Source organism: Heloderma suspectum, chromosome 2 (assembly GCF_057233095.1).
Source record: "Heloderma suspectum isolate Gila_16-S chromosome 2, 16-S_ref, whole genome shotgun sequence".
NCBI lineage: Eukaryota > Metazoa > Chordata > Lepidosauria > Squamata > Helodermatidae > Heloderma > Heloderma suspectum.
The window spans coordinates 402,350,688-402,420,935 of NC_139459.1; the positions used below are offsets into that span (position 1 = coordinate 402,350,688).

Sequence of the window (70,248 nt, forward strand, 5' to 3'; positions counted from 1 at the left end):
CTCTGTAAACCACCCCGAGAGCTTTGGCTGTGGGGCGGAATACAAATGAAAATAATAATAATAATAATAATAATAATAATAATAATAATAATAATAATAATATTGCCTTCTTGGAGTGAAAGTTGCGGACATCTAGACATCATGTGCCACCTAGATAGCATAGTAGATAGTGCCTGGGTTGTAGCTGTGCTCTATGCTGGTACCAACGATGTGGGGAAATGTAGTCATGATGTCCTGGAAGTCAAATTTAGGTTGCTAGGTAGGAGGCTGGAATCCAGGACCCCCAAAGTGGCTTTCTCGGAAATGCTAGCTGTTCCACGCACAGGGCCAGCTAGACAGGTGAAGCTGAGGAGTCTCAAAGCGAGGATGAGATGGTGGTGCAGGATGGAGGGGTTCAGATCTGTTAGGTGCTGGGGAACGTTTTGGGACAAGCTGGGCTTGTAGAAGAGGGACAGACTCCATTTGAACCACAATAGAACCAGACATCTGGTGCTGAACATAAAAAGTGTGGTAGAGTAGCTCTTCAACTGAACCCTGGGGGAAAGCCAATAGGAACTGGGAAGCATCTGGCTTGGTTTAGATCATCTCAAAGGGATGAAGATGAACATGTTTTTCATTGACCAAATGTAGAACAGGAGGAAATAAGCCATGAGTATGTGGTGCAACATGATAGCCAATCAAAGAGACCTAAGTGCCACAGCAGAAGATGCACACACCAGACACATCCGGGGAGAGACACCATGCATAGGTGTTTCTATGCAAATGCCAGAAGCCTCCGAGCCAAAAGGGGAGAGCTGCAGTGCTCGGTTTTAAAGGAGAACCTGGATATAGTGGGCATTACGGAAACCTGGTGGAACAGAGAGAACCAGTGGCATGCAGTCATCTCTGGATGTAAACTCCACAGGAAGCAGAGGGAAGGGTGCGGTGGGGTGTGTGTTGCCCTGTATGTCAAAGAGGGCATAGTATCGCACAGACTAGGAAACCTGAAAGGGATCCACGTGGGGATGTCAGAGAATTTTGCCACGAATCTCGGGGAGGCCGAATGCCAGCGTATTCGGCCCCCTGAACTCGGTGGCGAAACGGTCTGCCACCCCCCTCCCCCTCCCCGGGATGGGACTTACCTTGGGCGAATCTCCCTGGCGGAGGCTCCAGCAGCGGTTCGGCGGCAGCGGCTGCGGAGGCCGGTCTTCCGACCGGCTGCCACCGCCACCATTTCCAAGTTTTAAAAAAAGAAGTGATAGGCTACATAAAGATTTACGTAGCTTATCACGGCTAGATTTTTAAAAAATACCGTGATAGGTTACGTAAACATTTATGTAGGGGCTACGTAAACATTTATGCCCACGGCTGCCGCCATTTGCAGACCCGGCTGGCAGGATTCGCGGTGGGAGGGATGCTTCCCCCTTGGCCAGAATTTTGGGGGGAGAGATGGAGCGCCTCCCCCCCACCGCGAATCAAATTTCGTAAAAGGTAAGTGACTTTTGTACATCCCTAGATACACGGAAGTACTGTGGGGGATAATACTGGACATCAAAACTATTTTAGTGCTAGGAATGAGCTGTTCTCCCCCACACCAGAATGCTCAGGGTGATCTTCAGATGGAAAACTGAATCAGGGAGGCCTCCAAAAGAGGAAGTGTTGTTCAAATGGGTGACTTCAATTCCCCCCACATTGCCTGGATAAATGCATGTTCCAGTCAGGACAAAGAGGTAGTTTTCCCAATGCCCTAAATGACTGTGCCCTGGAACAGCTGGTCATGGAACTAGGGATGTCAGAGAATTCTGCCACAGATCTCGGTGAGGCCGAATGCCAGTGCATTTGGCCCCCCGAACTCTGTGGCAGAACAGCCTGCCACCCCCCCCTGCGGATCCCTCCTGGGATGAGACTTACCTGGGGTGGATGTTCCAGACGGCGGCGGCTCCAGCGGCAGCGGTGGCGGTGGCGGTGGTGGCGGGTGGTCTCCCAACCGGCTTCCACCGCTGCCGCCATTTGCAGTCTGTGTCCCCCCCCCCTTTGTGATAGGCTAAGTAAAGACTTATGTAGCCTGTCACATCTGGGTTAAAAAAAAGCAAAACGCATATGCAAATGGAGGTGGCTATGGCTGCCGCCATTTGTGTTCCTTATTTTTGGCCGTCTTAGTCTACGTAAATATTTACGTAGACTAAGACGGTGAAAATAAGGGCGAATGCAAATAGCGTAGTGGACAGTACCAGCCAGGATTCTGGGGGGAAGGACGTAGCCCCTCCCCCCCCAGAGGAACCCGGTGGAGCCAGGTAAGTGGGGTTTCATACACCCCTTCATGGAACCAACCAGGGGGGAGGCGACCCTGCATTGATGGTCCCAGGGCAGAGTCCGAAGGCACATGAAGCAGCCACTTTGCTGAAGGTGCTGAAGAGGTCAGTGTTCAGAGGGGAGACTACCTGGGAACCACATATAATCAGCTTGACTTCCATGATGGGAGAAAGGTGGGATATAAATGTATGAATGTTTTAAGTCTTTTCACCTGCTGTTTTATTCTTTTATCGTGTTGTACACTGCTTCGAAATCTTCTGATGTGGAGCGGTATATAAATATTGTAAACAAACAAACAAACAATTAATAAATATGAAGACGTTTAATCCTAAATTGTGTCTCCCAGAACCTAGCAGGAGCTGTAAATGTTGTCAAACCAGCTGGAAATAGTGATCACAGTGCTATCAGATTTTAGATTTTAGATTTTCAGTGGAAAATTGCCCAGGACATCTAACACAGTCACATTTGACTTCAAAAGAGGAAACTTTTCTAAACTGAGGGAAATGAGAAAAAGGAAGTTGAAAGGGGAGGACTGAGAGGAGTAACTTCTTCTTGCTCCATCAAACTATCTTGCTTCCCGAACTTGAACGGGTGTTGCTGGGAATCCCCAGATCAATAGAGACTATAATGGCTTTAAGGAGAGACCCCACGCAGTGATAGCTTTACATATTTTACCAAGTGTTTTGGGCTTCAAGGATTTGGGACAAGCTGGGTATGGCTATCAATGGCTACTAGACCTGATGGCTGTATGCTACCTCCAGTGCCAGAGGCAGTGAGTCCGTGTACAACCGTTGCAGGGGAACATGGGCGGGAGGGTGCTGGTGCACTCCTGTCCTCCTTGTGGCTTTCCCATGGGCAGCTGGTTGGCCATGATGTGAATAGGATGCTGGACTAGATGGACCCTTGCTCTGATCCAAGAACCGGTGTCTCTGGGAATCCCCAGATCTATTGAGAAAACGGCTTTAAGGAGAGACCCCACTCAGTGATAGGTTTACAGATCTTTACCCAGAGTCTTGGGTTTCAAAAATTAATGTATGGGTGGTGGTCCCTGAAACCTCTCTCAGGCCAGATAACACAAAAATGGTACCAAAGAATGATTATATTGCTATATATTGCTCAAACAGTGTAAGAGAATGACAAGCTTTCTTTATGATAAGGCAGATCACAACAATCCCTAAATACATGCAATTTATAATCACTAAAAGTATACTGAAATTGTAGCAAGCATATTGTTAACACCATAAAACATAGGTTCCTCTCAGTCTAACATTCCATATTGAAGTATCGTATTTGGAAGGCATGATGGGTGAAGCCAGCCTAAACACATATGGTGGGCTTCCCGTTCTCCCAGCATCTCTCTCCCCAAAGTATCAAAACTTGGCTTTCATAAGCCCTATGAAGTCGATGACTTCATCCTTAGTTTCAGACCTGGTCTTACCATGATTTCCCATGTCCCCAATGTAGCCAGGCCTGCCATTGATACCAGTAACACCAAGATGAAGGAATCCCTCCTAAGCTAAGCAGCGTGCTGCTTCCAATATTTGACCAACCCCCTCGTGAAAGCCTTCCTTCATTTCCAAGAATACATTCCATTGCTCACAGTTACATCACAACACAAACATGGAACTAGTTCCATCTACAAAATACAATAAATTCTTATCAATCCCACACACTACAATGCGTATTCTGCTACAAGACAAGAGGGTTAAATCCCTTCAAAATGCTCGGAGGTTTCTCAAAACCATAATACGACAAGCTCAGCTAGAATGAATACCAAACCTTAAGAAAGGGAGCACCAAGTCCAAGAGGTCATTGCCATGGTTAACAAGCAGTGTCAAGGAAGCGATTAGAGAAAAGAGAGCTTCCTTCCGAAAATGGAGGTCATGCCCAAATGAGGAAAAGAAAAGGAAGCACAAATTTGCACAAAGAAGATACAAGCAGATGATAAGAGATGCAAAGAAAGCATTTTTGCGGAGCACATTGCTAACAACATCAAGGCCAACAACAGAGAATTCTTTAAGTGTATCAGAAGCAGGAAACCAGGTAGGGAGGCAGTTGGACCATTGCATGACAATGGATTTAAAGGAGTACTAAGGGAGGATGAGGAGATTGCAGAGAAGCTGAATGAATTCTTTTCATCTGCCTTCACTGCAGAAGGTATTGGACAGCTACCTGTGCCTGAACTGATGTTTTCAGGAAAGGGGTCTGAGGAACTGAGGCAAATATTGGTGATAAGGTGATAGGATGCAAGCTAGTGGTGACTGACCAAGGAAGAGAACTTGGGGTTGTGGTGGACAGCTTATGAACCCAGTGTGTGGCTACTGTGAAAAAGACAAACTCCACGTTCGCCATAATTAGGAAAGGAGTTGAGAATAAAACTGCCAATATCAGACTGCCCTTATAGAAATCTATGGTGTGTTGTTGTTGTTGTTCAGTCGTTCAGTCGTGTCTGACTCTTCGTGACCCCATGGACCATAGCACTCCAGGCCTTCCTGTCCTGCGCTCTCTCCCGGAGCGTGCTCAAGTTCATATTCATTGCATCCGTGATGCTATCTAGCCATCTCATCCTCTGCCGTCCCCTTCTCCTTTTGCCTTCAGTCTTTCCCAGCATCAGGGTCTTTTCCAGGGAGTTTTCTCTTCGCATTAGGTGGCCAAAATATTACTGTATACAGTTCTGGTCACCACACCTGAAAACAGATACTGTAAAGCTGGAAAAAGTGCAGAAAGGGGCAACTAACGTGATCAAGGGGCTGAAGCATATCCCCTATGAGAGAAGTTTACAGCAGTTGTGACTGTTGAGCTTGGATGAAAGCAAGGTAAGGGGAAGACATGATAGAGATGTACAGAATAATGCATGGTGTGGAGAATGTGGATGAGGAGACATTTTTCTCCTTCTCTCAAAATATTAGAACCCGGTGTCATCCTATGAAGCTGATTGGTGGGAGATCTAGGATAGATACAAGCAAGGACAACAGCAACTAGAAGACCAAGACCATAACGAATTCAATGACACTGCCCCCCTTGGATCGGGGAGGTTAATTCTAGGGATGTACGAAAGGCACTTACCTTTCGGGGATTATGTTGATGGTGGGGGGGAGGTGCTCCGTTCCTCCCCCGCCCCCGGAATCCTGGCCGGCCGGCTGTGCTCCGCAGGGATTCTGCAGAGCTGCTGGCTGGCTAGCAGGGACGCAAATGGCGGCAGCCATAGCCGCCGCCGTTTGTGTCCCTGCAGTCAGCCATGATAGGCTACATAAATGTTTACGTAGCCTATCACGTCTTTTTTTTTTTTTTAACTGGAAATGGCGGTGGTGGTGGCAGCTGGTCGGAAGACTGGCCGCCGCAGCCGCCGCCTCTGCCGAACCGCCGCCGAACTGCCGCCAGAGCCGCCGCTGCCAGGAAGATCTGCCCCAGGTAAGTCTCATCCCGGGGGGGCGGGGGGCAGACTGTTCCGCCTCTGATTTTGGGGGGGATGAATGCGCTGGCATTCGGCCTCCCCAAGATCCATGGAGGAATTCTCTGACATCCCTAGTTAATTCTACTGCAGCTCTACAATTCTTAGCTTTTATCTTGTGCTTTAAGGTAGTGAAAGCACATCATATCTGCAAGGCCATTTTTATCCTTAACCTCATGTTATCCCTGTTTTTATTACCATCTCCATAGTTAGTTCAATGACTCCAAGACACTTCCTGGGCATATAATGTATCATGTGCTGTTAAAAGCTGAGGTTGTGTCACTCACAACAACCCTGGAATGTAGTCCACTGTTCTTATCTCAAACTGCACATCAAGCAAAGTCCCTCCACCACCTCTCAGAAACACAGCAGCAGAAGCATCTCACATGCAACTACAGGCAGAAGCTAAAAATCCCACATCCTCCCATTTTTATCACCGAAAAGTATTATATTTACATATTCCAATATCAATATGTAACCTGTCCTAAGGCTGGCCAGAGGACTGAAGAGTAGCCAATGCAATGGTTGTTTTTTTTTTTTTTAAGGAATCCAGGGAGAATCCAGGAAACGGCAAGCCAGTGAGCTTAAAGTGTGCTCAGGGTAGATTTCTGAAAAGTTAAAGTTTTCTTTTTCAAGCCTATCAAATGACCACCCTTGCAGGAAAAGAATCAAGGTGGCTTCTGCAAAGGTATATTTTGTTCCATTAATCTTTGAGAGGTTTAATATCTTTGTTCTTTCTTTCTTTCTTTCTTTCTTTCTTTCTTTCTTTCTTTCCTTATTGCATTTCTATATACCGCCCAACAGCGGAAGCTCTGTGGGCAGTTCACAGCCACGGGTTGCAGGGGTGAGATCATGGACTGCAAGGGCAGGCTCACGCTCAGGGCGAACTGCCAGGTTCCGCAGACCTTTGCCTCTTAAGACTCCCTGGGGGCAGAAGTCGGAGCTGCCCATCGAAGCCAATGGAGATGGAACCCAGGCTTTGGCACAGCTGTGTCTGGGCAGTGGCATGCCTTCCACCCTCCCCAAGGAAGAGGGAGCAACACAGACAGGGCCTCCTGCTCTTTCAAACTCAGGCCTTGTTTGCTGTGCAAAATACGAGTTTTCTGAGTTGGGAGCATCGAAAGTAGATCCTGACTTGGCCACTTTGGCTCCCCTGTGCTCCTGTAGTAAAAATGTAACCTAAAAGCCATTGCATGTGTCTTAAGCAGCACGTAGTATTGTGAGAGCTGCGCCTGTCTGGAATGAGTGAGCAGTAACCCTAAGATAAGGTAGCCAAGCAAACTGCTAGCAACCAATCAAAGTGACACGCTGGCTAAGGAATGCAAGCTGAGGTGATAAAACTGTAACGCGGGAGCTGCCCAGGGTCGACTCTGCTTTGAGCGTGAGCTCCTCTGTCGAACTGTTTGCAAACAATAAAATTGAGTTGGACCCAGCCTGACGTTGACTCTCCTCTTTGGGGCAAATTGGACTAGCCTCTAGGGGGCAAAACTAGCAGTTTGTGCAACAATCTTGCGAGCTCAGCAGGAGTTCCCTTGGATCACCCCAGGGTCGAATGACAAGACCGGCGAAGGTGCCTGTGGGGCACGCCGGACTGCCTTTGAGGTCTGCCATGGCACCAGAGAATGGGGGTCGGAAAACCTGGGAGGTTAAAGGTGTGGACTCCATTGATTGAGTCAACCAGGCTGAACAGGTCCGAAGGGACGGCGCCAGGGTACTGGGCGGAGTAAGTATTTGATTTCCCTTGTGTCTTTCTGTTTGACTTGCCTTTGGAGCATCTGAGGTTTGTCAGGCTCCATGTATGGTTTTTATAGTCCTTGGGGGGGGGGGAGTCTAGCTGAAGGGGACCAGGATCTAAGGCCATCACCCTATGAACAAATGCTCAGGAGAATCCCAAGGTAAAAGTAAGGGTTGGTGGTAGGGACTGTGAGGCCCTAGTGGATACTGAAGCCACATTTTCTATGATCCCTGTGAAGCCCCCCCGGCGAGAGAAAGTGGAAAGCATATAACTGTAAAAGGAATTAAAGGGAAAAAACCTAAATTGCCTATGTGTAAGCCCCTGCTCACGAAGGTTGGAAATAACATACTGGAACATGCCTTTGTAGTTTCATCTGCATGCCCGGTTTCCCTCTTGGGGCGGGACTTGTTAACAAAACTGCAAGCTAAACTTAGGGATGTACAAAAGTCACCATTTCATGGAATATTTTGTGAAGGGGGGAGGCGCTCCGTCCCTCCCCCCAGGAATCCTCGATGGCCGGCTCCGCTCCATGGGGATTCCGCAGAGCCGCCGGCCAGCTCCGCCAGCAGCCAGACATCCGGCCGCTGGCTAGCAGGGACACAAATTACAGCTAGGGATGGTGGAGAATTTCTCCCTGAAACTTCGGGGGGCCGAGTGCCAACATGTTCAGCCCCCCAAAGAAGTTTCAGGAGAAATTCTCTGCCCCCCTGCCCCCCGCACCACCCCGGGATGGGACTTACCTTTCCCAAATGTCCCTCCCGGCGGCGGGTCCCAGCGGCGGTTCGTTGGGTCTTCGTCAGGGGCGGGGGCGGCAGCCGGTCTTTCGAGGTTACTCAAAACCATAATATTATACGTAATAGCGTTGCCCTTATTTTCATCGTAGTCTACGTAAATCTTTACATAGACTACAGGGATCAAATAAGGAACGCGAATGGCGGCTCCCTATGGGGGCCGCCATTTGCATACGCGCATTTTTTTTTTTTTAAGTCACCCGTGATAGGCTACATGACGATTTACGTAGCCTATCACGGCTGACTTTGCAGATCTAGCCATGATAGGCTACGTTAATCGTCACGTAGCCTATCACGGGGGCGTTGTTTTTTTTTTAACTTCTTATTTCGTGGCCGAGCGAGGCGAGGCGCCTCCTCCCCGGCCTGAATTTCGGCTGGGCGAGGCGGGAAGCCTCCCCCCCCCGGCCTGAACTTCGGGGGGAGAGCAGCAAAGCACCTTCCCCCCACCGTGAAAAGCTGCGAGACCAGGTAAGTGGCTTTTGTGCACTCCTAATTACGGCTGCCTTTGCCGCTGCCGTTTGCGTCCCTGTATTCAGCCGTGATAGGCTACGTAAAGGCTTACATAGCCTATCACGTCTGGGTCTAAAAAAAAAAAAGGATACTCAAATGGCGGCAGCTACAGCTGCCGCCATTTGCGTTCCTTATTTTTGGCCTTCTTAGTCTAGGTAAATATTTACGTAGACTAAGACGGTGAAAATAAGGGGAAACGCAAATAGCGTAGTGGGCGCTATTTGCGTTCCCCTTTATTTTCACCGTCTTAGTCTACAGAAATATTTACGTACACTAAGACGGTGAAAATAAAGGGGAATGCAAATGGCGGCGACCATAGCCACCGCCATTTGTGTATGCGTTTTTTTTAAAACCCAGATGTGATAGGCTACGTAAGTCTTCACGTAGCCTATCACATCTATGTAAAAAAAAAAAAGACAGAAGTGACCGGAGCACGAATGGCAGCGGTGGCAGCCGGTTGGAAGACCAGCCGCCGCTGCCACCGCTGGAGCCACTGCCATCTGGAACATCCGCCCCAGGTAAGTCTCATCCCGGGGGGGATCCGCAGGGGACGGGGGGGTGGCAGGCCATTCCGCATTGGATTTCGGGGGGCCGAATGCACTGGCATTTGGCCTCACCGAGATCCGTGGAGAAATTCTCTGAAATCCCTAGCTAAAATCTTCTTCAATGATAATCAGATTGTAGTTCAGCTGCCAATAAAGCAGGGCTTTATTGATCCTTGAATGTGTGGGCAGACAGGACTTAAACACTCCCCACTCAAGTAAAAAACAACAAAAAACATTAGTTTAAGAGGCATGTTGAGCTTATGTTTAAGCAGAATAGAAATAATTTTGCTTTCTATTACGAACACCCATCAACTGTCAGAAGCTTTACTTTGTTGCCTGCCTTAATTAGAAAAACACAGGTAGCTCTATAGAAAGAGGGCGCTCTCGTTTCAAGGGTTCCTGATGAACTGAACAAAACTGAGTTCCAAAAGTTCAAATTCCAGACTTACACCCAAAAATGTGTTTTTGTTGTCAACATTCTAGTAGCTAGAACAAAGGCATCCTAGGCCTCACTTGCTGTTTAGAGAAAACCATCAATGCCACAGCGATAATAGTTGCGCCTTTAAGTGCGTAGTCCACCAACGGACCAAAGAGAGTATAAATTTGAGAAAAAGCCTTTTGAGGGGGGAATTGTAAAAAATGTGACCTAAAAGCCATTGTATGTGTCTTAAGCAGCACATAGTATTGTAAGAGCTGCGCATGTCTGGAATGAGTGAGCAGTAACCCTAAGGTAAGGTAGGTAGGCAAACTGCTAGCAAAGAAAGTGACACGCTAGCTAACTAATTACCTGGGGAGGTGGTGGGCTCTCCCACACTGGAGGCCTTCAAGACGAGGCTGGACAGCCATTTGTCAGGGATGCTCTGACATGGATTCCTGCAATGAGCAGGGGGTTGGACTCGATGGCCTTGTAGGCCCCTTCCAACCCTACTATTCTATGATTCTATGAATGCAAGCTGAGGTGATAAAACTGTAGCACGGGAGTTGCCCAGGGTCGACTCTGCTTTTGAGCGTGAGCTCCTCTGTCGAACTGTTTGCAAACATTAAAATCGAGTTGGACCCAGCCTGAAGTTGACTCTCCTCTTTGGGGCAAATTGGACTAGCCTCCAGGGGGCGAAACTAGCATTTTGTGCAACACTCCTGGGAATTCTCTGACCCCAGCCTGGGTTGTTGGAGGTTGAGGGGGGAATGGGGATCTCTTTGGCCACTGCAGTTGGGCTCTGGGACCCTCCCAAAGGCCTGTCTGTTCCCTTCTGGCTTGTTCAAACTTTTGTGTTACAGAGGTCTTTGGGGAAGAGCAGACTTCCCCAACTGCGGCCCACCAGATGACTTGGACTTCAATTCCCATCAGCCCCAGCCAACATGGCAAGTGGTCAGGGATGCTGAGAGGCTGGGGTAGGTGAGGGTCCGTAACATCTTCTGGCTGTGTTGAGCTTTGCTGTTGCTGCTTATTTTGCTTATATTGGGCAGGGTTGCTTATAATGTATATATACACACACAGAGAGAGAAAGAGTTAGAGACTAAGAGTTTTCACCTTACATGGGATGCTATGGCTTGAAAAGAGGGTTGGAAAGATTCATGCAGGAGAAGATATCAATGACTTCTAGTCATGATGGCTATTTACTAGCTCCCATTACAAAGGCAGTATGCTGGCGAACATGGGTGGGACAGGGCGATTCCATCAAGGGAACCATGGGGAAGGGGCATTGTTGTTGTTCAGTTGTTAAGTCGTGTCCGACTCTTCATGACCCCATGGACCATGGCACGCCAGGCCTTCCTGTCCTCCGCAATCTCCCGGAGTGTGCTCAAGTTCATAATCATTGCATTAGTGATGCTATCTAGCCATCTCATCCTCTGCCGTCCCCTTCTCCTTTGGCCTTCAATCTTTCCCAGCATCAGGGTCTTTTCCAGGGAGTTTTCTCTTCACATTAGATGGCCAGAATATTTGAGCTTCAGCTTCAGTATCTGTCCTTCCAATGAGCACTCAGGGTTCATTTTCTTTAGGATGGACTGATTTGACTTCCTTGCAGTCCAGGGGACTTGTAAGAGTCTTCCCCAGCACCACAGTTCAAACACATCAATTCCTCGGTGCTCAGCCTTCCTTATAGTCCAGCTCTCACAGCCATACATTACTACTAGGAAAACCATAGCTTTGATTATACAGACCTTGGTCGGCAAGGTGATGTCTCTGCTTCTTACTATGCTGTCTAGGTTTGCCATTTCTTTTAATTTCATGGCTACAGTCACCGTCTGCAGTGATCTTGGAGCCCAGAAAAATAAAATCTGTCACTGCTTCCATTTCTTCCCCTTCTATATGCCAGGACGTGATGGGGCCAGATGCCATGATCTTAGTTTTTTTAATGTTGAGTTTCAAACCAGCTTTTGCACTCTCCACTTTCACCCTCAACAAGAGGCTCTTTAGATCCTCTACGCTTTCTGCCATTAGAGTGGTATCGTCTGCATATCTGAGGTTGTTGATGTTTCTCCCGGCAATCTTAATTCCGACCTGTGATTCATCCAACCTGGTGTTTCTCATGATGTACTCTGCATATAAGTTAAATAAGCAGGGCGACAATATGCAGCCTTGTCGTACTCCTTTCCCAATTTTGAACCACTCGGTTGTTCCATGTCCGGTTCTTACTGTTGCTTCTTGACCCTCGTACAGGTTTCTCAGGAGACAGATGAGGTGGTCTGGTACTCCCATCTCTTTAAGAATTTGCCACAGTTTGTTGTGATCCACACAATCAAAGGCTTTAGCATAGTCAATGTAGCAGAAATAGATGCTTTTCTGGAATTCTTTTGCTTTCTCCATGATCCAGCGAATGTTGGCCATTTGATCTCTAGTTCCTCTGCTTCTTCGAAACCCAGCCTGTACATCCGGTAGTTCTCAGTTCGTATATTGCTGAGGCCTAGCTTGTAGGATTTTGAGCATCACCTTGCTGGCATGTGAAATGAGCGCAATTGTACAGTAGTTTGAGCACTCTTTGGGGTTGTCCTTCTTTCTTTGGAATTGGAATGTAAACTGACCTTTTCCAGTCTTGTGGCCACTGTTGAGTGTTCCAAATTTGTTGGCATATTGAGTGCAGCACTTTAACAGCATCATCTTTTAGGATTTTAAATAGCTCAGCTGGAATACTGTCATCTCCGCTAGCTTTCTTGTTAGTAATGCTTCCTAAGGCCCACTTGACTTCACTCTCGAGGATGTCCAGCTCAAGTTCAGTGACCGCACTATCATGGCTATCAGGGACATTCAGATCTTTCCTGTATAGTTCTTCTGTGTATTCTTGCCACCTCTTCTGAATCTCATCTGCTTCTTTTAGGTCCCTGCCTTCTTTGTCCTTTATCATGCCCGTCTTTGCACAAAACGTTCCCTTGAGATCTCCAATTTTCTTGAAAAGATCTCTAGTCTTTCCCATTCTGTTGTTTTCCTCTATTTCTTTGCATTGTTCATTTAAGAAGGCCTTCTTGTCTCTCCTTGCTATTCTCTGGAACTCTGCATTCAGTTGGATATATCTTCCCCTTTCTCCCTTGCTTTTTGCTTCCCTTCTTTCCTCAGCTACTTGTAAAGCCTCCTTAGACAGCCACTTTGCTTTCTTGCATTTCTTTTTCTTTGGGATGGATTGAATTGTTGCCTCCTGAACAACGTTACGGACCTCTGTCCAGAGTTCCTCAGGCACTCTGTCTACCAGATCTAATCCCTGAAATCTATTCCTCACCTTCACTGTATATTCATAAGGGATATGATTTAGGTCATAACTGAATGGTTTAGTGGTTTTCACTACGTTCTTCAATTTAAGCTGAAATTTTGTAACAAGAAGCTCATGAACTGAGCCACAGTCAGCTCCAGGTCTAGTTTTGACTGACTGTATAGAACTTCTCCATCTTTGGCTGCAAAGGACATAATCAATCTGATTTCGATATTGACCATCAGGTGATGTCCATGTGTAGAGTCGCCTCTTGTGCTGTTGGAAAAGAGTGTTTGCTATGATCAGCGTGTTCTCTTGGCAAAACTCTATTAGCCTTTGTTCTGCTTCATTTTGTACACCAAGGCCATGCTTGCCTGTTATCCTGGTGATTTCTTGACTTCCTATTTTAGCATTCCAATCCCCCATGATGAAGAGGACCACTTTTGTTGGTGTTAGTTCTAGAAGGTGTTGTAGGTCTTCAAAGAACTGATCAACCTCAGCTTCTTCGGCATCAGTGTTTGGGGCATAGACTTGAATGACTGTGATGTTGAATGGTTTGCCTTGGATTTGTACTGAGATCATTCTATCGTTTTTAAGATTGTACCCCAGTACTGCTTTTCCTACCCTTTTGTTGACTATGAGTGCTACTCCATTTCTTCTAAGGGATTCTTGCCCACAGTAGTAGATATAATGATCACCTGAATTAAATTCGCCCATGCTTGTCCATTTTAGTTCACTGATTCCCAACATGTCAATGTTCAATCTTGCCATCTCATGTTTGACCACCTCCAGCTTACCTTGTTTCATTGACCTTACATTCCAGGTTCCTAAACAAGATTGTTCTTTACACCATCGGATTTTCTTTTCTCCACCAGACACATCCACAGCTGAGTGTCCTTTCAGCTTTGGCCCAGCCGCTTCACTCTTTCTGGCGCTACTTGGAAATACCCTCTGCTCTTCCCCAGTAGTATATTGGACACCTTCTGACCTGAGGGGCTCATCTTCCAGCGTCATCTCTTTTAGCCTTGTGATATGTTTCATGGGGTTTTCTTGGCAAGAATAGTGGAGTGGGTTTCTATTTCCGTCTCCAGTGGACCACATTTTGTCAGAACTCTCCACCACGATCTGTCCATCTTGGGTGGCCCTGCAAAGCATAACTTATGGCTTCACTGATTTACGCAAGCCCCTTCGCCACAACAAGGCCGTGATCCATGAAGGGGTCACCTTAATGGGCCTCCTTTACCTCCACCTCCACCTCCTCTCTGCCTGTCCCCCCTCCCCCTTCCCCCCCTTGAGGAGTGGGGAGAGGGAAATGACAGGCGAGGGGGAAGGAGTTGTGTTTTGACAGTGTCATTACAAAAAGAACTAAGCCATGTGCTTTTGCAATTTCCATTTTTGTATCCTTGGTACCAAGGGGGACAGACCTGATGGTCATTTGCTTGAAGTGGGATGGGTTTGGAGCAGTGGAATTCAAAGTGGTGATGGTCTAAAGCTGGCAAGTTTCAGTTTCAAAAGGACTAATCATCGTCAGACTGCAATATCACCTCTGACCAGCAGAGGGGGCTGTGGTTCTAGGGGTAGGACAAAAAGGAGGATGTCACAAAATACTTCAGAAATCCAAATCCAAAGTTTGCACACACTGATAAAAATAACAGACTCCTGGCATATTTGGAAAAAATACGAATCAGATTTATTTAGGGATGTACGAAACTCATTTACCTGTTTGTGGATGTGATTTGCGGTGGGGGGTAGGCGCTCAGACCCTCCCCCTGGAATCCTCGATGGGGGGGCAATCTGGTCCTCCCCCCTGGAATCCTTCCCAGCTGGCTCCACTCCATGGCTGCTCTGCAGAGCAGCCAGCCAGGGCCATCCGCAGCTGGATTTCCGGCTGCGGACATGCTGGTGCGGACACAAATGGCGGCCGCTGTAGCAGCCACCATTTGCATCCAGCCAGGCTGCCGTGAAGGCTATGTAAGAATTTACATAGCCTATCACGGCTAACCTCCCCCCCCAAAAAAAAACCCCAGCGTTCGCAAATGGTGGCAGCTATGGAGGCCACCATTTGAGTTCCCTATTTTTCGCAGTTCTATCCTACATAAATATTTACGTCGGCTATTATGGCAAAAAAAAGGGGTCTGCAAATACCGTAATGGGCACTATTTTCATTCCTCCCCCCCCCCCCGCAGTAATAGCCTATATAAATATTTACGTAGGCTAGAACGGCAAGAAAAAAAAGGAACGCAAATAGCGCCCACTACGCTATTTGCAGATCCCTTTTTTTCACCCTAATAGTCTACATAAATATTTACGTAGACTAAAACAGCGAAAAATAGGTAACACAAATGGCGGCCGCCATAGCCGCCGCCATTTGCGTACTCTGGTTTGTTTGTTTGTTTGTTTGCTTGGCTTGCCATGATAGGGTAGGTAAATACTTATGTAGCCTATCACAGCAAAGACCAGGACGACAATGGCGGCTGCGGCAGCCAGTTGAAAGATCAGCCGCCGCCACCACCGCTGGACCCGCCACCAGAGCTGCTGCCATCCGGACCATCTGCCCCAGATAAGCCTCGTCCCAGTGGGAATCCGTGGGGGGGCGGGGGGGCAGGCCATTCCACCATGGATTTCGGGAGGCCGAATGCCAGTGCCTTCGGCCTCACTGAAATCCATGCTGGAATTCTCTGCCATCCCTAGATTTATTGTTTGTTTTCATCATGAGATGCTCTTTTGTATTCAGACCAGGCCTCAGGACGATAATGTAGCAGTTGGGGAGAAAGATGCATCCCAGCGGCCATAGAAACTTTTCTCTGGCTGGAATCTGGAGTCAGTAGGGATGTTGGAAAATTTCACCATGGATTCCAGGGAGGCTGGATGCCAGTGCTTTCGTCCCCCCGGAATCCATGGCGGAACGAAGCCACCTGCCCCACCACCCCGTGACATGGGCCCGGAACGGAGCCTACCTTTGTCAGCTGTTCTAGTGCTCCTCGAATGGCGGCCACGTCTGCAGGCGCCATTCGCCTCCTTTCAAAAGGCCATGATAGGCTATGTAAATATATACATAGCCTATTATGGTAAAAGACAGGGACACAAATCGCGGCCACTATGGCGGCTGCCATTTGCATCCCTGTGCAGCCTAGCTGCCGGATGTCTGGCTGCAGGCGCCCCCAGCTGGCTGCTTTACGCAGTCACTGTGGAGCAGAGTCGGCTGGGGAGGATTCCGGGGGAGGGACAGATTGCCCAGCGTGGAGCCAGGTAAGAGTTTCATATATCCCTAAGAGTCACAGAGAGGCGATGACCTCGTGTCACATATACTGTTCTGCTTTGAAACCCAGGCCTAGTTTCTGAGATTTATTTATTTCTTCATTTATTTATTTAATGAAATATTTTTATATCACTTTTCAGCCCTAAAAAAAGTCCAAAGGTGTTTGACAATGGTAAAACCTCAAAGCAGGTAAAAGAGAGAGCATTAAAAGCCAGAACAACACAGTTAAAGAAACAAATAGCAGTTAAAGAAACAAATAGCAGCATTAAAATGGCAAAAAGGTTTTCGCCGGTGATGGCCGAAGTTGGAATGAAGTCCTTTTTGACAGAATATAGCACAGAAAAAAGTTCAATATTGGGGTGCGTTCTAATTTATCCTGTTTTCATCATAGGGATGGCAGAGAATTCTGCCACGGACTCCAGGGGGGCCGGATTCTAAGAATCCAACTCCCCCTGAGTCCATGGTGGAATGGACCACCCCACCCCGCCACCCTGCGAAGTCCGACCTGGCCGGATCCTACCTGGCACCACTGGGTCTATCCGCGGCCAGTCCTCGCAAGTGAATGGCATCCAGCCTAGTGGAAAACATTTGCATCCCTACCCCTTTGGTGATAGGCTACATAAAGCTTTACTTAGCCTATCATGGCAAAGGAAAGGGATGCAAATGGCATCTGTTAGGTAGGATGCCATTCACGGCCAAAGACCGGACCCAGCCGGAAGTCTGGCAGCGGCTGGCCCCAGCTGGTGGATCCGCAGACTTGCTGCAGAGCGAAGGCAGTGGGGGAGGATTCCGGGGAGGGAGGACCAGATTGCCCCCCCAGACCCCAGCAGAATTCAGGTAAGGGGGTTTCATGCACCTTTATTTCATCATAAGATGCTCCTTGGTATTCAGATCTGGCCTCAGTACAATAATGTAGCACTTGGGAAGAAAGATGCAGCCCAGCAAGCCAGCACTGGAGGCCAAGATAGAGAAGACCTGCACGGCCACCATGTATTTCCCCTTGGTGCTCAGGTAGGTGGGCACAAAGGATACCCAAACGCTGCAAAAGACCATCATGCTGAAAGTGATCAGCTTGGCTTCATTGAAGGCCCCAGGCAGCCTCCTGGCAAGGAAAGCCACTGTGAAGCAGATGGCAGCCAGGAAGCCCATGTAGCCAAGGGCAGCATAGAACATGGAGACAGACCCTTCGTTGCATTGCAGGATGATCTGTCCAGGCTGCGAGTGCCTGTCAGAATCCAGGAATGGGGGAGAGATTCCCAGCCAGATGGTGCAGATGACAACTTGGACACCTGAACAGAAAAGGACAATGGAGTTGGCCAAACTCTTCCCCAGCCATCCCCTCACCCAGTTCCCTGGCTTTGTGGCCAGGAAGGCCAGCACCACAGTGATCGTTTTGGCCAACAGAGAAGACACGGCAACTGAGAAGATGATGCTGAAGGCCATTTGCCGGAGGAGGCAGGTTGCTTTCTGTGGCTGACCAATGAAGAGGAAGGAGGACAAGAAGGAAAGCAGGAGGGAGATAAGGAGAATGTAGGAGAGGTTCCGATTGTTGGCTTTGACTACCGGAGTATCAAGGTATTTTATGAAGATTGCTAACACAAAGCCTGTGATTAAGGACAAGAATAGGGCAAAGGAAGCCAGGATGATACCCAACTGTTCTTCATAGGACAGGAAGGTGATATCCTTGGGGATGCATTCATCTTGGTCCTTGTTTGGATGCTGATCATCTGAACACTTGGTGCAATGGTCTGCATCTGGAAAAACAAGAGAAACATCTCCCTTACACCCTTAGCCATCTCTGTTCTTTTACATTCCATCAAATAAATGCAGGGAATGTGGGGTGCCCGAGTGTGCTTTGCACATTTTGTGGATCATCGATATGGTATGTTGGCTGGGAATGACATGATGTCAGGGGCCTGGCCCACTCCCTGATATCATTTAGGGCACAGAGGGCAGGCTAGGAAGGCGTGCAACTAAATTGAGTCCCCCACTTCTGCTGTAACCATCATTTTGTTTTAAGAGGACAGGTGAGAGGATCCAGCAGTATTCCTGGAGATTGCCTTTTGAGTCCTCAGACGGTTGCCAAGGAGCTCCTCCTTCTGAGGGATATTCCATGACAATGGCCCACGATGACTAGGATCCTGGTGACTCCCCTGGAAGGGGACAGCCATTTGGGGAAAGAGCTTTCCTGCCTTCCCCACCCCCCTCCCACAGCTTATAAAAAGAATAGAGCAGAGTTTGATTGACACAGAGGAGGAGACACAGGGCTGGTTTGCACATCATGATAAGCCACCGTGAGACAAACAGTGCTGACAACCAACCGCAGGTAGTTGGGTCATGCGAACGGGGTCACAGGAAGCTGAACGTGGGATCTGCAAGCATTTTACAGTGCTAGATTTGGGAACAGTGGACTACAGCTCCCATCACCACATCCAGAATTGTTTAAACTGTGCCTCCAGCTGTGCTCAGCCTATGCTCAAACAGGATCATCCTGTGAAGCTGCTTGCTGGGAGAGGTAGGACCAATAAAAGGAAGGGCTCCTTCACACAATGCAGTGTTGAACAATGGAATTCACTTCCGCAAGATGTTGTGATGGCCACCAGTTTGGATGGCTTTAAAAGGGGATTGGACAAATTCCTGGAGGAAAAGGCAATCAAACATTACTAGTCCTGACAGCTATGTGCTACCTCCAGTATCAGAGGCAGTAAGCCTATGTACGCCATTGATGGGGAACATGGATGGGAGGGTGTTAGTGTATGTCCTGCTTGTGGGTTTCCCATTGATGTATTTCATGGGCCATTGTCTGAATACAGTGCAGGACCAGATGGGCCTTTGATCTGACCCAGCATGGCTCTTCTTATATTCCTAAATGCATTTGTGAACAAACTGAAATGTTACAAAATGCCACCAAGCCTCCACTGACCACCTTCCAAAGCAAAGCAAACCTTGGTAAACACTCCATCCCTGCAATTTCTGATGTCCGAATCAGCCCACCATCAGTAACCACAGATGTGGACAAAACACGCTCGAGTGGTGGGTTAGGAACAGACTTTACTGGAGATACAACAAACTGACTTCTCAAGGTAAGTTGGCTGTGGTCAGCCCCATGGTCAGCATCACTTGGAGGAGGAAGGAGGAAGAAGAAAGGAAAGTAGAGGGAGGAGACAAGGAAAAGGCAGGGCAACCTTTTAGACATCCCCTCCCACCTTATTCAGGTACATATCAACCCTTCAACTTCAGGTTAAGTGACTCATGGCCCAAGTCCCTCCAACAATTTCTCACCGCTCAGAGAAGTGGGGATTAACGTCACAATATTAACCATGGAGGATTTGCACCCAATGTCAAGGGCAGGAGACAGATTCAGGCTGGGGGTGCTGATCCTTGCCCCATCTTCTGCCTCCCCCCACCCCACTCCTCAGTCCATTCTCCCAGGTTATTTTTCATGAGTTGTTTTGTGAAATAAATTGTGGCTATTGCAATAAAGGATCCAAGTGCAGAAATGCCTTTAAGAAAAGCTTCAGTGAACATGTCTGGGTGGATCTTTACCCCCCCTTACTGGGGCTGCTTTTTCCTGTGGAGTCACACACCTTCCTGGCTGGAGATGGTCCCTTCTGCGCAGGGAGGACAGTCATAGCAGCAAACCGGCCTTCCTTCCTGAGCCACCTTGACGGATCCAGGGCGACAGCTTTCCACGCACCTGGAATGAGGCAGGGGCTATGCACAGAAACAAGGACCATGAAGGAAAATGTGTTGGGGCCAATTTAGCTACAGAAATGACAGACACAGTTCAAAGGGCCCAACAGGGACTCCAGGAGTGAACATGAAGCCCATAACTAAGCCTGAGCACACGCAGCTTCCCAGTTTCCTCTCTTGTTTCCTTTGTGTCGAATCTTAAGGGACATGTCCTCTTATGGTCCAAACAGTGCTGTATAGACTTTTGGTGCTATTCAAAAGGAGACATAAGTACCAAGTAAACTGCAGTCTGTGTTTGAAGGGCATCCTTCTGGCCACAGCTTGGAAGCAGACCTGGGAAAACTATCCCCTCTCTCTGAGATCTTGAAAAACTGCCACTACTTGGAACTTCCAGGTTCACCGGGAACCTGCTAGATTTAGCAGAGGTTAAGAGATGGTAAATAATTACCATGCAATGAAAGGAATTGTTTCCCTCACCTTGTTGAACCATTGGGGCCACACAATGGCATCCTGATCAATGGTGAACTTGAGGTCTGCTGGGGATCCCCGTCTTTCCATACTCCCAAATTTCACTTTAACCACAGACTTATTGGGGAACTTCACCCAGTTCACGATGTCAAAGGCGGCTGCCGGGTCTGCATTCTCAGCCAAATACACTCTGCCCATGGAATCATTGTAGAACTGGGGGTTTCTCAGGAATTGGTGAAGCTAGAATGGCAGAGAAAACACCAGAATGGTGAAACGAGAAACCACACTCGATTTCTTAGTTCTACTCGTTACATGCTTGAATCTTCTATGGCTCAGGAGTGGTTCCAGACCCAAGTGGATGGGGGTGTCTCTTCACATTCTCACGGGCCTCATCTCATCCCTAAATGCCCTTTCTCTGCTGAAGCAGTTTAGGGAGCTAAACCCTTCCCATGAACTATGATCGTCACCTGAGGCCCCCATCCAGGTGCCTCCTCTGAGGGAGATATGGAGGATGGCAAGAAGGCAAGGGGCCTTTTCGGTGGTGGCCCATCTGTTATGGAACAAGCCTCCCAGAAGTTTATCCAGAGCCCACAGTGTCATCCCTTTGGCTCCAGGCTAAGACTTTCCTTTACTTCCAGGCATTTGACAGCATATGATAAGAAACCAGGCGTGGGATTTCTGTTGTTGATTGTTTTTTCCATTGTTTTATGTAAAAAGTTTGTATATTATGTTTTCTATTTTATTTTAAGGTTTTAATCTTTTGTAAACCACCCAGACAGGTTTGGCCATTGGGAAGTCTAGAGATGTAATAAATAACACTAGTATAGGTGTATAACTCAGTTCAGCAATCTGGATTCGTTACCATTGGCAAAGGGAGGCCGACCTTTCTTGATGGGGCACATTCTCGGCCAGTTGAAAGGCAGCAAGTTGTCAGGTAGGTAATGAAGGCCGAGGTCCTACACACACAAACCTGGTAGTAACTTCCACTGAACTCAGGAGGACCTGGTATTGAGCAGTAGGCACACAGAAATTGACCTGCAACCATATGTTATCATATGTCTGGGAATGAATCTAAATTCCTTGTGTCAGATATCAAATTATACAACTGCATTTTAAAAAATTGTTCCAGCCAGAAAATCCTTATTGACATGCAATAAAACCAGATGCAAGATACTTTTCTGCACATTTTGGAAAAGGTAATTTTAATTCAACATAATGGGGGAATGTTCAGCTTAGCACTGTTGTAAAAGTCACCAGACAAAATAGAAATGTACGTTTCTCTCAAATGCCATCAGTCCATGAACCATTCCTTTGTATCCAGACACCATTTCAGATGGCAGCACTACATCCATGACACTCACACAGACAAAGGGAAGGAGGGAGGGGCAACAGTGGACCCAGTAGGTGTCAAACTGGCAGCCCAGTCAAGGAGGCAGGAAGGAGCAGCAGCACGGCTGACTCCAGTGGTGGAGCACGGGGAACGGGTCAGGGCAGAGACAGAGGGGCTGCGCCCATGTTGGGATTGTGGCCAGATGGGCAGAGTCCTCAGGGGCCAGTGTCACAAGGCTGGATGGGAAAAGGAATACCTGCCACGGCTGCAGCCTTTGGACATCCAGCCTGTCTCCATCTTCCACTACCATCCTCTTGGATCTGGACAAATAGGCAGCATCCAAGGCACGTGCCACACCCTGGACAGTACTGTAAATGATGTAGCTGTCGAGAGACAGGGTTCTCTCCATGACCTCTTCTGGAAGGGTCTCCAGTTTGTCATTCTCTCTGCATCTTGTCCAGCCTTTCACAGACAATGTATGCTTTGAATAGGTACAATTAAATGCTTTCTTCACAAACTGCTTGATAATAAAGCAAAACTGTGAAAAACCGTCATATTTTGACCTTTTATTTTGCTGGAGAGTGAAGGAAAATAGACCAAGGATAAGTTGGAGAGAAGGACGACTAGATGACAACTCCAAGGCGAAGTCCCACAAAGCTGTTGTGACCCAGACTTTCCCTACAATGGGTTTCATCAATATTTCAACATACCGTTGCATAACGTTTAGTCCAGTAAAGAAGTATCTTGTCTCTGCACAATAAACAAAGACATTGACTTGTCTCCAGTGGTGGAATGAAGCCTGAGGGAAGTCCACTTGGTTTGTATTCAGTCCTGAGATGCTTTGTGAGAAAGCAACACAAACACCGTTCCTGATGAGCTCGGGGGTCAAGGCCCTCATGCATCTCTCTCCGTTGTCAGTGTCTGGAGCAATGAGACCGATCAACGTCCATCTGAAATGCAGGAGCAGTTTGACAACCCCTGGGTACTGGGCTCCTTCTTTGGGGACCATCCGGTAGAAGAAAGGGAATTCAGTTTTATCACCCACAACATGGGAAACAAAAGCATAACTGACCTGGCAAAGAAGGAAGAGATGGGTGATTTGTTTTGCTTCACAACCACATTTCAATTCTTCATTGGATACTTCTGAAAGCTGGTCAGATGACACCAATTAACTGGAAATCTTTGTGCCATCTTTCATACCAGTGGAACAAATAGTCAGAATTTTATGATGAATAAAACATTCAGGCATGATGACTGAACAGTGAAAAATGAAGATGCCCGAAGCTACAGGGCATCTCCTGAGTGTCCATAGGAGAAGCAAGTCCCTACAGCTTGTCCCACTTTCCCAGCAGTTTTTAATGTGGCCAAGAACCGGAACCTGGAATAGGAACATGCTTGATTTTCAGGGATGACTGGCAGCTGCAAAGTAGTCCCCTCCCCCGCTCTTTTCTCTGGCTGCCTCCTTTTCTCAGTTAAAAGCATGAATAAGGAGCAAACCACACATGGCAGGTAACATGATGTTAATTACATGATTTTCCCTTGAATGCATGAGTTTTCTTTCACAAATCCCCTGTGTGCCCCCAATACACTTTCAGAGCCCAGGAGGGGAGGGGAGCCCTATCACTCTGCACCCCACTGTGGATCCAGTTCCCCAATTTTCATGGGTGACGGAAACTCTCATTGACATTATCTGGATAACTTTTTGATTTCTTTGGAGGGAACCCCAAGCAGAGTTAGGGTCAGCCTGTAAACAACTCCCCCCACTGCACCTGAGGGATTTTGTAGATGCCCAGCATGGTTGAAATCTGGATGGAGATGTCCGAGTCAGAACCTTCCAGAACAGCCAATGGGTGATGCCTTCTTCCACAGCTGTAGTTGGGAACATTTCCCTGCCCAGGAGACAGCAGGTCTAGCAGGGCATCCGAAGTCATTCTTGCATCGAAATAGTTGTCATGGATGTCGTAGCCCAAGGAGACATTGAGTAAGAGTCTGGGACTCTGGTTGATCTCCTGGGTGGCCAACAAGAAGGGCAGAATCTTCCAGTACTCTGTATCTCCTTTCCTGATAAAAAAGTGTCACATTGTCATCCTGTCTGCAAGGAGACAAGAATATTCAGTTGTTTCTTCTTTTACTCCAAAGCAAATATCTCTGGGTTACATTTCCAGAAAGTTCCTCATGCTAACAGTCATCCAGAGCCCAAACCAGAAGCACAACACCCAATCCCCACTTAGTGCTTTGCTTGTGTAGAGGCAGCCAGGAAAAGGGGGAAGAGCCTTTGCTGAGGGTCAAGATCCAGGATCCATGTCAACACAAAACCCCAGAGCAGATGTACAGCCCATTGCTCGAATTAGGCATGTGTGCAACCCCTGGAGTCAAGAAATTGTGCCAGGACAACAAATTGAGAAGATTTCTTAAATGATGGGGCGTTCCCCTTAGACAGCTTCCCCCAGCCCTCAAGTTGTTTTGGACTACAGCTCACAGTATGCCTGACCATTGGCCTTGGTGGCTGCAGCTGAAGGGAGTTGAACTACAAGGTATCTGAGGGTCATTAGGTTGGGAAGGCTGTTCTAAGGGGATTGGAATATAGTTAAATTCAGGTGTGTGTGTGTGTGTGGGGGGGGGGGTTGCCTGGATTCACTTTTGGTAAAACAGAACAAGCAGCATCTAAATCAGGAAGGAAATAACTGAATAAATATTGTGTGTCCGTGAGACAGAATGAGAATGGGGAGATGACTTGTAATCATGACCTCCCTTGAGTTGCTGCCCCCGTGCCAAGGCATCTCAGCCATCGTGCCAAAGTGTCAGCACACAGAGCTAAGCCCCCGTGCGAGTTTTGCAACAAGGCGAGGAGACCAGGGCAGTTGACTCTTCCCTCCCTGCTCATAGTAAGTAACTGTATAAACAAACAAACCTATAAATAAATACCCCATCTTCATCTAGTAACAAGTTAGTTTTCCAGGTAAAAAAACCCAACCAAAGCAATTCATTTTAAAATAAGTAATGAAGATAGAATGGCAGCACAGGTGTTGGGGATGTCCCATGTATTGCATGGAGTGCCACATGTATGTAGCAGCACCTGGCATCTGGAAAACCCTCTCTTGTGTAGTTTGGGAAGCAGAAAATGTGACATCTTTCAAACGCCTCCTGAAAACACACTTCTTCACCCCTGCTTTCCCGGTACTTCAAGTCAAATAATCATGCAACTCCATTTTACTGCTCCTTGATTTTTACTGTCGTTGAAAGTGTTTTTAATGTTTTGTTTTTTGAATTGCAGTTTAATATTGTGAGCTGCTGAGAGATTTTAAATTCTGTGGTATAGAAATGCCACAAATAAATAAATAAATTTCTGACTCTCTGCCTGCTGGACGGAAGTCATGGGTGTGTGTAATGAGCTCCTTGAAGACAACGTCGCCAACCTGGAAGATCTAAGAAAGGCAGAGAGATTGGTGGAAGAGGCCTTCAGAGAGTCAACAGTGGTGTCCCAATCCCTGGGTGACAGCTCCTCTGCTGTCATGGAGAAAGGGGGTCTCGGAGTAGGAGGGAGTAATTCTGAGGAAAAGGGAAATGATCCCTTAGAAAGGACCTGTTCCTCAAATGACAAATATCCTCTAATGCCAAGGATATGCCTCTGCAGGGAGTAGGGATGTATGGATTCCCCATCGTTCGTTCCAGTGGGGACTCCGCGGGGGGGAACGCGATCCGTTCCTCCCCCCCGGGATCCTCACGGACCGGCTTCACTCTGCTAGGATTCCATGGAGCCGAGGGCCTCCCCATTCCACCATCTGCCTGCCCCGGATTCCCCACCCCCATTTTTTTTCGTCTCCTCGAACTTACATAAATAATTTCATAATTTCTGCTGAAAAATCCTTTTTGTGCACCCTCGGTCTCTGTAAGATTAAAGCCCTTCACAGGGATTCCCCACTTAACTTCCGGTCACCTGACCTCACCTGACCTGACCTGACCGGACCTGACCGGACCTCACCTGACCTCCACAGAAAATAAACAGAAAAGATGGAAGATTTCTATGTATGACTCAGCCCCAGAGAAAGAAAGCCTCTGGGAAATGCCTCATAAAAAGGGTAAAGCCGTTCGCGTTCTTCGTCCTCCATTTCCGATTTATGGATTTTTCCGTAACTATTTTCATAAAATCTGCCATTTGGCAGACAAAAAAAAGGGGTCCATGTAAGCTCCAGTCTGGGTCAACCGGGCCACCCTGTTCTGAGGAGGATTCCGCGGACAGGATTTGTCAGAATTCGATCCCATTTAAAATTCGGGTGGAATTCTCTGACATCCCTAGCAGGGAGGGAGGCTTGTGGTATTGGCAAGATTCAGTCATTAGACACATAGACAGCTGGGTCTATGATGGTGTGAAGATCGCAGAGTGAATTTTTAAATTGTGCATGTTGTACTTTTAATGTTTTAACCTTTGTAAACTGCCCAGAGAGCTTTGGCTGTGGGGCAGAATACAAATGTAACAATTAATGATGATGATGATGCCTGATGTGAAGGTTGTGGACATCATGCATCCTCTAGATAGCATAGCCAGGGAGGAGTCAGTGGCTGTGGTCCATGTTGGTACCAACGATGTGAGGAAATGTAGTCATGACGTCCTGGAAGCCAAATCTAGGTTGCTAGGTAGGAGGCTGGAATCCAGGACCACCAAGGTGGCTTTCTCAGAAATGCTACCTGTTCCACGCACAGGGCCAGCAAGAGAGGCAAAGCCGAGGAGTCTCAAAGTGAGGACGAGACGGTGGTGGAGGGAGGAGGGGTTCAGATTTGTTAGGCACTGGGGAATGTTTTGGGACAAGCTGGGTAAGGCTATCAATGGCTACTAGTCCTGATGGCTGCATGCTACCTCCAGTACCAGAGGCAGTGAGTCCGTGTACACCCGTTGCTAGGGAACATGGGCAGGAGGGTGCTGTGTACTCATGTCTTCCTTGTGGCTTCCTCATGGGCAGCTTGTTGGCCACTATGTGAATAGGATGCTGGACTAGATGGACCCTGGGTCAGATCCAGCAGGGCTCTTCTTATGTTCATATGTCCCTTCCTCCTCTTCCTGAAGTAAATTGCTCTGCATCTCTTCTGAGATTTCTGTCCTAAGTTGTCTGTGGCGGGCTACATTCCAAAGTCACTGTGTCATAATAACAACACAACAGCAAGTAGAAGATGAAGGCGAGGGAGAAGAAGAAGAAGAAGAAGAAGAAGAAGAAGAAGAAGAAGAAGAAGAAGAAGAATTCATCTACATTGCCCCTGAGGGAGGTTAATTTTACTGCAGCTCTGCAATCCTTAGCTTTTATCTTGTGCTTTAAGGTACTGAAAGCACATCATATCTTCAATGCTATTTTTAGTTAGTTCAAGAATTCCAAGACACTTACTGGGCATATAATGTCTTGTGTGCTGTTAAAAGCTGAGGTGGTGTGACAACAACCCTGCAATGTAGCCCACTGTTGTTATCTCAACCTGCAAATCAAGGGAAGTCCCTCCACCGCCTCTCAGAAACACAGCAGCAGAAGCACCTCACCTGCAACTACAGGCAGAAGCTAAAAATCCCACATCCTCCCATTTTTATCACCAAAAACATATTACAACACCAATATGTAACCTACCCTAAGGCTGGCCAGAGGACTGAAGAGTGACTTCCTAGAAGTTCATACTTGGAAGGGACCTTGGAGGCCATCTAGCTCAGCCCCCTGCTCAGTGCAGGATCTGCAGTGTAGGACGCAACAACAGCATCCCTGAGAGGTGGCCAACTCTGCTGAAACCCCTCCAAGGAGAGACACCCGCCACTTACCGAGGCTGCCTGTTCCACTGCTCAACAGCTTGTTTCATGAGGAAGCTTCTCCTAAGGCAGACTTCCCGCACCCGGTGTCCCCAGCTGTTTTGGACTTCATCTCCCACCATCCCCAGCCGGCACGGAAAATGGTAGGAATGCTGAGAATAGTAATCCAAAGGGCCTAGAGGGCAGCAGGTTGCTATGTTACTTTCTCCTAACGTTTGGCCCAATTCTGCTTCCTGCGACTGCCAACCTTTGGTTCTAGTCTTCCCCACGAGAGCAACAGAGTCCAATCCTGCTCCATCTTCGGCACAAAAACCTGTGAGATATTTGTGGACTGCTCTCATGTCTCCCCTTCGTCTGGGTAAACATACTCAGCTCTTTTGACACTTCCTCAGAGAAGTTGGTGTCCAGACAAACATTTGCAGTCTTACTGGACAGTCCTGGGGGGTGGGGGGGGAGAAGTGCTCTCCCCACTGAGCCACAGCCTGGGTCTGCTCACATGGGTTAGGAAGGAGGAGCAGATTTTCCTTTTGCACACCCAGATGACAGCACATCAAATTGCTCTGTATTATGTTGCCACACTGCTAAAAATGAGCCAGCAGGCTGGGCACAAAATGGGGTGATGATGGTCCTGGGCCATTCGGGATAAGCGGAGCTCATGAAATTAGTAGCTGGTGGAGCATCAGCAACTCCCCTCCAACTCGCACACAGAATGACTTACCACTGAATCCTGGTAGATGGGGGCTTGTTGAATTTGGACGGTAGAAAGGAAACTCCTGTGGCATAGATGACAGCGCCAACGAGGAGGTCCCCTGGCCTGTAGTGGTTCAGCGGGGCCGATTCATCCCTTTCCAAAGTCAAGGGGCATCTGGCCCGGAGCATCCCGCAGGTGGCCTGGGGCAGCAGCAGAAGCGAGAGCAGCAGCGTTCTCGTTCTGGGTGTGCCTGGCACAGCCTCCATCCTCCTCACAGCTCCTCTGAGCTAACTGAATGTGGAATGCGGGGAAGGCAAAGTCCTCTTGCAAGCCAGAGGGGTCAGTGGCTTTCCCTGCACAGATGAGGCCAGGCAAGCAAGACTTCACATCTGGGCGGGTTGAGAGCAAATCCACTCCACACAGCCGCAGAGCCCTCCTCACCTGACCTCAAGCTCAGCCAAGCTCTCAGTGGCTCAGAAGGCCTGTGCAAGACGCCACTTCATGTTGCTCAGTATTCTGATGTTTACCTCAGTGGACTCAAAGGGGCGATTTGAAAAAAGAGCCCCTTGAGGTTTGGCAGAAAGAAAAATAAACCACTATGATTTTGACAATTATGTGTGGAGAAAGTTGCATCACCTCTGCAATTTCCTGAACTCTCCATTCGGCTGGAGAAATTTTTTTCCCACAACTCACAGATGCCGCTCGACACGCTTGACTTGGGCCGGTGGGTGGGGGGGGGACAGGTGAGCTTGGCCTGGCCTTTACCTGTGGAACACCTTCATGTGAACCAGGATAAAGATCAGGGGTGTTGCTAGATTCTTCAATGATCTGGGGCACAGGCCCAAAACACACAGTTGCATATCTATCTATCTATCTATCTATCTATCTATCTATCTATCTATCTATGTCTAAGCACACCTCTAAAGTATATATATGTGTGTATATATATATATATATATATGTATATATATGTATGCATATATATATATATATATATATATACACACACACACACACACACACACGTGTGTGTTTGTGTGTGTTTGAGTGGTGTGTGCATGTGGCATGCTTGTGTGTGTGTAGAGATTACATACATACATACATGCATACATAAGACGTGTGTTCTCAGACACCCAATTTAGCATATTGGAAACCATCTTGCTTCTGCTCGGGCCAAATGGTGTCACACCACTTTAGCTCAGCACCAAACCTGAGTCAATGTTTGGAAAAATGAGGCTTTATGCTACCTGTTGACTGACATTGGAAACTAGAAAAAAAAACTGTACCTTTTCCTCTTTATCAGAACTGGGTGATAATTCCAGGCACAGTAGCCCCTGAGAAGGGGATTATACCTGCCCAACGTCCGAAAAATAGGTGCAGCGTTTATATTTTGATTTCCTTTTATAGCGAACTGCCAATAACATTTTTATTACTTGGAAGAAGTGGATAAAGAATTCAGGATTCATTGCCCTATCAGAGAAGATCGTGTCTGCCAAAGTTCAGAATGAAAGCCACAAGGGTTTTTGAGGTCTCCAAAAGAGGACATACTTATCTCCCTATTATCCTTGTGGACCACTGTTCTGAAAATTACAGACAGCCTAGAGTTGTCCCTAAGTAAGAAACCAGCAAAGTTTCAGAAGGATAATTGCAGCAGTTCATGTGGAAGGGGAGTTCTTCAATTTGGTGGAGAGAGTGATTTTCTTTCCATTCCATTCACCTCTTCCTAGGGATGTTAGAGAATTCCGCCATGGACACCAGGGGGGCTGAATTCCAGTGAATTCGGCCCCCCAGAATCCATGGCAGAACGGAGCAACCCGGCCCACCACCCCGCGAAAGCCCCGCGAAATGGAGCCTACCTGGTTGTGGCTCCAGTGGTGGTGGCGGCTCCGGCAGTGGCAGCTCCAATGGCAGCGGTGGCTCCGGCCGCTCCAGCCGCTGTCGGGCTGTGGCCACAAATGGTGGCCACTACGCTGGCTGCCATTTGCATCCCTGGCAAGCTGTGATAGGCTACGTAAGTATCTACGTAGCCTATCCCAGCTCAGGGCAGGGTTGCAAATGGCGTAGCCGCCACCATTTACACCCCTGTCTTTTACCGTTATAGGCTACATAAATATATACATTGCCTATCACAGCAATAGGAAGGAACGCAAATGGCGGCCAACGTAGCTGCCGCCATTTGTGTCTGTGTCTTTAGCCATGATAGGCTGTGTAAATATTGATGTAGCCTGTCACGGCTAAAGTCACAAACACAAATGGTGGCGGCTACGGCGGCCACCATTTGAGTCCCTGTGCAGCCCAGCAGCTGGGTGTCTGGCTGCGGGTGGCCCCAGCTGGTGGCTCTGTGGTGTCCCCGCATAGCGGAGCCGGCTGGGGAGGATTCTGGGGGGAAGGACGGAGTGCCTCCGCCCACCGCGGATTGCCCAGCGTGGAGCTAAGTAAGAGTTTCGTACATCCCTACCTCTTTGCCAATAGTTTTTGGGTAACTTTGTGTGAAAATGCACAGTTCATTAGAGGTGTCCCCCAGGCAAGAAACCTGCAAAGTTTCTGACGGATATACGCATGCATATCTTTTAGCCTTGTGATACGTTCCATGGGGTTTTCTTGGCAAGAATACTGGAGTGGGTTGCCATTTCCTTCTCCAGTGGACCACATTTTGTCAGAACTCTCTGCCATGACCTGTCCGTCTTGGGTGGCCCTGCATGGCATAGCTTATGGCTTCACTGAGTTACGCAAACCCCTTCACCACAACAAGGCAGTGATCCATGAAGGGGTTACATAGCCTACCACACAGCAAAAAAAAGGGAACGCAAATTTGCTGTTTTTGTTTTTGTTTTGCTGTGATAGGCTACATAAATATTTATGTAGCCTATCAAGGCAAAATACAGGGACACAAATGGCGGTGGCTACGGCTGCCGCCATTTGCGTCCCTGCAGGCTGCCCAGAGGTTGGTTGTCTGGCTGCGGGCAGCCCCAGCTGGCAGCTCTGTGGAATCTCCACAGAGCGGAGCAGGCTAGAGAGAATTTCAGGGGGAGGGATGGAGTGCCTCCCCCCCACCATGAATGTCACCCTTTGAAAAGATAAGTGATTTTCGTACATCCCTAGACTTGGCCACTTTGGCTCCTCTGTGCTCCTGGGAATTCCCTGACCCCCCCTTGGGTTGTTGGAGGTTGAGCAGGGAATGGGGATCACTCTGGCCACTGCAGCTGAGCTCTGGGACCCTCTCAAAGGCCTGTCTCTTCCATCCTGGCCTGTTCAAACCCTTGTGTTACAGAGGCCTTTGGGGAAGAGCAGACTTCCCCAACTGTGGCCCTCCAGATGACTTGGACTTCAGTTCCAATCAGCTCCAGCCATCATGGCCAGTGGTCAGGGATCCTGAGAGGCTGGGGTAGGTGAGGGGCCATAACATCTTCTGGCTGCCTTGGTCTTTTCTCTTGCTGCTCTATTTTGCTTATATTGGGCAGGATTGCTTATAATGTATAAACACACACACACACACACAGAAAGAGTTAGAGACTAAGAGTTTTCACTAAAAGGCACCTTACATGGGGTGATATGGCTTGAAAGGGGGGTTGGAAAGATTCATGCAGGAGAAGATACCAATGACTTCTAGTCATAATGGCTATTTAGTACCTCCTGTTACAAAGGCAGGAGAGGGCGATTCCATCAAGGGAACCATGGGGAAGGGGGATTAGGGAAGAATAATTGGGTGTCACCATAATGGGCCTCCTCCACTTCCCTCCTGCCTGTCCCTCCCCCCCCTTGAGGAGTGAGGAGAGGGGAAAGGAAGGGGAGAGGGAAGGAGTTTTCTTTTGACAGTGTCATGACAACAAGGATTCAGCCATGTGCTTTTGTGATTGTGATTTTTGCATCCTTGGGACCAAGGGGGACAGCCCTGAGGGTCATTTGCTTGAAGTGGGATGTGTCCGGGGCAGTGGAATTTAAAGTGATGATTGTCTAAAGCTAGCAAGTTTCAGTTTCAAAAGGACGACTCAGCATAAGACTGCAATATCACCTCTGACCAGTAGAGGGGGCTGTGGTATTATGGGTTGCACAAAAAGGAGGCTGTCACAAACCGCTTCAGAAATCCAAATCCAAAGCTTGCACACACCTATAAAAATGGCAGACTACTGGTGTGTCTAGAAACACTATGAATCAGATTTATTCTTTTGTTTTCATCATGAGATTCTCTTTTGTATTCAGATCAGGCCGTAGGATGATAATGTAGCACTTGGGGAGAAAGATGCAGCCCAGCAGCCCAGCACTGGAGGCCAAGATGGAGAAGACCTGCACAGCCACCATGTACGTAGCCTATCACTTTTTTTTTTTTTACCCTTTATTTTTTTCTTTCGCGGCCGGGAAGACAGGGGGCTTCCCCCTGGCCAGAACTTCAGTGGGGAGGGGTGGGGCGCCTCCCCACCTGCCAAGAATTTTTTTGGGGAGAAACGAAGCGCCTCCCCCCCACCCCGAAATAAGCTGCGGGACGAGGTAAGGGACTTTCGTCCATCCCTATGATTGTAAGAACAAACGAAGAGCCTGAAGCTGGATCAGACCAAAGGCCTAGCTAGCCGAGCACACCAACCAGACACCCACTGGGAAGACCACAAGCAGGACATGAGTGCAACGGCTCCCTCCCACCCATGTTCCCCAGCAGCAACTGGTGTACATAAGCTCACTGCCTCTAGTGCTGGAGGTAGCATAGATCCATCAGAACTGGTAGCCATTGACAGCCTTTTCCTCCAGGAATTTGCCCAATCCCCTTTTAAAACCATGTGAATTTGTGGCCCTCACTATCTTGCTATCTTGTGGGAGCAAATTCCATAGTTTAACTGAGCGCCGTGTAGGGATGTCAGAGAGTCCCTTCAGTCCATGCCACGGAATCCTCTGTGGGACGGCACCACGACGTCCTGCGGAGCCAGCTGTCATGCGGCTTTTTTTTTGTCATCCGCAAAGAGTCGCGGAATTTTCATAAATAAAAAGTAAAGGTAGTATATTCTGATAAAAATACCTAAGTTTTGTGTTTTTTTTAAACAATTTTTTTTGTGGGTGCTCTTTTTCAATTGCAATCCTCCGTCTCCCTTTACTTTCAGCCAAAACACTTCCTCCTCCCTGGGGCCTCCCAAAAGAAGGCTGCCCCAGGTGTGCCTGAGCGATGCACTCTTGGGTTAAAGCAACACTGTTGGAAAGAAGGGAAAAACCTTTTAAAATGACCATGCCAGTCTGGAGCCCTGCACCAGGTATTATTCTCCCTGCTAAGCTTTCTATTTCCACATCCAGCGTTGTTGTTGTCATTGTGAGGCTAAAATGGAGAGGAGAACCAAGTCAATGCATGTCTACTCAGAAGTAAGTCTTACTTCATAATGTCCTGTTAGTTATCTCACTGACTGGGTGACTTTGGGCTGAACTCTAACCACTACACCATACTTCTGTTAAACTCATGAAGAAAAAGAGACAGTATAATGGGAAGTTCTTTCTGAAGCAGTCACACTTGTACAAATGCAGCATGAGCAGAAAGATCAGCAGCCTTCTCTTTGTTTGAATAAAAAGCACACTCTGCACATGCTCAGGGAATGGACAAAATGAGGAATTTGAAGAATATTTGAAGAACCAGGGAATATGAAGAAATGTATTCTTCCATTATGTTTGTGCGTGTGGAATCTCCCTCCATCCAGCTGTTCCCTGGAAACCCCCCCCCATTCACCCAAGGGTCTTCTGAGATAACTAACAGGAGGTTTGATCATGAGCTGGATGTGGAAATACAAAGCTGAGCTGGGGGCAAGTGGGGTGCTGAGATGTGTAGGAGTAAGTCGCATTGGACTCAGTAAGACTTACTTCTGAGTAGACATGCACAGAGTTAGTTCTCCTCTCCATTTTAGCCTCACAATGTCAACAACAAGGCTGGATGTGGAAATAGAAAGCCTAGCAGGGGGAATAATACTCGTGCAGGGCTCCAGACTGGCATGCTTGTTTTAAAAGGTTCTTTCTTTCTTTCTTTCTTTCTTTCTTTCTTTCTTTCTTTCTTTCAAACAGCTTTGCATTAAACCAAGAGTGCATCACTCAGGCACACCTGGGGCAGCGTTCTTTTGGGAAGTCCTGAGGAGGAGGAAGTGTTTTGGCTGAAAGTAATTACTGCTGGTCTCGGGGCAGGGGAAAAAATACGTAAATATCTACGAAAAATAGCCTTTCTTATGGAAGTTATGCAGACTCAAGGAGATGGCTGGGCGCCGGAACTATGGCTGTCGGTACGGATTTATCTTCGTAACTTTCAGAGCGGAAAAAAAAGAGGAGAATTCCGGGGGCTTGTGAATGACGGTACGGAGCACTGGCCGCAAACTGCGGAAGTCAAGCGGCACGGAAGGTACACAATTTGTACATCCCTACAGGGGATGATATGGCTTGAAAAGGGCGTTGGAAAAATTCATGCAGGAGATGAAGATCTCAATGACTACTAGTCATGATGGCTATTTACTACCTCCAGTTATAAAGGCAGGAGAGGGCAATTCCATCAAGGGAACCATGGGGAAGGGGCAGTAGGGAAGAATCATTGGGTTTCACCATAATGGGCCTCTTCTACCTCCTCCCTGCCTGTTCCCCCTCCCCCCCTTGAGGAGTGGGGAGAGGGAAATGGCAGGGGAGGGGGAAGGAGTTGTCTTTTGACAATGTCATGACAACAAGGACTAAGCCATGACTTTTGCAATTTCCATTTTTGCATCCCTGGTACCAACGGGGAGAGTCCTGAGGGTCATTTGCATGAAGTGGGATGTGTCTGGGGCAGTAGAATTCAAAGTGATGATAGTCCAAAGCTAGCAAGTTTCAGTTTCAAAAGGACGACTCATCATAAGACTGCAATATCAACTCCGACCAGTAGAGGGGGCTGTGGTGCTTGCACACACCTATAAAAATGGCAGGCCACAGCTATACATGGAAACAATACAATCAGATTTATTCTTTTGTTTTCAGCATAAGATGCTCCTTGGTATTCAGATCTGGCCTCAGTACAATAATGTAGCACTTGGGAAGAAAGATGCAGCCCAGCAAGCCAGCACTGGAGGCCAAGATAGAGAAGACCTGCACAGCTACCATGTATTTCCCCTTGGTGCTCAGGTAGGTGGGCACAAAGGACATCCAAACACTGCAGAAGACCAGCATGCTGAAGGTGATCAGCTTGGCTTCTTTGAAAGCCCCAGGCAGCTTCCTGGCTAGGAAAGCCACCATGAAGCAGAGGGCAGCCAGGAAGCCCATGTAGCCAAGGGCAGCATAGAACAAGCTGACAGACCCTTCGTTGCATTGCAGGATGATCTGTCCAGGCTGCGAGTGCATGTCAGAGTCTGGGAATGGGGGAGAGATTCCCAGCCAGATGGTGCAGATGACAACATGGACACTGGAACAGAAAAGGACAATGGAGTTGGCCAAACTCTTCCCCAGCCATCCCCTCACCCTGTTCCCTGGCTTTGTGGCCAGGAAGTCCAGCACCACAGTGATGGTTTTGGCCAGCAGAGAAGAGACAGCAACTGAGAAGATGATGCTGAAGGCCATTTGCCGGAGGAGACAGGTCGCTTTCCTTGGCCGGCCAATGAAGAGGAAGGAGGACAAGAAGGAAAGCAGGAGGGAGATGAGGAGAATGTAGGAGAGGTCCTGGTTGTTGGCTTTGACTACGGGAGTGTCCAGGTATTTTATGAAGATTCCTAAAACAAAGCCTGTGGTTAAGGACAAGAACAGGGCAAAAGAAGCCAGGATGATACCCAAATATTCTTCATAGGACAGGAAGGTGATATCCTTGGGGACACATTCATCTCGGTACTTGTTTGGATGCTGATCATCCGGACATTTGGTGCAATGGTCTGCATCTGGAAAAACAAAAGAAACATCTCATGATTTTCATGAGTAGTTTTGTGAAATAAATTGTGGCTATTGCAATAAAGGATCCAAGTGCAGAAATGCCTTTAAGAAAAGCTTCAGTGAACATGTCTGAGTGGATCTTTACCCTCCTCTGCATGGGCTACATTTTCCTCTGGAGTCACCCACCTTCCTGGCTGGAAATGGTCCCTTCTGTGCAGGGAGGACAGTCATAGCAGCAAACCGGCCTTCCTTCCTGAACCACCTTGACGGATCCTGGGCGGCAGCTTTCCACACACCTGGAATGAGGCAGAGCCTACGCACAGAAACAAGGACCATCAAGGAAAATGCGTTGGGGCCAATTTAGCTACAGAAATGACAGACACAGTTCAAACGGCACAACAGGGTCTCCAGGATTGAACATGAAGTCCTTTCTTGTTTCCTTTGTGTGGAATCTGAAGGGACATGTCCTCTTGTGGTCCATAAAGTGCCATATAGACTTGTGGTGCTGTTCAATTGGAGAGATAAGTCCCAAGTAGCCTGCAGCCTGTGTTTGAAGGACATCCTTCTGGCCCACAGCTGGGAAGCAGAGCTGGGAAAGTGATCCCCTCTCTCTGAGATCTTGAAAAACTGCCGCTACTTGGAACTTTCAGGCTGACCGGGAACCTGCTAGATTTAGCAGAGGTTAAGAGATGGAAAATAAATATCATGGAATGAACGGCATTGCTTCCCTCACCTTGTTGAACCATTGGGGCCACACAATGGCATCCTGATCAATGGTGAACTTGAGGCCTGCTGGGGATCCCCATCTTTCCATACTCCCAAACTTCACTTTAACCACAGACCTGTTGGGGAACTTCACCCAGTTCACGATGTCAAAGGCGGCTGCCAGGTCTGCGTTCTCATCCAAATACACTCTGTCCATGGAATCATTATGAAACTGGGAGTGTCTCAGGAATTAGTGAAGCTAGAATGGCAGAGAAAACACCAGCATGGAGGAAACCAGAAACCACACTTGATTTCTCAGTTCTACCCATTACATGCTTGAATCTTCTATGGCTCCGGACTGGGTCCAGACCCAAGTTGTTGGGGGTGTCTCTTCACATTCTCACGGGACCTCATCTCATCCCTGAATGCCCTTTCTCTGCTGAAGCAGTTTAGGGAGCTAAACCCTTCCCATGAACTATGATCGTCACCTGAGGCCCCAATCCATGTGCCTCCTCTGAGGGAGATATGGAGGATGGCAACAAGGCAAGGGTGGTGGTGGCCCATCAGTTATGGAACAAGCCTCCGTTGAGTTTATCCAGTGCCCTCAATGTCATCCTGTTGGCACCACATTAAGATGTTCCCCTACTCCCGGGCATTTGACAGCATATGATAAGAAACCAGGCGTGGGATTTCTGTTGTTGATTGTTTTTCCATTGTTTTATGTAAATAGTTTCTATATTACGTTTCCTATTTTATTTTAAGGTTTTCATATTTTATAAACCGCCCAGACAATTTTGGCCATTGGGAAGTCTAGACATGTAAAAAATAATGCTAAAAAATTGTAGATGTATAAATCAGTCCAGCAATCTGGGCCTGGAATTACCATTGGCAAAGGGAGGCCGACCTCTCCATGGGGCACATTCTCGGCCCAGTTGAAAGGCAGCAAGTTGTCAGGTAGGTAATGAGGGTTGAGGTCCTATGCACACAAACTTGGTAGGAACTTCCACTGAACTGGTTTTGAGTAGTAGGCACGCAGAAAGCGAGCTGCAACCATTATAGGTTCAGCATATGTCTGGGAACGAATCTGGATACCTTGTGTCAGGTGTCATATTGTACAAGTGGATTTTTAAAAATTGCTCTAGCCAGAAAATCCTTATTGACATGTGATAAAACTAGATGCAAGATACTTTTCTGCACATTGTGGAAAAGGTAATTTTAATTCAACATAATGGGGGAATATTCAGCTTCGCACTATTATAAAAGTCACCAGAAAAATTAGAAATGTACTCACTCACACAGGCAAAAGCAAGGAGGGAGGGGAAGCAGTGGAGCCAGGTAGGTATCAACCCACCTCATTTTCCAGTATTCACAGCTTCTATATACAGGGCGATCATGCTTGAATTGTACCACTGATTCAGGAGGGATACTGGTGATGGGAAAGGGAATACTTGCCATGGCTGCAGCCTTTGGACGTCCAGCCTGTCTCCATCTTCCGCCACCCTCCTCTTGGATCTGGACAAATAAGCAGCATCCAAGGCACGGGCCACAGCGTGGACAGTGTTGTAAATGATATAGCTGTCAAGAGACAGGGTTCTTTCCACAACCTCTTCTGGAAGGGTCTCCAGTTTCTCATTCGCTCTGCATCTTGGCCAGCCTTTCACAGACAATGCATGCTTTGAATAGGCACACTTAAATGCTTTCTTCACAAACTGCTTGAGAATAAAGCAAAAGTGTGAAAAGCCATCATATTTTGACCTTTTATTTTGCTGGAGAGTGAAGGAAAATAGACCAAGGATACGTTGGAGTGAAGGACGATTAGATGACAACTCCAAGGCAAAGTCCCACAAGGCCGTTGTGACCCAGACTTTCCCTACAATGGGTTTCATCAATATTTCAACATGCAGTTGCATAACATTTAGTCCAAGCAAGAAGTATCTAGTCTCTGCACAATAAACAAAGACATTGACTTGTCTCCAGTGGTGGAATGAAGCCTGAGAGATGTCCATTTCATTTGTACTCAGTCCTTAGATGCTTTGTGAGAAAGCAACACAAACACCGTCCCTGATGAGTTCAGGGGTCAAGGCCCTCATGCATCTCTCTCCGTTGTCGGTGTCTGGAGCAATGAGACTGATCAACTTCCATCTAAAATGCAGGAGCAGTTTGGCGATCCCTGGGTACTGGCTTCCTTCCTTAGGCACCATCCGGTAGAAGAAAGGGAACTGAGCTTTATCGCTCACATCATGAGAAACAAAAGCATAACTAATCTGGAAAAGAAAGGGAGAGATGGGTGGTTTGTTTTGCTTCACAACCAAATTTCAGTTCTTCATTGGATACTTCTGAAAGCTGGTCAGATGACACCAATGAACTGGAAATATCTGTGCCATCTTTCATACCAGTGGAACAAATAGTCAGAATTTTTTGGTGAATAAGATATTCAGGCTGCAGGATGACAGAACAGTGAAAAGTGAAGATGCCCGAAGCTACGGAGCTTCTCCTGATTGTCCATAAGGGAAGCAAGTTCCCAATAGCTCATCCCACTTTCCCAGCAGCTTTGAATGTGGCCAAGAACTGGAACCTGGAATAGGAACAAGCTTGATTTTCAGGGGTGACCAGCAGCTGCAAAGTAGTCCCTCCTTCCCCGCTCTTTTCTCTGGCTGCCTTTCCTTTCACAGATTCCTTTCACAAATGCCCTCTGTGCCCTCAATACACTTTCAGACCCAATGAGGGGATGGGAACCCTATCACTCTGCACCCCACTGTGGATCCAGTTCCCCTATTCTCATGGGTGGCGGAAGCTCTCATTGACATTCTCTGGAGAACATTTTGATTTCTTTGGAGAGAAGCCCAAGTAGAGTCAGACTCAGCCTGTAAATAACTCCCCCGTCTGCACCTGAGGGATTTTGTAGATGCCCAGCATGGTTGAAATCTGGATGGAGATGTCAGGGTCAGAACCTTCCAGAACAGCCAATGGGTGATGCCTTCTTCCACAGCTGTAGTTGGGAACATTTCCCTGCCCAGGAGACAGCAGGTCTAGCAGGGCATCCGAAGTCATTCTTGCATCAAAATAGTTGTCATGGATGTCGTAGCCCAGGGTTATGTTGGGTAAGAGTCTGGGACTCTGGTTGATCTCCTGGGTGGCCAACAAGAAGGGCAGAATCTTCCAGTACTCTGTGTCTCCTTTTCTGGTAAAAAAAGAGTGCCACATTGTCATCCTGTCTGCAATGAGACAAAAACATTCAGTTGTTGCTTCTTTTACTTTGAAGCAAATATCTCTGGGTTACATTTCCAGAACTTTCCTCATGCTACCAGTAGGCATGTGCAAATGTCATTTACTTTTTGTGGAATTGATTTGCGGTGGGGGGGGAGGCGCTCCGTCCCTCCCCCTGGAATCCTGCCCTGCCGGCTGCGCTCCAGACTTCTGGCCACAGACGGGCTGCTACAGACGCAAATGGTGGCTACCGTAGCAGCTGCCATTTGCGTCCAGCCAGGCTGCCGTGATAGGCTATGTAAGTATTTACATAGCCTATCACGGCAAGGCAAAAAAACCAAACGTAAATATTTACGTAGACTACAACGGCGAAAAAAAGGGAACGCAAATGGCGGCTGCCATAGCCGCCATTTGTGTATGCCTTTTTTTTTTTTTGCCCTGCCTTGGTAGGCCACGTAAATATTTACGTAGCCTATCATGGCAAAAACCAGGATGCAAATGGTGGCCGCCTCAGGTAAGCCTTGTCCTGGGGGGAATCCATGGGGGGGTGGGGGGCAGGCCGTTCTGCCACAGATTTTGGGGGGCCGAATGCCAGTGCATTTGGTCTCACTGAAATCCATGGCGAAATTCTCCACCATCCCTAGCTACCAGTCATCCAGAGCCCAAACCAGAAGTGCAACACCCAGTCCCCACTTAGTGCTTTGCTTGTGTAGAGGCAGCCAGGAAAAGGGGGAGGAGCCTTTGCCGAAGATCAAGATCCAGGATCCATTTCAAAACAAAACCCCAGAGCAGATGTACAGCCCAGTGCTCGAATTAGGAATGTGTGCAACCCTTTGAATTGAGAAAGAAATTGCGACAGGTCAACAGATTGGGAAGATTTCTTAAATGATGCGATGTTCCTCTTAGGCAGCCTCCCACAGCCCTCAAGTTGTTTTGGACTACAACTCCCAGCATGCCTGACCATTGGCCAGGGCGGCTGCAGCTGATGGGTGCTGAACTGCAAGGCATCTGAGGGTCACCAGGTTGGGGAACGCTTCTGTAGGGGAGTAGTGTCCAGTTAAATTAAGGTGGGGTTTGCCTGGGTTCACTTTTGGTAAAAGAGAACAAGTAGCATCTAAATTGGGAAGAAAATGGCTGAGTAACTATTGTGTGTCCATGAGACAAGGGAAAGCGCTTGTCATCATGACTTCACCTGAGTTGCCATCCCAGGGACGGACAAGGCATCTCAGCCCTAATGATGAATTGTCGGCACACAGAGCTAAGCCCCCGTGAGAATTTAGCAACAGGGTGAGGAGACCAGGGCAAGTTGACTCTTCCCTCCCTGCTCATAGTAAGTAACTGTAAACAAACAAACATAGTTATACATAAATTCCCCACCTTCATCTAGTAACAACTTAGTAATCAGGTAAAAAAAAACCAAGCAAAGCAAAAGTTTATGAAGATAGGAAGTCAGCACAGGTGTTAGGGATGTCCCGTGTATTGCGTGGAGTACCACCTGTATGTAGCAGCACTTGGCATCTGGAAAGCCCCCTCTCATGTAGTTCGGGAGGTAGAAAATGTGACATCTTCCAAACGCCTCCTGAAAATACACTTCTTCACCCCAGCTTTCTACGCTATTTGCATTCCCCTTATTTTCGCCATCTTAGTCTATGTAAATGTTTACGTAGATTAAGACATGCCAAAATAAGGAACGCACATACGCATTTGCGTACGCGCGTTGTTTTTTTTTTTTTTAAGTCAGCCGTGATAGGCTACGTAAACATTTACGTAGCTTATCATGGTGTTTTTTCAAAAAATCTAGCCATAATAGGCTATGTAAATCTTTACGTAGCCTATCACTTTTCTTTTCTAACTGGAAATGGCGGCGGCGGCAGCTGGTCAGAAGACCGGCTGCCGCCGAACCACCGCCGAACCGCCGCCGCCGCCGCCACAGCTGCCGCTGCCAGGAAGATCCGCCCAAGGTAAGTCCCGTCCTGGGGAGGGGGAGGGCAGACCATTCCGCCACCGATTTCGGGTGGCCGAATGCGCTGGGGGAATCCTCTGACATCCCTAAACCTGGATATAGTGGGCATTACGGAAACCTGGTGGAACAGAGAGACCCAGGGGGATGCGGTCATCCCTGGATGTAACCTCCACAGGAAGCAGAGGGTAGGGTGTGGTGGGGGAGGTGTTGCCCTGTACGTCAAAGAGGGATCCTAGTGTCGTGCAGACTAGGAACCCTGAAAGGGATCCACGGAAGTACTGTGGGGGATAAAATTGGACATCAAAACTAATTTAGTGCTAGGAACGTGCTGTTGTCCCCCACACCAGAATGCTCAGGGTGATTTTCAGATGGAAAACAGAATCAGGGAGGCCTCCAAACGAGGAAGTGTTGTTCTAATAGGTGACTTCAAATCCCCCCACATTGCCTGGATAAATGCATGTTCCAGTCAGGACAAAGAGGTTAGTTTTCCCAATGCCCGAAATGACTGTGCCCTGGAACAGTTGGTCATGGAACCAACCAGGGGGGAGGCGACCCTGCATTTCTGGTCCCAGGGCAGAGTCTGAAGGCACATGAAGCAGCCACTTTGCTGAAGTTGCTGAAGGGGTCTGTATTCGGAGGGGAGACTACCTGGGAAGCACATATAATCACCTTGAGTTCCATGATGGGTGAAAGGTGGGATATAAATGTATGAGTGTTTTAAGTCTTTTCACCTGCTGTTTTATTCTTTTATGGTGTTGTTCACTGCTCCAAAATCTTCTGATGTGGACCGGTATATAAATATTGTAAATGAATGAATGAATGAATGAATGAATGAATGAATATATAAATAAGAATAAATTTAATCCTAAGTTGTGTCTCCCAGGACCTAGTACAAGATGTAAATGTTGTCAAACCAGCTGGAAATAGTGATCACAGTGCTATCAGATTTAATGTATATTTCAGTGGAAAATTGCCCAGGAAGTCCAACACAAGTCACATTTGACTTCAAAAGAGGAAACGTCTCTAAATTGTGGGAACTGGTGAGTAGGGAGTTGAAAGGGGGAGATGGAGTCGAATAACTTCTTCTCACTCCATCTGACTGTCTTGTTTCCCAGACTAGAACGGGTGTGTCTGAGCCTCCCCAGATCAAGAGAGACAACAATGTCTTTACGGGGAGACCCCACTCAGTGACAGATTTACAGATCTTTACCCTGAGTTTTGGGCTTCAAGAATTAATGTTTGGTAGTCATCCCTGAAACCTCTCTCAGGCCAGACAATACAAATATGGTACCAAAGAATGAATTTATGGCTATATATTGCTCAAACAGTCTAAGAGAATGACAAGCTTTCTTTATGATAAGGCAGATCACAACAATCCCTGAATACATGCAATTTATAATCACTAAAAGTATACTGAAATAATAGGAAGCATATTGTTAACACAGTAAAACCTAGGTTCCTCTCAATCTAACATTCCATATCGAAGTATCGTATTTGGAAGGCATGGCAGGTGCAACCAGCCTAAACATATGTGGTGGGTTTCCCGTTCTCCCAGCGTCTCTCTCCTCAAAGTATCAAACCCTGGTCTTTCATAACCCCTATGAAGTCGATGACTTCATCCTTCGTTTCAGACCTAGTCTTACCATGATTCCCCGTGTCCCCAATGTAGCCAGGCCTGGCATTGATACCAGTAACACCAAGATGAAGGAATCCCTCCTAAGCTAAGCAGCGTGCTGCTTCCAATATTTGACCGACCCCCTCGTGAAAGCCTTCCTTCATTTCCAAGAATACATTCAATTGCTCACAGTTATCTTACAACGCACACACAGAACTAATCACATCTACAAAATACAATAAATTCTTATCAATCCCACACAGTACAATGCATATTCTGTTACAAGACAAGAGGGTTAAATCCCTTCCAAATGCTCGGAGGTTACTCAAAACCACAATAATAGAAGCCCAGCTAACATGTACAGCACAGGTTAGGAAAGGGAGGACCAAGTAGGGATGGACGAAAGTCCCTTACCTGTTCTTGAAGCTTGCTTCGCTGTGGGGGGGAGGCGCTTCGGTTCTCCACTTGAAGTTCAGGTGAGGGGGGGGAGGCGCCCCGCCTTGCTGGCGAAATTCAGGCCAGGTAGAAGCGCCCCGTCTACCCGGCCACGAAAAAAAGAGTAGAAACACACACACACACACCCGTGAGAGGCTACGTAACGATTTACGTAGGCTATCACGGCTAGATTTCCAAAGTCAGCCATGATAGGCTATGTAAATAGTCACGTAGCCTATCACGGGTGACTCTGAAAAAAAAAAAAAGCACGTACGCAAATGGCGGCCCCCATGGGGACCACCATTTGCATTCCTTATTTTGGCACGTCTAGTTTACGTAAAGATTTACGTAGACTACGGCGAAAATAAGGAACGCAAATGGTGGCACCCATGGGCCACCGCCATTTGCGTACTTTTTTTCTTTTTTTTTTCAAAGTCACCCGTGATAGGCTATGTGACGATTTACGTAGCCTATCACGGCTGACTTTGGAAATCTAGCTGTGATAGGCTACGTAAATCGTTACGTAGCCTATCACGGGTGTTGTTGTTTTTTACTGCACTTGGTTTTTTTGCAATGGCGGTGGCGGCAGCCGGTCGGGAGACCGGCCGCCGCCCCCACCCTGACAAAACGCCGCCAAACCGCCACCGGGACCCGCCGCCGAGAGGGACATTCGGCCACGGTAAGTCCCATCCTGGGGGGGCCGGCAGAGAATTTCCCCACCAATTTCGGGGGGCCGAATGCGTTGGCATTCAGCCTCCCGAAGATTCGGGGAGAAATTCTCCGCCATCCCTAGGACCAAGTGGCATGGCTGACAAGCAGCGTCAAGGAAGCTATTGGAGAAAAGAGAGCTTCCTTCCAAAAATGGAAGTCTTGCCCAAATGAGGGAAAGAAAAGGACGCACAAATTTGCACAAAGGGGATACGAGCAGATGATAAGAGATGCAAACAAAGCATTTTTGAGGAGCACATTGCTAACAACATCAAGGCCAACAATAGTGAATTCTTTAAGTGTATCAGAAGCAGGAAAGCAGCTAGGGAGGCAGTTGGACCATTGGATGACAAAGGAGTTAAAGGAGTACTAAAGGAGGATGAGGAGATTGCGAAGAAGCTGATTGAATTACTTTCATCTGCCTTCACTGCAGAAGATATTGGACAGCTACCTGTGCCTGAACTGATGTTTCCACGAAAGGGGTCTGAGGAACTGTTGCAAATATTGGTGATAAGGTGATGGGATCCGAGCTAGTGGTGACTGACCAAGGAAGAGAACTTGGGGTTGTGGTGGACAGCTTATGAACCCAGTGTGTGGCTACTGTGAAAAAGACAATCTCCACGTTTGCCATAATTAGGAAAGGAGTTGAGAATAAAACTGCCAATATCAGACTGCCCTTATACAAATCTCTGGTGTGACCACACCTCAAATACTGTGTGCAGTTCTGATCACCACACTACAAAACAGATAGTGTAAAGCTGGAAAAAGTGCAGAAAGAAAATGATCAAGGTGCTGAAGCATCTCCCCTATGAGAGAAGGTCACAGCAGGTGGGACTGTTTAGCTTAGAAAAACGGGGGTCAGGGGAGACATGAGGTGTACAGAATAATGCCTGGTGTGGCGAATGTGGATAGGGAGACATTTTTCTCCCTCTCTCAAAATATTAGAACCCGGTGTCATCCTATGAAGCTGAATGGTGGGAGATTCAGGACAGGTAAAAGCAAGGACAACAGCAAGTAGAAGACCGAGACCACGACGAATTCAATGACACTGCCCCACGTGGATCAGGGAGGTTAATTTTACTGCAGCTCTACAATTCTTAGCTTTTATCCAGTGCTTTAAGGTAGTGAAAGCACATCATATCTGCAAGGCCATTTTTATCCTTAGCCTCACGTTACCCCTGTTTTTATTACCATCTCCATAGTTAGTTCAATGATTCCCAGGGACTTCCTGGGCATATAATGTATTGTGTGCTGTTAAAAGCGGAGGAGGTGTCACTCACAACAACCCTGGAATGTAGTCCACTGTTGTTATCTCGAACAGCTCATCCAGGAAAGTCCCTCCACTGCCTCTCACAAACACATACAGCAGCAGAAGCATCTCACCTGCAACTACAGGCAGAAGCTAAAAATCCCACATCCTCCCGTTCTTATCACTGAAAAGTAGTATATTTACATATTCCAACATCAATATGTAACCTGCCCTAAGGCTGGCAAGAGGACTGAAGAGTGGCCAATGTAATGCTTTTTTCTTTTCTTTTTTTGGGAATCCAGGGAGAATCCAGGAAATGGCAAGCCAGTAAGTTTAATGTGCGTTCTGGGTAGGGATGTTGGAGAAATCCTCCACACACACCCAAATTCTGCTTCCCTGCAACTTGCAACCTTTGGTTCTTGTCTTCCCCGTGAGAGCAACAGAGTCCAAACCTGCTCTATCTTTGGCACAATAGCCTGTGAGATATTGGAGGACTGCTCTCATGTCTTCCCTTCGTCTACCTAAACATACCCGGCTCTTTTGAAACCTTCCTCAGAGGAGTTGGGGTCCAGACAAACATGTGCAGTCTAACTGGGCAGTCATGGGGGGTGGGGTGGAGAAGTGCTCTGCCCCCCACCAGCCTGGGTCTGCTCACATGGGTTAAGAAAGAGAAGTGGATGTTCCTTCTGCACACCCACACGACAGCACATCAAATTGTCCTGTATTATGTTGCCACGCTGCTAAAAATGAGCCAGCAGGTTGGGCACAAAATGGGGTGATGATGCATCCCCCCCCCCCGCAAAAGAGGGCAGGGATTTCCCAGTTCCCAGCTCAGAGGGACAGTTCTGGGCCATTCGGGATGAGTGGAGCTCATGAAATTAGTAGCTGGTGGAACAGCAGCAGCTCCCCTCCAGCTCACACACAGAATGACTTACCTGTGAATCCTGGTAGACGGAGGCTTGTCGAACGGAGATGGCAGAAAGAGAACTCCCGTGGCATAGATGACCGCGCCAATGAGGAGGTCCCCCGGCCTGTAGTGGTTCAGTGGGGCTGATTCATCCCTTTCCAAAGTCAAGGGGCACCTGGCCTGGAGCATCCCGCAGGTGGCCTGGGGCAGCAGCAGAAGCGAGAGCAGCAGCGTTCTCGTTCTGGGTACGCCTGGCGCAGCCTCCATCCCCCTGCCTGCTCCTCTGAACTGACTGGATGTGCAATTAGAGGGAGGCACAGTCCTCTTGCAAGCTGGAGGGGTCAGTGGCCTCCCCAGTAGAGATGGAGCCCAGGGAGGAGAGGGTTCACATCTGGAGGGGGTGGGAGCAAGTCAGCTCCACACAGCCTCAGAGACCTGCTCACCTGACCCCGAGCTCAGCCAAGCTCTCCGTGGCTCAGGAGGCCTGTGCAAGACGCTGCTTCATGTTGCTTGGTATTCTGATGTTTACCTCAGCAGACTCAAAGGGGAGATTTGAGAAAAGAGTCCCTTGAGGTTTGGCCGAAAGAAGAATAAACCACTATGATTTTGATAATTACATGTGGAGGAAGTTGCATCACCTCTGCAATTTCCTGAACTCTCCATTCGGCTGGAGAAAAAATGTTTGCCACAGCTCACAGATGCCGCTCCACACTCTTGACATGGGCCGGGGGAGGGGGGAAAGGTGAGCTTGGCCTGGCCTTTACCTGTGGAACACCTTCACATGAACCAGGATCAAGATCAGGGGCATTGCTAGGTTCTTAAAAGATCCAGGGCACAGGCCCATAACACAAATTTGCTTATCTATCTATCTATCTATCTATCTATCTATCTATCTATCTATCTATCAATCATCTATGTCTAAGTGCATATGTGTGTGTGGTGTGTGTGTGGTGTGCTTGCGTTTGTGCAGAGATTACATACATAGCTAAATACATACATAAGAAGTGTATGGTCCAAAACCCAATTCAGCAGCCAATTGGTAGTCAGACCAGTTCAGTTCAAATTTGCATGTCTGTCTGTCTGTCTGTCTGAGCACACCTCTAATTTATATATATATATATATGTGTGTGTATATATATATATATATATATATATATATATATATATGCTTGTGTGTGTGTAGAGATTACATACATACATACGAAGGGTGTGGTCAGACACTAGGGATGGACAAAAGTAACTTACCTGATCCTGAAGCTTGCTTCGCGGTGGGGGGGATGCGCTCCGTCCCTCCCCCCTAAATTCTGGGCAGGGGGGAGGCACCCCATCCCTCCCCGTTGAAATTCTGGCCGGGGGGGAGGCGCCCCGCCTCTCCGGCCGCGAAGTCCTTCTCCTGCATTTTTCGCCATAATCTACGTAATCTACAAAATTTTCGCCGTAGTCTACATAAATATTTACATAGACTACCCATGTCAAAATAAGGAACGCAAATGGCGGCGCCCATGGGCACCGCCATTTGCATATGCACTTTTCTTTTCTTTTTTCAAAGTCTGTTGTTGTTGTTGTTGTTGTTGTTTTTACTTGGAAATGGCGGCGGCGTCAGCCGGTCGGAAGACCGGCCGCCGCCGCCACCGCTGAACCGTCGCCGGGAGCCGCCGCCGCGAGGGACATTCGAGCAAGGTAAGTCCCATCCCGGGGGGTGGCGGGGGGGTGGCGGACCATTTCTCCACCAATTTCGGGGGGCCGAATGCATTGGCATTCGGCCTCCCGGAGATTCGTGGAGAAATTATCTGACATCCCTATCAGACACCCAATTCAGCGTATTGGAAAACATCCAGCTTCTGTTGGCTTGGGACCAATTTGTAGTCAGACCACTTCAGCTCAGCACCAAACCTGAGTCAATGTTTGGAAACATGAGTCCTTATGCTGTTCACCACCATGGGAAACTAGAAAAAAACTGTACCTTTTTCTCTTGATCGGAACTGGATGAAAACTCTAGGCACAGTAGCCCCCAGAAGGGGATTACACCTGCCCAATGTCAGAAAAATAGGTCCAGAGTTTATATTTTGATTTTCTTTTAAAGGGACCTGCCAATAACTTTTAATTACCTGGAAGCAGTGGATAAAAAATTCGGGATCCATTGCCTCATCAGAGAAGATCGTGTCTGCCAAAGTTCAAAATGAAAGCCACAAGGGTTTTTTAGGTCTCCAAAAGAGGACACACTTATCTCCCTATTTTCTTTGTGGACCATTGTTCTGAAAATTACAGACAGCCTAGAGTTGTCCCTATGTAAGAAACCAGCAAAGTTTCAGAAGGACAGGTGCAGCAGCAGTTCATGTGGAAGGGGAGTTCTCCAATTTGGGGGAGGGAGGGATTTGCTCTCATTTCCATTCACCCCTTCCCCAATATTTTTGGGTAAATTTGTATGGAAATGCACAGGTTGTGCGAGGTGTCCCCCAGGCAAGCAACCTGCAAAGTTCCTGAAGGATACATGCATGCAAATTTAGAATCCCTCAAATTTATTTACATTTCACCAATGTTAGCAGCAGGGGAACATGAGTGGGAAGGTGCTGTTGACCACAGAGTCAAATCTATCCGCGATATTGTTATCCTTCCTATACAGATCTTCCGAATATTCTTGCCACCTTTTCTTGATCTCTTCTGCTTCTTTTAGGTCCTTGCCAACTTTGTTTTTGATCATACCCGTTTTTCCCTAAAATTTAACACCAATGTTTCTAATTTTCTGGAAGTGGACTCTTGTCCTTCCTATGCTATTATCTTCTTCCACTTCCATGGATTGCTTGTTTGAAAATAATTCCTTATCACCTCTAGCTAACCTCTGGAATTTTGCATTTAATTGAGCAACTCTCCCCCTTTCACTCTTGCCTTTTGCTTTCCTTCTTTCTTGGGCTACTTCCAGTGTCTCAGCAGACAGCCATCTTGCCTGCTTGGTTTTCTTTTTCTTTGGGATGTTTTTTGTTGCCGCCTCCTGAACAATGTTGCGAACTTCTGTCCATAGTTCTTCCGGGACCCTATCTACTCAATCTAGTCCCTTAAATCTATTCTTCACCTTCACTGCATATTCATGAGGAATATTCGTGAGCTCATATCTAACTGATCTGTGGGTCTTCCCTATTCTCTTTAGTATGATTCTAAATGGTGCAATAAGAAGTTCATGATCTCAACTACAATCAGCTCCAGGTCTTACGTACTTACGTAGCCTATCACGGCCTAAGGCGCAGACACAAATGGCAGCTGGCATAACAGCCGCCATTTGCATCCGCAGTGTGGCAGCAGCGGCCGGATGTCTGGCTGCAGCCAGCCCCGGTCAGCGGCTCCATGGATTTGCTGCAGAGCAGAGCCGCCTGGGGAGGATTCCAGGGGGGAGGGATGGATCACCTTCCCCCCCAGTGGATGCCCCGGACCAGAACTGGGTGAGTAATCCGCCCATCCCTAGCCCCAGAAGAGAGAAAGAGACGATGGTAGGGATGTCAGAGAATTTCTCCACGAATCTCGGGGATTCTCCACGAATCTCAGGGATTTCTCCCCCGAAATTGGTGGAGAAACAGTCTGCCACCCCCCTGCCACCCCCCCCAAGACAGGACTTACCTTGCTCGAATGTCTCTGGCGGCGGCGGCTCCATCGGCGGTTCGGCAGCGGTTCGGTGGCGGCAGCTGTGGTGGCCGGTCTTCCGACCTGCTGCCGCCATTTCCAAGTAAAACAAACAAACAAACAAACGTGATAGGCTACGTAAATCTTTACGTAGCCTATCATGGCTAGATTTTCAAAGTCAGCTGTGATAGGCTATGTAAATCTTTATGTAGCCTATCAAGGCTGACTTTGGGGAAAAAAAAAAAGTGTAGACTATGGCGAAAATAAGGGCAACGCTATTTGCATACGCGCTTCCCCCCCCCAAAGTCAGCCATGATAGGCTACGTAAATCTTTACGTAGCCTATCACTTTTTTTTACTTTTTTTTACACTTTACTTTTTTCTTTCGCGGCCGGGGAGACAGGGTGCTCCCCCCGGGCCAGAACTTCGGCGGGGAGGGATGGGGCGCCTCCCCCTCACCACAAAGCAAGCTGCGGGATCAGGTAAGGGACTTTCATCCATCCCTAGATGTTAGGGATGGACGAAAGTCACTTACCTTGAGTGAAATTTGATTCGCGGTGTGGGGGAGGTGCTCTGTCCCTCCCCCCGAAATTCTGGCCGGGGGGGAGGCACTCCGTCCCTCCACCCCCGAATCCTGGCCAGCCAGGCCGCAAATGGCAGCGGCCGTAGCCACCGCCATTTGCGTCCCTGCAGTCAGCCGTGATAAGCTACGTAAATGTTTACGTAGCTGATTACGGCTGAGTAAAACAAAAACAAAAACAACGTGTGTACGCAAATGCACAGTTTGTTTGTTTTGTTTTTACTCAGGTATTTTTTTAAAATCTAGCCATTATAGTCTACGTAAATCTTTACGTAGCCTATCACGTTTTTTTGGTGTTTGGTTTTTTTACTGGAAATGGCGGTGGTGGCAGCCGGTCAGAAGACTGGCCGCCGCCGCCGCCGAACTACCGCTGGAGCCGCTGCCGCCAGGAGGATTCGCCCAAGGTAAATCCCGTCCTGGCGGGGTGGGGGGGGCAGACCGTTTTGCCACCAATTTCGGGGGGCTGAATGCGCTCGCATTCAGCCTCCCCGAGATTCGTGGTGAAATTCTCTGACATCCCTACGATGGTTGCGAGTGGCGGTGGTGGTGGGAGGGTGAGACAGAAGCACTATGGGCCATAGCAAAGCTTCAAAGCTGTGTAGCTTCACAACTTCAAAGCTTGGAAGATCATGCCTGAATTAGAAAAAAAAAACACACACATTGCGGAGAAGTCCCGATTCTGCGAGGATAACGCCTTAATTAAAACAAACATCAAGAGCGGGGGATAGGAAGGGTAAAACCTAGTCTCATTTGAAGGGATACAACAACCCCCTGCTCAGTGCAGGAAGCCTGTTTCCCAGGCGGTTGCCCATCCAACTGCTGACCGGGACCAACCCCGCTTAGCTTCCGAGATCAGAAGGGTGCACATCCAGCCCTTTGATTGGTGCTGAGGAAACGGGAAGCTATGCGATCGGTAGCTGGAAAAAGACATGGGGTCGTCGAGAGCTGTGATTGGACAGGAGGGAAATACAAACACCGCCGCATATGGACAGGGGGCGACGTAGCCCTAACCCTCCATTTGGAATAATTTGAGTCCTACAGCAATTTAGGGCAAATTAGAGTGGAGCGGGAGAAAGGCGTCTGTGGAGGCTGATTGGATTCTTTGCTGTAGTGAAGCTGCTAAACTTCTGCAGAAGCCAAGGATTGCAGTTTAGGGCATTGAAATCAGATGCTGTGTGAAATACCAGTATTTCACATGGAGCCCTTTCTTCCCTTCCTTCTCCCTCTTCAAAATTTCATTGCAAGCAAGCTCCCAACCGTGGGCGTGGAAGAGCAGAAAAGTAGGGGGAGAGACGATTTTTGCTCCTAAAAAAAAAACCCTACACCAGAGATTAGGGATAGCAACCTCCTCACCTTAAACACCTTCTGATTAGAATCTCTGAGCCCCCGTGTAACTTGACAGTTTTTACTCTTGTTTTTGTCTTTGAGAAAAGGAAAGTTTACTCATGTCTAGCACAAAAGCCACTGGACCTAAGTGCCTGAACTGTGTCAGATTCAGTCAGCTGTTTAGGGGATGCCAGGTCCCCAACTTCTATGAACTGATGTGGAAGCATCCCCCCCCCCCAAAAAAACACACAAAACTATAGCTTTTTGCTTTGACAGAATTTCTTGAAAATAGGAAATTGTTCCACTGACTAGCACAAAAACTACTGAGCCTAACTGCCTGAAATTGAGCAGGTTCAATCAGCTCCATGAGGGCTACGACATCTCCAAAATTCATGCATTTATCATACAAACTACAAAAGTTATGTCTGTTCTGTTTTCCCTATCCAGCATGGACAATGGTCAGGGATGCTGGGCATTGCAGTCCAAAACACGTAGAAAGCATGGGGCTGGAGGAGGCTGGGGTAGATGAGGGACCATACTGTCTTCTGGCTATGTTGGGTTTTTCTGCTGCTGCTTCTTTATTTTGGTTGCATCGTAAGACTGCAGTATCAACTCTGACCAATAGATGGTGCTGTGGAGTTAGGTGTTGCACAAAATGGTGGCTGAACCAATACGGCCACCATCTGAAGCCTGTACACCCCTATAAAAATGGCAGACTATTGGTGTATTTGGAATAAAGAATCAGATTTATTCTTTTGTTTTCATCATCAGATGCTCCTTTGTATTCAGATCAGGCCTCAGTACAATCATGTAGCACTTGGGGAGGAAGATGCAGCCAAGTAAGCCAGCACTGGAGGCCAAGATAGAGAAGACCTGCACGGCCACCATGTATTTCCCCTTGGTGCTCAGGTAGGTGGGCACAAAGGACACCCAAACACTGCAAAAGACCAGCATGCTGAAGGTGATCAGCTTGGCTTCATTGAAGGCCCCAGGCAGCTTCCTGGCTAGGAAAGCCGCCGTGAAGCAGATGGCAGCCAGGAAGCCCATGTAGCCAAGGGCAGCATAAAACATGGCGACAGACCCTTCGTTGCATTGCAGGATGATCTGGCCAGGCTGGGAGTGCATGTCAGTGTCAGGGAAAGGTGGAGAGATGCCAAGCCAGACGGAGCAGATGACAACTTGGACACCGGAACAGGAAAGGATGATGGAGTTGGCCAAACTCTTCCCCAGCCATCCCCTCACCCTGTTCCCTGGCTTTGTGGCCAGGAAGGCCAGCACCACAGTGATCGTTTTGGCCAACAGAGAAGAGACCGCAACTGAGAAGATGATGCTGAAGGCCATTTGTTGCAGGAGGCAGGTTGCTTTCCATGGCTGACCAATGAAGAGGAAGGAGGACAGAAAAGAAAGCAGGAGGGAGATGAGGAGAATGTAGGAGAGGTCCCGGTTGTTGGCTTTGACTACCGGAGTATCCAGGTATTTGATGAAGATTCCTAACACAAAGCCAGTGATTAAGGACAAGAATAGGGCAAAGGAAGCCAGGATGATACCCAAATATTCTTCGTAGGACAGGAAGGTGATATCCTTGGGGATACATTGATCCCGGTCCTTGTTTGGATGCTGATCATCCGGACACTTGCTGCAATGGTCTGCATCTGGAAAAACAAGAGAAACATCTCCCTTGCATGCTTGCCAATCTCTGATCTTTTACAATCCACCAAAGATATTTTTCTGGTGTGATTGACGGGACATATTAATGACATGCAGAACATGGTCAGGCCTGCTGGGCCTCATCAGTCTTCCATGGCCACAATCCACATTAGGTGTTTCATGTTTTTAAACATGACCTTAACCCAGGGATGGGGAAACTCCCTTCTGTGGGCCTAATCTGGCCTGCAAATGTTACCCATTTGTTCCATGAAGCTTTCATGAATCCCTCCATTAGGAGGACTGGACCCCTCAAAGAATCCCTGCTGTTATCTCCATCCTGTGATTGGCGATAAATGCAGGGAATGTGGTCTGGCCGAGTCTGTTTGGTGCATTTTGTGGATCATCCATGTGGTAAGTTGGCTGGGAATGACATGATGTCTGGGGCCTGGCACTCTCCCTGATGTCTTTCAGGGCACGGAGGGCAGGCTAGGAAGGCGCCCAACAAAATTGAGACCCCACTTCTGCTGTAACGATCATTTTGTTTGAGGAGGACAGGTGAGAAGATCCAGCAGTATTCCTGGAGACTGCCTTTTGAGTCCTCAGATGGTTGCCAAGGAGCTCCTCCTTTTCAGGGAAATTCCAGGCCAATGGCCCACGATGAATAGGATCCTGGTGACTCCTCTGCACGGGGACAGCCATTTGGCGAAAGAGCTTGCCTGTCTTCCCCACCATGCTCCCACAGCTTAGACAAAGAATAGAGCGAAGTTTCACTGACACAGAGGAGGGGACACTGAGCCAGTTTGCACATCATGATAAGCCACCATGAGACAAACAGTGCTGACAACCAACTGAAGGTTGTTGGGTCATGCGAACGGGGTCACGGAGAGCTGAACGTGGGCTCTGCAAGCATCTTGTGGTGCTGGATTTGGGAAAAGTGGACTACAACTCCCACCACCCACATCCAGCCTTGTTTACACTGTGCCTCCACCTGTGCTCAGCCAATGCTCAACCAGGATCATCCCATGAAGCTGCCTCCTGGGAGAGGTGGGACAGATAAAGGGAAGGGCTCCTTCACACAACGCAGAGTTGAACAATGGAATTCACTTCTGCAAGAGGTTGTGACGGCCACCAGTTTGGATGGCTTTGAATGGGGGTTGGACAAATTCCTGAAGGAGAAGGCTATCCATCGATCCTTGTCCTGACAGCTATGTGCTTCCTCCAGTATCAGAGACAATGAGCCTATGTACACCACTGATGGGGAACATGGATGGGAGGTTTTTATTGCCCTCATGTCCTACTTGTGATTTTCCTACTTATTTATTTTGTTGGCCATTGTCTGAACAGGATACAGGAGTAGACGGGCCTTTGATCTGACGCAGCATGGCTCTTTTATTCCTGTGTTCATTTGTGAACAAACTGAAACATTACAAAATGCCACGAAGCCACCACTGACCTCCTTCCAAAGGAAACCAAACCTTGGCACAAACTCCATCCATGCAATTTCTTACTGCTCAGAGATGTCAGGTGAACATTTATTCATTTTACTTGATTTCTTTCATTTCCATACCACCCAATAGTCAAAGCTATCTGGGCAGTTCACAAAAATTAAAACTAAAAAGCTCAGGATAAAACAATATAATATATAACGCTTTAAAACCACATTAGTACAATACCACCAGAATACAACCTGGCAGCAATGCAGGGATTTAAAATAGGGATTTAAAAATGCCTGGGAGAATAAATAGGTGCCGGAAGGAGTACAAAGTAGATGCCAGGTGAGCCTCCCTTGGGAGCTCATTCCACAGCCGGGGTGCCACAGCAAAAAAGGCCCTCCTGCTTGTAGCCAGCCGCCTCACTAACATAACAATATGAACCATGGAGGGCTTGCACGCGACGTAAAGTGCCAGAGACACATGCAGGCTGGGGGTGCTGATCCCGGCCCCATCCTCTGCCTCCTCGCGCCCCAACCCTCAGTCCATCCTCCCAGAGTATTTTTCATTAGTCATTTTGTGGAATAAATTGTGGGTTCTCCCCTCCTCCCCAGGGCCTGCACTTTCCTCTGGAGTCACCCACCTTCCTGGCTGGAGATGGTCCCCTCCGCACAGGGAGGACAGTCATAGCAGCAAAGCGGCTTCCCTTCCTGAACCACCTTGACGGATCCAGGGTGACAGCTTCCCACACACCTGGAATGAGGCAGGGGCTACGCATAAAGATAAGAAGAGTCAAGGAAAAGGTGTTAGGCCCAATTGAGCTACAGGAATGAGAGAGAGTCGGAAGGACGCAACAGGGCCTCTAGGACTGAATGTGAAACCGTTTCCCAGTGTACCACCCCCGCCCTCCCCGCCCCCTGGGGCTTCTCCTCCCCTTCCGCTCTTGTTTGCCTTGTGTCCAATTTTGAGGGACCTGTCCTCTTGTGGTCCATCAAGTATCATACAGCCTGGTGGTGCTATATCACTGTACAAAGAGTTGAAGTACCATTAACCTGCAACCTGTGTTTGTGCAGAGGCAATCCTTCTGGTGCGCAGCTGGGTTGCAGCATGGGGAAAGGGCTCCCCTCTCTCTGAGATCTGGAAAAACTGCTCCTCGTTGGAATGGGCAGGGAGTCAAAGGCAGCCCCGCCTGGAGCATCTTCCCCAGCCTGGTGCCCATCAGCGTCTCCCATCATTCTCAGCCAATGCCCATGAAGGCTTGGAAACATGGAAGGTGCACTCCAATGTATTTTGAGGGCACCAGGGTCGGGAATAGTCACCTGGAACCTACTACCTTGATTACAGGTTAAGAGATGGTAAAACAAAATGAAAATCTTGAAAAATTGCTGCTAGTTGGAAGTTCCAGGCTGACTGGGAACCTGTTCCATTTAGCAGAGGACAAGAGATGGTAATAAATACCATGAAATGAAAGGAATCGTTTTCCTCACCTTGTTGAACCACTGGGGCCACACAATGGCATCCTGATCAATGGTGACCTTGAGGCCTGCTGGGGATCCCCGTCTTTCCATACTCCCAAACTTCACTTTGACCACAGACTTGTTGGGGAACTTCACCCAGTTCACGATGTCAAAGGCGGCTGCCAGGTCTTCGTTCTCATCCAAATACACTCTGCCCATGGAATCATTGTAAAACTGGGAGTTTCTCAGGAAAGGGTGAAGCTAGAACAGCAGAGAAATCATGGAGGAGAGCATGGAGCAAACCAGAAACCGCACTCGATTTCTCAGTGCTGCCCATTTCATGCTTGAATCTTCTATGGCTCAGTGTTGGGTCAGGACTCAACTGGCTGGGTGTGTCTCTTAACCTTCCCAAGGGACCCGGTTTCATCCCTGAGTGTTATTTCTGTGCTTTAGCCCTTTGGGAATCTGAAGTAGGGGTGGACGAAAGTCACTTACCTTTTCTCGCAGCTTGTTCGCGGTGGGGGGGAGCGATTCGCTGCTCCCCCTGCGAAGTTCAGGCCGGGGGGGGAGGCTTCCCGCCTCGCCCGGCCGAAATTCAGGCCGGGGAGGAGGCTTCCCGCCTCGCCCGGCCGCGAACACGAAAGTAAAGAAAAAAAAAAAACAACGTCCCCTGATAGGCTACGTGACGATTCACGTAGCCTATCACAGCTAGATCTGGAAAGTCAGCCGTGATAGGCTACGTGAATCGTCACGTAGCCTATCACGGGTGACTTTAAAAAAAAAAAAAAGCGCGTACGCGAATGGCGGCCCCCATAGGGAGCCGCCATTCGCGTTTCTTATTTAGTTGCTGTAGTCTACGTAAACATTTACGTAGACTACAGCCACCAAATAAGGAACGCGAATGGCGGCTCCCTATGGTGGCCGCCATTATCCGTACACACTTTTTTTTTTTTTTAAAGTCACCCGTGATAGGCTACGTGACGATTCACGTAGCCTATCACGGCTGACTTTCCAGATCTAGCCGTGATAGGCTACGTGAATCGTCACGTAGCCTATCAGGGGACGGGTTTTTTTTTTTTCTTTCATTGCAATGGCGGGGGCGGCAGCCGGTCGAAAGACCGGCTGCCGCTCCCGCCCCGCTCGAACACCGGACGAACCGCCAGCTGGACCCGCCGCCGGGAGGGACATTCAGGGAAGGTAAGTCCCGTCCCGGGGGGGGGCGGGGCCCGGGGGGGGTGCGGAGGATTTCTCCCCGAAACTTGTTCGGGGGGCCGAACACGTTGGCGCTCGGCCCCCCGAAGTTTCGGGGAGAAATTCTCCGCCATCCCTAATCTGAAGACGAGGCTTTAGCCCTTTGGGGATCTGAAGCCGACTCATACGCTGCAATCGACCTCTTAGGTTCCCCTCCAGATGCCTCCTCTGAGGGAGCTTTGGAGGACTGGAACGTGGCAGGTGGTGGCCCCTCATGGATGGAGCCCACTTCCCCATGAGGTTCATCCAGTGCCCCAGTGCCATCCCTTTGGTGCCAGGCTAAGACTTTCCTCTCCCCCCAGGCATTTGACAGCATATGGTAAAAACCAGGCCTGGGATCTCTAGTGTGGATTGTTCTTCCCTTGTTCTATGGAAACGGTTTCTAGATTATGTTTTCTATTTTCTTTTAAGGTTTTAATCTTTCATAAACCACCCAGGCAGCTTTGGCTATTGGGCAGTATAGAGATGTGATAAATAATGCTAAGGAAATTTAGGTGCATAAATTAGTTCAGCAATCTGGGACTGGTATTACCACTGGCAAAGGGGGGCTGATCTCTCCATGGGGCACAATCTCAGCCCAGCTGAAAGGCAGCAAGTTGTCAGGTAATGAAGGCGGAGGTCCTACGCACCCAAACCTGGTCGTAAGTTCGACTGAAGTCAGTAGGACCTGGGCTTGAGGATGGAAAAACAGGATCGAGCTGTAAATATAGGGTTAGCATACATTTGGGAAAGAATCTGGATTTCTTGCATCAGTCATCAAATTGTTCAAATTGATTGTTTAAAAGTGCTCCTGTCCTGCCAGAAAATGATTCTTGACATGAAATAAAACCAGATGCAAGAAACTTTTCTGTACATCGTGGAAAAAGGCAAGTTTAATTCAGCATAATGGGGGAATGTTCAGCTTGGCACTTTTGTAAAAGTCATCAGAAAAGTCAGAAATGTAAATTCCAGTTAAACACTACAAAGGGACAAAGGGAGGAGGGAGGGGCAACAGTGGACCCAGTAGGTGTCCAACTGGCAGCCCAGTCAAGGAGGGAGGAAGGACCAGCAGCATGGCTGACACCAGTGGTGGAGCACGGGGAACGGGCCAGGCAGAGACAGAGGGGCTGCGCCCATGTTGGGACTGCGGCCAGATGGGTTGAGTCCCCAGGGGCCGGTGTCAGGAGGCCAAAAGAGGCACAGGGGGTTTCGCAGCTGGTTTTGCTCCACAGATATCCAACATTTCCCCTCACCGTCGTAACTTCTCAGCTTCTAAATCCAGGGCAATCATGCTTGAATTGTAGCATTGATTCGGCAGGGCTATCTCTATCTGTGATGGGAAAGGGAATACCTGCCATGGCTGCAGCCTTTGAGTGTCCAGCCTGTCTCCACTTTCCATAACCCTCCTCTTGGATTTGGATGCATAGGCAGCATCCAAGGCACGGGCCACAGCATGGACAGTGTTGTAAATGATGTAGCTGTCTAGAGACAGGATTCTCTCCACGATCTCTTCTGGAAGGGTCTCTGGTTTCTCATTTTCTCTGCATCTTGTCCAGCCTTTCACAGACAATGCATGCTTCGAATAGGCACAATTAAAAGCTTTCTTTGCAAACTGCTTGAGAATAAAGCGAAAGTGTGAAATGCCATCGTATTTTGAGCTTTTATTTTGCTGGAGAGTGAAGGAAAATATACCAAGGATAAGGTGGAGAGAAGGATGATAAGATGTCAACTCCAAGGCAAATTCCCACAAAGCCGTTGTGACCCAGACTTTCCCTACAATGGGTTTCATTAACATTTCAACATAATGTTGCATAAGATGTATTCCAATCAAGAAGTATGTAGCCTCTGCACAATAAACAAAGACGTTGACTTGTCTCCAGTGGTGGATTGAAGCCTGAGGGAAGTCCACTTTGTTTGTATTCAGTCCTGAGATCCTTTGTGAGAAAGCAACACAAACACCATCCCTGATGAACTCGGGGGTCAAGGCCCTCATGCATCTCTCTCCGTTGTCGGTGTCCGGAGCAATGAGACCGATCAATGTCCATCTAAAATGCAGGAGCAGTTTGACAATCCCCGGATACTGGGCTCCTTCTTTGGGGACCATCCGGTAGAAGAAAGGGAACTCAGTTTTATCACTCAGAACATGGGAAACAAAAGCGTAACTGACCTGGCAAACCAAGGAAGAGACTGATGGTTTGTTTTGCTTCACAACCACATTTCAGTTCTTCATTGGATACTTCTGAAAGATAGCCAGATGACCCCAATTAATTGGAATTATCTGTGCCATCTTTCATAACAGTGGAACAAACAGTCAGAATTATATGATGAATAAAACATTCAGTGTGAAGGATGAGAGAACAGTGCAAAACGAATACACCCTAAACTATGGAGCTTCTCCTGAGTGTCCAGAAGGAAAGCAAGTTCCCAACAGTTCATCTCACATTCCCAGCAGTATTGAATGTGGCCAAAAACAGAACCCCGAATAGGAACACACTTGATCTTTAAGTGTGACCAGCAGCTGCAAACAGCTTGCCCTCCCCCTCACCGGTGTCTCCGACTGCCCCCTTCTTTTCGGAGTTATAAGCATGAATGAGGAGCAAACCACACATGACCTTAATTATGAGATTCGCTCATGAGTGCAGGAGCTTTCTTTCACAAATACCCTGTGTGCGCCCAAAATACTTTCGGACCCAAGGGGGGGGGAGCCCTATCATTTGCCTCCCACTGTGGATCCAGGACACCTCTTTCATGGGTGGGGGAAGATCCCACTGAAGTTCTCTGGAGAACTTTTTGATTGCTTTGGAGAGAACCCCAAGCAGAGTTAGGCTCAGCCTGTAAACAACCCCCACACACACTGCACCTGAGGGATTTTGTAGATGCCCAGCATGGTTGAAATCTGGATGGAGATGTCAGAGTGAGAACCTTCCAGAACAGCCAATGAGTGATGCCTTCTTCCACAGCTGTAGTTGGGAACATTTCCCTGCCCAGGAGAGATCAGGTCTAGCAGGACATCCAAAGTCATTCTTGCATTGAAATAGTTGTCATGGATGTCGTAGCCCAGTGTGATGTTGGGTAAGAGTTTGGGACTCTGGTTGATCTCCTGGGTGGCCAACAAGAAGGGCAGAATCTTCCAGTACTCTGTGGCTCCTTTCCTGATAAAAAAGTGTCACATTGTCATCCTGTCTGCAATGAGACAAAAACATTCCGTTGTTGCTTCTTTTACTCCAAAGCAAATATCTCTGGGTTACATTTCCAGAGCTTTCCTCATGCTAGCAGTCATCCAGAGCCCAAACCAGAAGCACAACACCCAATCCCCACTTAGTGCTTTGCTTGTGTAGAGGCAGCCAGGAAAAGGGGGAAGAGCCTTTGCTGAGTGTCAGGATCCAGGATCCATTTCAAAACAAACCCGCAGAGCAGATGGACACCCCAGTGCCAGAATTAGGCATGTGTGCAGCCCTTGGAATCGAGAAAGAAACTGCGATAGGACAATGGATTGAGATGATTTCTTAAATGATGGGGCGTTCTTCTCCTCGCAACAAGGCGAGGAGACCAGGGCAGTTGGCTCTTCCCTTCCTGCTCATATTACGTAACTGTAAAATGCACACACATATAAATAAACTCCCCCCCTTCATCTAGTAACAAGTTAGTTTTCCAGGTAAAAAAACAACCCAACCAAAGCAATTCATTTTTTAAAAAAGTTATGAAAATAGAAAGTCAGCACAGGTGTTGGGGATATCCCATGTATTGCATGGAGCGCCACATGTATGTAGCACCACCTGGCATCTGGAAAACCCTCTCTCGTGTAGTTTGGGAGGGAGAAAATGTGACATCTTCCAAATGCCTCCTGAAAACACACTTCTTCAGCCCGGCTTTCCTTGTACTGTAAGTCAATTAATCAGGCCGCTCCATTTTACTGCTCCTTGATTTTTACTGTCATTGGAATACTGTTGTATTTCAATATTGTGAACCGCTAAGAGATATTATATTGAGTGGCATAGAAATGCCACCAATAAATAAATAAATGTATGAGTCTCTGCCTGCTGGACAGAAGTTATGGGTGTGTGTAATGAGCTCCTTGAAGGCACGGTTGCCGACCTGGAGGAAGTAAGAGAGGCAGAGAGGTTGGTGGAAGAGGTCTTCATAGACTGGATACTGGTGTCCCAATCCCTGGGTGACAGCTCGTCTGCTGTCATGGAGAAAGGGGGTTTCTGAGTAGGACGGAGTCATTCTGAGGAAAAGGGAAACGATTCCTTGGAAGGGACCCATTCCTCAAATGACAAATATCCTCTAATGCCAAGGATGTTACTCTGCGGGGAGGGCGGCTTGTGGTAGTGGGAGATTTGATCATCAGACACATAGATAGCTGTGTCTGTAATGGGTTGGAAGACCGCATAGGGAATTTTTGAATTGTGCATATTGTACTTTTAACGTTTTAACCTCCGTAAACCGCCCCAAAAGCATTGGCTGTGGGGAGGTATACAAATGTAAATAGTGATTATTATTATAATTATCCCCTTCATGAATCACTGCCTTGTTGTGGCGAAAGGGCTTGTGGAACTCAGTGAAGCCATAAGCTATGCCGTCTAGGGCCACCCAAGCCGGACAGGTCATGGCAGAGAGTTCTGACAAAATGTGGTCCACTGGAGAAGGAAATGGCAACCCACTCCAGGATTCTTGCCAAGAAAACCCCATGGAATGTATCACAAGGCTAAAAGAGATGACGCCGGAGGATGAGATCCTCAGGTCGGAAGGTGTCCAATATACTACTGGGGAAGAGCAGAGGGTATTTCCAAGTAGCGACAGAAAGAGTGAAACAGCTAAGCCAAAGCCAAAAGGACACTCAGCTGTCGATGTGTCTGGTGGTGAAAAGAAAATGCGATGCTGTAAAGAACAATATTGTTTAGGAACCTGGAATGTCAGACCAATGAATCAAGGTAAGCTGGAGGTGGTAAAACATGAGATGGCAGGATTGAACATCGACATCTTGGGAATCAGCGAACTAAAATGACAGGCAAGGGCGAATTTAATGCAGGTGACCATCATATCTACTACTGTGGGCAAGAATCCCTTAGAAGAAATGGAGTAGCACTCATAGTCAACAAAAGGGTGGAAAAAGCAGTACTGGGGTACAATCTTAAAAACGATAGAATGATCTCAGTACAAATCCAAGGCAAACCATTCAACATCACAATAATTCAAGTCTATGCCCCAACCACTGATGCCGGAGAAGCTGAGGTTGATCGGTTCTATGAAGACCTAGAACACCTTCTAGAACTAACACCAAGAAAAGATGTCCTCTTCATCATAGGGGATTGGAATGCTAAAGTAGGAAGTCAAGAAATCACCGGGATAACAGGCAGGCATGGCCTTGGTGTACAAAATGAAGCAGGACAAAAGCTAATAGAGTTTTGCCAAGAGAACATGCTGATCATAGCAAACACTCTTTTCCAACAGCACAAGAGACGACTCTACACATGGACATCACCGTTGGTCAATATCGAAATCAGATTGATTATGTACTTTGCAGCCAAAGATGGAGAAGCTCTATACAGTCAATAAAAACAAGACCTGGAGCTGACTGTGGCTCAGATCATGAGCTGCTTCTTGCAAAATTTTGGCTTAAATTGAAGAAAGTAGGGAAAACCACTAAACCATTCAGGTATGACCTCAGTCATATCCCTGATGAATATACAGTGGAGGTGAGGAATAGATTTAAGGGATTAGACCTGATAGACAGAGTGCCTGAGGAACTTTGGACGGAGGTCCGTAACATTGTTCAGGAGGCAGCAACGAAATCCATCCCAAAGAAAAAGAAATGCAAGAAAGCCAAGTGCCTGTCTGATGAGGCTTTACAAGTAGATGACGAAAGATGGGAAGCGAAAAGCAAGGGAGAAAGGGGAAGATATATATCCAACTGAATGCAGAGTTCCAGAGAATAGCAAGGAGAGACAAGAAGGCCTTCTTAAATGAACAATGCAAAGAAATCGAGGAAAACAACAGAATGGGAAAGACTAGAGATCTCTTCAAGAAAATCGGAGATCTCAAGGGAACGTTTTGTGCAAAGACGGGCATGATAAAGGACAAAGAAGGCAGGGACCTAACAGAAGCAGATGAGATGAAGAAAAGGTGGCAAGAATACACAGAAGAACTATACAGGAAAGATCTGAATGTCCCTGATAGCCATGATAGTGCGGTCACTGAACTTGAGCTGGACATCCTAGAGAGTGAAGTCAAGTGGGCCTTAGGAAGCATTAGTAACAACAAAGCTAGCGGAGATGACAGTATTCCAGCTGAGCTATTTATAATCCTACAAGATGATGCTGTTAAAGTGCTGCACTCAATATGCCAACACATTTGGAACACTCAACAATGGATGCAAGACTGGAAAAGGTCAGTCTACATTCCAATTCCAAAGAAGGGCAACGCCAAAGAGTGTTCAAACTACCGCACAATTGCACTCATTTCACATGCCAGCAAGGTGATGCTCAAAATCCTACAAGCTAGGCTTCAGCTTTATGCGAACCGAGAACTACTGGAAGTTCAAGCTGGGTTTCGAAGAGGCAGAGGAACTAGAGATCAAATTGCCAACATTCGCTGCATCATGGAGAAAGCAGGAGAAGTCCAGAAAAAAGTCTATTTCTGCTTCATTGACTACGCTAAAGCCTTTGATTGTGTGGATCACAACAAACTGTGGCAAATTCATAAAGTGATGGGAGTACCAGACCACTTTACCTGTCTCCTGAGAAATCTGTACGAGGGTCATTAAGCAACAGTAAGAACCAGACATGGAGCAACCAAGTGCTTCAAAATTGGGCAAGGAGTACGACAAGGCTGCATATTGTCACCCTGTTTATTTAACTTATATGCAGAGTACATCATGAGAAACACCGGGTTGGATGAATCACAGGTCGGAATTTAGACTGCCGGGAGAATTATCAACAACCTCCGATATGCAGATGATACCACCCTAATGGCAGAAAGTGAAGAGGATCTAAAGAGCCTCTTGTTGAGGGTGAAAGAGGAGAGTGCAAAAGCTGGTTTGAAACTCAACATTCAAAAAACGAAGATCATGGCATCTGGCCCCATCACTTCCTGGCATATAGAAGGGGAAGACATGGAAGCAGTGACAGATTTTACTTTCTTGGGCTCCAAGATCACCGCAGACAGTGACTGTAGCCATGAAATTAAAAGATGCTTGCTCCTTGGGAGGAAAGCTATGGCAAAACTAGACAGCATAGTAAGAAGCAGATACATCACCTTGCCGACAAAGGTCCGTCTAATCAAAGCTATGGTTTTCCCAGTAGTAATGTATGGCTGTGAGAGCTGGACTATAAGGAAGGCTGAGTACCAAAGAACTGATGCTTTCAAACTGTGGTGCCGGAGAAGACTCTGATGAGTCCCCTGGACTGCAAGGAGGTCAAATCAGTCAATCCTAAAGGAAATCAACCCTGAGTGCTCATTGGAAGGACAGAGACTAAAGCTGAAGCTCAAATATTGTGGCCACCTAATGCGAAGAGAAAACTCTCTGGAAAAGACCCTGATGCTGGGAAAGGCTGAAAGCAAAAGGAGGATGGTACGGCAGAGGATGAGATGGCTAGTTAGCATCACTGATACAATGAATATAAACTTGAGCACACTCCGGGAGAGAGCGCAGGACAGGAAGGCCTGGTGTGCTATGGTCCATGGGGTCACGAAGAGTCGGAGACGACTGAACGACTGAACAACAAAATATAATTATTATTATAATGCCTGGTGCAAAGGTTGTGGAAAGCATGTACCATCTAGGTAGCATAGCCAGGGAGGAGTCAGTGGCTGTGGTCCATGTTGGTACCATTGATGTGGGGAAATGTAGTCATGACATCCTGGAAGTCAAATTTAGGTTTCTAGGGAGGAAGCTGAAATCACCAAGGTGGCTTTCTTGGAAATGGTACCTGCTTAGGGATGGACGAAAGGGACTTACGTCGTCCCGCAGCTTGCTTCACGATGGGGGGGAGGCGCTTTGCGTCTCCCCCTGAAGTTCAGGCGAGGGGGAGGAGGCGCCCCGCCTCGCCTGGCCAAAATTCAGGCCGGGGGGGAGGCACCCCATCCCTCGCCGCCCAAATTCAGGCCGGGGAGGAGCGTCCCATCGCCCTGGCCTCAAAAAAAAAAGTAAAGTTAAAAAAAAAAAAAAACACACCTGTGGTAGCCTACATACCGATTTACATAGGCTATCATGGCTAGATTTCCAAAGTCAGCCGTGATAGGCTATGTAAATCTTCACGTAGCCTATCAGAGGTGACATTGAAAAAAAAAAAACCGCGCGTACGCAAATGGCGGTGCCCATTGGCGCCGCCATTCGCGTTCCTTATTTTGGCACGTCTAGTCTACATAAAGATTTACGTAGACTACGGCGAAAATAAGGGGAACGCCAATAGCGTAGACGCTACGCTATTTGCATTCCCTTTATTTTCGCCGTAGTCTACATAAATGTTTACGTAGACTAGACGTGCCAAAATAAGGAACGCGAATGGTGGCGCCAATGGGCACCGCCATTTGCGTACGCGCGGTTTTTTTTTTTTACCTAGCCGTGATAGGCAACGTACACATTTATGTAGCCTATCACGGTATTTTTTAAAAATCTAGCCATGATAGGCTAAATAAATCTTTACGTGCAATCACGTTTTCTTTTCTTCTTTTTACTGGAAATGGTGGTGGCGGCAGCATCCGGTTGAAAGACCGGCCGCCACCGCTGCCGCCAAACCGCCACCAGATCCGCCGCCGCCAGGGAGATTCGCCCAAGGTAAGTCCTGTCCCGGGGGAGGTGGGGGGGGCAGACCATTTTGCCACCGATTTCGGGGGGCCGAATGCGTTGGCATTCGGCGTCCCTGAGATTCGTGGCAAAATTCTTTGACATCCCTATGTAGGATGCAACAACCTCATCCCAGACAGGTGGCCGTCCAGCCCTGCTGAAACCCCTCCAGGGAGAGAGACCCTGCCACTTCCCGAGGCCACCTGTTCCACTCCTGAACAGCTTGTTTCACGAAGAAGCTTCTCCTAAGGCAGACTTCCCCCAGCAAGTGTCCTCCAGATGTTTTGGACTTCAACTCCCATCATCCCCAGCCATCATAGAAAATGGTAGGAGTGCTGAGAGTTGTAGTCCAAAGGATGTACAGGCCCCCAGGTTGCTCCCTTTCTCCTAATGTTTAGCTCAGTTCCACTTCCCTGCGACTTCCAACCTCTGGTTCTGGTCTTCGGGTTCCCCATGAGAGCAACAGAAACCAATCCTGCTCCATCTTCAGCACAAAAGCCTGGGAGATATTTGAGGACGGCTCTCATGTCTCCCCTTCGTCTGGCTAGACATACCCAGTTCTTTTGATCTTTCCTCAGAGGTGTTGGTGTCCAGACAAACATTTGCAGTCTTACTGGAGAGTCATGGGTGGTTGAGGCGGGGGAGAGAGTGCTCTCCCCCCTCGCACAGCCTGGGTCTCCTCACATGGGTTAGGAAAGAGGAGCAGATGATCCTTCCTCATACCCACATGACAGCAGATTAAATTTTCCAGTCTTATGTTGCCACACTGCTAAAAATGAGCCAGCAGGCTGGGCACTGAATGGAGTGATGATGCACCCCCCACCACCACCAAAGGAAAAACAGGGCAGGGATTTCTCAGTTGCCAGCTAAGCGGGACAGTCCTGGACCATTCAGAATGAGTGGCCCTTATGAACACGGTAGAGAATGGAGCATCAGCAACTCCCCTCCAGCTCACACACCTGATGACATACCCATGAAGCCTGGTAGATGGGGGCTGGTCCAACAGGGGTGGTAGAAACATCGCTCCCGTGGCATAGATGACCGCGCCAACGAGGAGGTCCCCCGGCCTGTAGTGGTTCAGTGGGGCTGATTCATCCCTTTCCAAAGTCAAGGGGCATCTGGCCCGGAGCATCCCGCAGGTGGCCTGGGGCAGCAGCAGAAGCGAGAGCAGCAGCGTTCTCGTTCTGGGTACGCCTGGTGCAGCCTCCATCCTCCTGCCTGCTCCTCTCAGCTGACTGGATGTGCAGTTAGAGGGAGGCAAAGTCCTCTTACAAGATGGAGGGGACAGTGGCTTCCCCCATATAGATGGCGCACAGGGAGGAGAGGGTTCACATCTGGAGGGGGTCGGAGCAAATCCACTCCACACAGCCCCTTACAGAGCCCTCCTCACCAGACCTCGAGCTCAGCCAAGCTCTCCGTGGCACAGGAGGCCTGTGCAAGATGCTGCTTCATGTCGCTCGGTATTCTGATGTTTACCTCAGCAGACTCGAAGGGGCAATTTGAAAAAAGAGTCTCTTGAGTTTTGGCAGACAGAAGAATAAACCACTATGATTTTGATAATTACGTGTGGAGGAAGTTGCATCACCTCTGCAATTTCCTGAACTCTCCATTCGGCTGGAGAAAAAAAGTTTCCGACAACTCACAGATGCCGCTCCACACTCTTGACATGGGCCGGGTAGGGGGGACAGGTGAGCTTGGCCTGGCCTTTACCTGTGGAACACCTCCATGTGAACCAGGATCAAGATCAGGGGCATTGCTAGGTTCTTAAAAGATCAGGGGCATAGGTGAATAACAGACATTTGCATCTATCTATCTATCTATCTATCTATCTATCTATCTATCTATCTATCTACCTGTCTGTCTGTCTATCTATCTATCTATCTATCTATCTATCTATCTATCTATCTATCTATCTATCTAGAAGCGCACCTCTAATATATATATGGCTGTGCATGCGGCGTGCTTGTGTATGTATAGAGATTATATGCATACATACCTAAGAGATGCACGGTCAGACACACAGTTCAGCATATTGGAAAATATCGTGCTTCTTCTCAGGCCAATTGGTTGTCAGACCACTTCAGCTCATCACAAAACCGGAGTCAATGTTTGGAAAAATGATTCTTTATGCTTCCTGTTGAATACCATGGAAAACTAGAAAAAAACTGTACCTTTTTCTCTTGGTCAGAACTGGATGATAATTTCAGGCACAGTAGCCCCCTAGGAGGGGATTACATCTGCCCAACGTCAGAAAAATAGGTGCAGAGTTTATATTTTGATTTTCTTTTAAAGGGAACTGCTAATAACATTTTTATTACTTGGAAGAACTGGATAAAACCTTCAGGATTCATGGCACCATCAGAGGAGATCGTGTCTGCCAAAGTTCAGAATGATAGCCATAAGGGTTTTGGGGGTCTTCAAATGAGGACATACTTGTCTCCCTATATTCCTTGTGGACCACTGCTGTGAAAATTACAGACAGCCTAGAGTTGTCCCTAAGTAAGAAACCAGCAGAGTTTCAGAAGGATAGGTGCAGCAGTTCATATGGAAGGGGAATTCTCCAATTTGGGGGAGGGAGTGATTTGCTTTCCCTTCCCCCCTTCCCCAATATGTTTGGGTAAATTTGTATGAAACTGCACAGGTCATGAGAGGTGTCCCCTGGGCAAGAAACCTCCAAAGTTTCTCAAGGATACATGCATGAAAAGTTAGAGTCAGTCGAATTTATTTACATTTCACCAATGTTAGCTGCAGGGGAACATGGGTGGGAAGGTGCTGTTGCACTCATGTCCTGCTTGTGGGTTTCCCACGGGCATCTGGCTGGCCACTGCATGAACAGAATGCTGGACTAGATGGACCTTGGTCTGATGCAGCATGGCTCTTCTTATGTTCTTACATAGGGAGCATGTGCAGAATGTTTTTCTTTCAGCACTGGGCACTTCCATTCTCCCCCTGCCAATTCTATCCCCCCCATGCAACCATCCCTCCTCATCCTGCCATCCTCCAGCAACTCTTCATCAAAACAGATGTCTTGCTTTGTGCAACTCTCCTCTACCTCCTCCTTGGTCTGCACAAGCTCTCATTGCATCTTCCTTCCCATGAGTTCATGTGTGCCAAGATTTCGCCAGGATTCAGCCAATGAGCCTGTTTTCAAAACTAGGGCTAAGTTATGGAGAACCTCTGAGCATGTACTAAGCGCCTTTCCCTCACCACTGAACCTAGAGTTCATGCAAAAACAACAAAAACCCACAAATGACAAAACACACATCGGACTGAGCAGGAAGGGTAGTCAATTCCTTAGATGCAATTGGGTAGGCACTGTATTAAGCC

At 47.9% G+C, this 70,248-nt stretch overlaps 4 protein-coding genes across 4 annotated transcripts; all 4 read right to left on the reverse strand.

Moving 5' to 3' along the window:
* Positions 1 to 16,707: 16,707 nt before the first annotated feature.
* Positions 16,708 to 27,877, reverse strand: LOC146356663 (vomeronasal type-2 receptor 26-like). The gene is made up of 7 exons (XM_084830245.1): positions 27,549 to 27,877; positions 23,641 to 23,818; positions 22,620 to 22,829; positions 22,014 to 22,274; positions 20,437 to 20,667; positions 19,854 to 19,980; positions 16,708 to 18,020 (listed from the first exon to the last, which is right to left on the reverse strand). The coding sequence occupies exons 1-7, from the start codon at positions 27,875 to 27,877 to the stop codon at positions 17,125 to 17,127; spliced, it is 2,232 nt and encodes a 743-aa protein (XP_084686371.1). The 3' UTR covers positions 16,708 to 17,124.
* Positions 27,878 to 35,147: 7,270 nt separating this feature from the next.
* On the reverse strand, positions 35,148 to 36,985 carry LOC146356664 (vomeronasal type-2 receptor 26-like). The gene is made up of 3 exons (XM_084830246.1): positions 36,797 to 36,985; positions 36,250 to 36,376; positions 35,148 to 36,071 (listed from the first exon to the last, which is right to left on the reverse strand). Exons 1-3 carry the CDS (start codon positions 36,983 to 36,985, stop codon positions 35,167 to 35,169), a joined length of 1,221 nt encoding a protein of 406 aa, XP_084686372.1. The 3' UTR covers positions 35,148 to 35,166.
* Positions 36,986 to 37,961: 976 nt separating this feature from the next.
* LOC146356665 (vomeronasal type-2 receptor 26-like) lies at positions 37,962 to 39,977 on the reverse strand. The gene is made up of 2 exons (XM_084832653.1): positions 39,658 to 39,977; positions 37,962 to 39,032 (listed from the first exon to the last, which is right to left on the reverse strand). The coding sequence occupies exons 1-2, from the start codon at positions 39,970 to 39,972 to the stop codon at positions 38,793 to 38,795; spliced, it is 555 nt and encodes a 184-aa protein (XP_084688779.1). The 5' UTR covers positions 39,973 to 39,977; the 3' UTR covers positions 37,962 to 38,792.
* A 13,116-nt stretch (positions 39,978 to 53,093) lies between these two features.
* On the reverse strand, positions 53,094 to 57,547 carry LOC146356666 (vomeronasal type-2 receptor 26-like). Its single transcript, XM_084832654.1, has 4 exons — positions 57,399 to 57,547; positions 56,934 to 57,164; positions 56,090 to 56,216; positions 53,094 to 54,021 (listed from the first exon to the last, which is right to left on the reverse strand). The coding sequence occupies exons 2-4, from the start codon at positions 57,120 to 57,122 to the stop codon at positions 53,117 to 53,119; spliced, it is 1,221 nt and encodes a 406-aa protein (XP_084688780.1). The 5' UTR covers positions 57,123 to 57,164; positions 57,399 to 57,547; the 3' UTR covers positions 53,094 to 53,116.
* Positions 57,548 to 70,248: the final 12,701 nt, after the last annotated feature.

Coding starts and splice junctions, on each gene's coding strand:
- LOC146356663 (XM_084830245.1), bottom strand. CDS start 27,877: ATGAGAGCAGTCCACAAATATCTCACAGGTTTTTGTGCCGAAGATGGA. Junction 23,819..27,548: donor CAGTGGAACAGGCAGCCTCG/GTAAGTGGCGGG, acceptor CTTTTTTATCAG/GAAAGGAGATACAGAGTACT. Junction 20,668..22,013: donor AAAGGCTGCAGCCGTGGCAG/GTATTCCTTTTC, acceptor CTGCCATTCTAG/CTTCACCAATTCCTGAGAAA.
- LOC146356664 (XM_084830246.1), bottom strand. CDS start 36,985: ATGGACAGAGTGTATTTGGATGAGAACGCAGACCTGGCAGCCGCCTTT. Junction 36,377..36,796: donor GGCCCCAATGGTTCAACAAG/GTGAGGGAAGCA, acceptor TTCTGTGCGTAG/GCTCTGCCTCATTCCAGGTG. Junction 36,072..36,249: donor GACCATTTCCAGCCAGGAAG/GTGGGTGACTCC, acceptor TTGTTTTTCCAG/ATGCAGACCATTGCACCAAA.
- LOC146356665 (XM_084832653.1), bottom strand. CDS start 39,972: ATGTGGCACTCTTTTTTTACCAGAAAAGGAGACACAGAGTACTGGAAG. Junction 39,033..39,657: donor GCATCTACAAAATCCCTCAG/GTGCAGACGGGG, acceptor TTTCTTTTCCAG/ATTAGTTATGCTTTTGTTTC.
- LOC146356666 (XM_084832654.1), bottom strand. CDS start 57,122: ATGGGCAGAGTGTATTTGGATGAGAACGAAGACCTGGCAGCCGCCTTT. Junction 56,217..56,933: donor GGCCCCAGTGGTTCAACAAG/GTGAGGAAAACG, acceptor CTTTATGCGTAG/CCCCTGCCTCATTCCAGGTG. Junction 54,022..56,089: donor GACCATCTCCAGCCAGGAAG/GTGGGTGACTCC, acceptor TTGTTTTTCCAG/ATGCAGACCATTGCAGCAAG.